The 69,554-nt window shown below is 39.2% G+C and overlaps 2 protein-coding genes and 1 long non-coding RNA gene across 4 annotated transcripts; 1 reads left to right on the top strand and 2 right to left on the bottom strand.

Moving 5' to 3' along the window:
- Positions 1 to 24,461: 24,461 nt before the first annotated feature.
- On the top strand, positions 24,462 to 25,183 carry LOC109209095. The gene is made up of 2 exons (XM_019372277.1): positions 24,462 to 24,855; positions 25,017 to 25,183. The coding sequence occupies exons 1-2, from the start codon at positions 24,462 to 24,464 to the stop codon at positions 25,181 to 25,183; spliced, it is 561 nt and encodes a 186-aa protein (XP_019227822.1).
- Positions 25,184 to 28,971: 3,788 nt separating this feature from the next.
- On the bottom strand, positions 28,972 to 29,427 carry LOC109209094. The gene has a single exon (XM_019372276.1). It carries the CDS (start codon positions 29,425 to 29,427, stop codon positions 28,972 to 28,974), a length of 456 nt encoding a protein of 151 aa, XP_019227821.1.
- A 1,729-nt stretch (positions 29,428 to 31,156) lies between these two features.
- Positions 31,157 to 38,014, bottom strand: LOC109209089. 2 transcript variants are annotated; one of them, XR_002065310.1, is made up of 4 exons: positions 37,640 to 38,014; positions 36,508 to 36,623; positions 36,243 to 36,412; positions 31,157 to 33,185 (listed from the first exon to the last, which is right to left on the bottom strand). It is a non-coding gene; the product is annotated as an uncharacterized LOC109209089 (long non-coding RNA). The 2 variants fall into 2 exon arrangements; XR_002065309.1 differs by having other exon boundaries at positions 36,243 to 36,407; positions 37,640 to 38,005.
- Positions 38,015 to 69,554: the final 31,540 nt, after the last annotated feature.

The raw sequence follows: 69,554 nt of genomic DNA, 5'->3' as shown, positions 1-69,554 counted from the left end.
CGGAGTCGAATCCCACAGAGAACTAAGGCTTAGCTGTATCTGTTTAATATCACCAAGAAGACAAGATTGAAAATAAATAAACAGCTGAAAACTAACTATGCTTGAATTGTAAACAATTAGAATAAAGGTCTAAGGTAATGGTTTCCCCCGTTGTTGATTTCCTTGGTTGTATGTTTCTTATAGTGTTGACTTAGTTGCCTCTATCAATCATGAACTCTCCAGCTATCATAAATCTCTCTTAAGAAATTATGATAATTTACTAGACGCACTCTCTCAAGCTACGCTAGCTAGATTCCATTACAGTTCACTTAGATCGCAACCGAGGTATCGTTATATCTAATCCAACCTCTAAACCCTCGGTTATGACTCTCACCTATACTCTGGGAGTGATGTTGTTCAAACAACTACCTAAATATACACTCTCTCTCAAGCAGATACGTAATAAATATGAACGGCTAATTGAGGATCCTTTCAATTAACCACAATCAAAACATAGTTGAACAAATAGAGATTAAACTAATTCAAATCTATATTACTTATAACAACCAATTCATCCCCAACGGGTTTCACCAAAACCTTAGATTAGAAAAGTTAGCTACTCATGAAAATAACAAAAATTACAAAAGAATTCATATTCAAAGTGTGAGCACGTGATTTTTGCCCTATGTATGAATTATTCCCAAAATTCCAAACAAAATGATTTCTTTGCAATTTTATGAAGTTTGTGTTATTTTCTGTTAATTGTTTGCATTTNAGGGAATACTTTTCAAGCTTCAGCAGTCAGGCGCCCACCTGGAGAACAAGGGAAGTGCAATTCAATTTTAGCTTTTAATTTTTAATATTTGATAACACGCTGTATCCAGTTACCAAACTGGGGCAGAATATTTTCTTTGTTTGTTTTGTTGCAGTCAGGCGCCCACCTGGAGAACAAGGGAATACTTTTCAAGCTTCAGCAGTCAGGCGCCCACCTGGAGAACAAGGGAAGTGCAATTCAATTTAGCTTTAATTTTTAATATTTGATAACATGCTGTATCCAGTTACCAAACTGGGGCAGAAATTTTCTTTGTTTGTTTATTTTGTTGCAGTCAGGAGCCCACCTGGAGAACAAGGGAATACTTTTCAAACTTCGGCAATCAGGCGCCCACCTGGAGAACAAGGGAAGTGCAATTCAAAGTTTAGCTTTCAATTTTTAATATTTGATAACATGCTGTATCCAGTTACCAAACTGGGGCAGAAATTTTCTTTGTTTGTTTATTTTGTTGCAGTCAGGAGCCCACCTGGAGAACAAGGGAATATTTTTCAAGCGTCAGCAATCAGGAGCCCGCCTGGAGAATAGAGGCACATATTTCAAATTGCAGCAGTCAAGCGTCACTCGGAGGAATGGCAAGATATCTCCGATCACAGTACAAGGCAACAACACAAGGATTCCATCGGAAGATTACAAGTTCAAGGCAACACAAGAGCAAATTTGAAGACAGATAGGACCTTCTTGTAATTCGTAGATCATAGCTTAGGCTAGCTTCTTTTTATTTTTACTCGGTGTAATAAGGAGGTCAGCAAGCAGTAGCAGCAGCAACAGCAATGAAATCACAGCTCCTGGTAGTCCCAGCTACCAAACCCTCCAGAACTACACTGACCTGATTCCTTTACAGCCAAGGATATGTAGGCAACCTTTGAAGCAGGGTTCGGTCAGACGGTTTTCAAAATTGCTTCACACGGAAGATTCGAACGGGCAAAAATCGCTCGTATTTGCTCACTTATCTTTGCCCGAAAACTTTTCATGTTTCCGAGCAAAGAGGGGCAGCTGTGAGCACGTGATTTTTGCCCTATGTATGAATTATTCCCAAAATTCCAAACAAAATGATTTCTTTGCAATTTTATGAAGTTTGTGTTATTTTCTGTTAATTGTTTGCATTTACTTGTGCATTTTTAATTCATATGGAAAAAAAATAATACAAACACTTGGCATTTGCATTTAGAATTTAATTTCACATTTTTAGGATTAATTAGTAGTTGAGTCATTTTTAGGTAGAGGAAAATAACAAAAATAGTCCAGTTTTGTATTTTAATTGTTGAATTTGCCCTGAACTAGTTTTTAAACATTTTTAGGAAATAGTTTAACTTTCAAATATATTAGGTCTTTATTTTTGCATTTTTATAAAATCAGGAAAAATACAAAATCGAAAAAAAAACGAAATAAATAAAAGAAATAAATAAAAAGGGAGAAAACAAAAGAAATTAAAAAAAAAGAGATGTCTTAATTAGAGGACCGAACTGGGCCATTTTAATTGATAAACTTTAGCCCAATCCGTCCATACCCAACCCTGTTTGACCCAAGCCCAAAACCATAATCCTCACCCGGCCTGCCCCATAATCCGAACGACGTCGTTTGGTCGTTTTAATCTGAGCCGTCGAGGTTGATTGGATCAACGGTGGGGAACTGGGGTAAACATAATATAAAATGGTCGGAACACCCCCCCCACCCCCGTTTCATCGTCTCAAACACACCCTATCCACATACCCTGTAACACTGCCGCACGCCGCCGCCGGAAATCGCCCACGGCGGCGGCCCGTCTCCAAACGCCACCAAAATAACACCCCATACTCCCCTTCTCCTCCTCTATCCGAATCCATAGCCCAATTCCCTCGAATCCCACCCCAGGCCGTCGAATATTGGATCGAAGATTTTCCGGCCATAACACCACTTCTCCCAAATCGGTCCAAATTAACACCCTAGGTCCCCTTCCCCTTCCCCTATCCAAATCCCCGGTTAGTTTTTCTCGAATCTGCCTCGAATTGGTCGAATCTCAGTTTGAATATTTTCCGGCCAAGACCCAAAGTATGCCAAATAGTCCCAAATTAACACCTTAGGTTCATCTGAGTCTCCTCTACCCAACCCCCATAGCCACTTGTCTCGAATCTGCCCGGAACATTACAAATTTTAAATCCCAAAGTCCGGCAGAACCCTAACTCAGAAATCTTGGGGATTTTGGACCGTAATTTCCCTAATCACGTGTTTTCTTTTGAAACACACGATTAGGGATGTTACGTGTCAAGAATCCCGGAGGATTCAAACAACAATAGCTGGTCAGAGTTCGCCCCATAGTCAGTCGAATGCTCAAAATTAGTAAGTTTTGTTCGATTCTGTTTTGACTCTGCTCAGTATGCTCTTGTTTAAATCTGTTTAGATGATTTAATCCTGTAGGGCAATTTTGGTTTCAATTTAATCTTTTTTCGTTTTGAATCCGTCTTGCTAAATGTTTGGTTTCAGTTTATGGTTCATTGTTATAATCCTTAATTCTTTATTAGCCATCTTAGTCGATTCTGTTTAGGCTTTGTTGATTTTAATTTTTGTTCTAATGTTGATTTGAGTTAGTCTAGCCAGTTTAGTCTAGTTTAATCAGTAGTTATCATTGGTAATGCCTTAATTCAGTGTTTAGCATTAATTAGCATCGTTAGGTTTTAGTTTAGAATGGTCTGGTTTAGCTCAGTAATTCCAAGAGGGTTCAAAGGGTAGTTTAGGCATGGAAAAGGGTAGTTTCATTAAGATTGGTAATTTTAGAACCAAGGTAAGGATAGAATAGGAATTGTAATGGGTATAGAACCTTCTAGGATGGACTATAGTACAGATTTCAGTAAACTTAGGGTAGTTACTTGTGTAACAAGTCAGAAAATAAAGGGTAAAATAGAATTAAAATAGGGACTAATGGGTAAAGGGAAAATCTGAAGTTGGACCCTAAGTTCATCTATAAATAGGCATTCATTTGCCTTGATTCACAAGTTTTGGAGGCCTAAAATTCCCTTCCCCAAAAGTACTCTTCAGTTCCCAGATTTGAAAGTAGAAATTCAAAATTCGAAAGCCAAAAACAATAGGAAATTACAGAAAAATCCAAAAAAAAGGAATACTGTTTATTCAATCTCTTAGGTCAATTCCAAGTTTAGTGGTTGGTTTGCATTGTTTAACTTAATTTCTTGTAGTTGAAGTTCAGAAGTAGTCCTGTTTTGATTTCGAGTGGGTTTGGAGTCCAAGCAAGTCAGTTTTGGGTCTATTTTGGTGCTATTGTGTTCAGTCTCTCAATTCCATTTGATACTTGGATCACTGGGCTATTCCTGGGTTGAATTTTCTGTGTTGTTGCTGTTGGAAACTCTCATTCGCTGCTGCTTGTACTGCTGTGTTGATCCTCTGATTTTTCTTTGCTGTGAATCCTCATTTGCTTATATTCTATCCTCCAGGTACACATTTTCAGCCTATATTGATGTAACTACACTTGATGAATATGGAATACAATTAAAGCTTGTGTGCTACCCTGGAATTTCAATTTGACATTTTATTAAGTCTAGATAGCTCGATTACTATTTGATTGAATATTCATGGTTGTATTAATTGGACTGTATAGCTGGACAGCTGATGTTTAGAATCAGCTATAGATCAATTTCTTAGTAGCTGAATACTGTGTATGAACTGTTAAAAGTAGACGTGCATGATTATTATTTTAAGGGTTCGGATCATGAGCTGAACGCTTGATTGAATATTGGTAGCATAACATTAATCCAAATGAAGCTCACCACAGTTGTTTGTTTTAACTGAACTGGCAATTAGACTACTACTACTATCGAATCCCAGAAAACGCGAGTAATTGCATAATTTGGTAATCACACTGGGAAGCTGAGACGTTTGGATTTACACTCAGGCTGTCCCTGCCTGGGTTCGACCCTGAAGCTGTGTTCCTCAGTTATACCTGGATGTATTTAATCATATCTGGGCCAACTGTTCTAACATTAGGCCCAAAGTGTTGGGCCCTTAGCATTTTGGACAGAATTCTTTATTTCTGAATTATCAATTGGCAAAGTTTAGTAGCCGTTTAAATTGATGCAACTCCAGTTGGGCCTGGCTGTTTGTTTTTGGGCCCAAAGGCATATCTAGACCAATGGCAAGTTAATTAGGACTTTTGCCCCCTTATTAGAGACTAAACTGAACGGAGAATTGTAGATTAGTCTAGGACTGACCTTTAATTAAAACGCGACGAGCTTCACCGAATAAAACTACAACTCGCGCAGCCCTCAATAAATGCTATAAAATACTTAGAATTCGGGTGAACCGTCTAGCGAATTTCACGGTTTTCCCCAAGATAATAAACGCGTAGTTGCTTTAGGCGCGTATTTTAATAATATTACCTTCCTAAATGTGGGTGCACATTTATGTGACCCAAATCTAAATCTCAACGGAGTCGAAATGCGTCAAAAGCCACGGGTGCACTGGTGTAACGTGGTTCGAGATACATTTTCACGACGTTGCAATTCTTATTAAAAAGACATAAAGTAAAAGCGGTTAAAATAAAGGCACATAGGTAAGAAATATATTTAAAAAATCAGATAAGAGCAAATACAACAGTTGAGCGACCGTGCTAGAACCACGGAATCCGGGAGTGCCTAATATCTTCTCCCGGGTTAACAGAATTCCTTACTCGGAGTTCTGGTTCGCAGACTGTTAACAGAGTCATAATTTCCTCGGATCGGTATTCAACCGGTGACTTGGGACACCATTAATCTCCCAAGTGGCGACTCTGAATATTAATAAAAAATCCCGTTCCGACTGTCCTTTAATTGGAAAAACTCCTTTACACCCTCCCGGGAGTGTTGTAGTGAAAAAGGAGGTGTGACACAAAGGTAAAAGAACAAAGAAGAAGATTAAAGATTGATGCCCAATGATCCTCCTTGCCTCTTGCCCTTCCTTCTTATGTTTTTCACTTCCAAAAATCATTCTCCCCTTTCTTGGCCGGCTTCTCTCGTTTAATATAGGGTTTAGGGCTTAAAATTCCGTGTTTTGCACTTTGGTCCCTGAAGTTTATGCGTCCTGCCGCGGTCCTACCGCAGTTACGCCAGGACCGCGGCCAGAGTGGCCTTCAGAATCTGCAGCAATGCTCTGCCGCGTCAGGTACGCAGTTGCAGTTTCAATCGCGTTTTTGTCTGTGTTCCGTTTGGAATTTTGAAAACCGTAAAACACGAAGGTTGTAGCCCTTTGAGTTAGCTTTCCAACCATGTATCGTGGAGTCCAAATGGAGTTCTGAGCGAAAAGTTATATCTATTTTACTAGATAGTGTGCGATATGCCTACTCGATTTTTCGTTCGCTCTAACTATCATCCGTTGACCCCCAAACACGATCCCGGCTTAATTCCTTGAGATTTTACTTAGACTTCAAAGCTCTAAATCACTTGAGTTCATTCCATAACATCTACATAGCTCGGAATCACTCCTACAAGGCATAAAACACACAGTTAGCGCAAGACACTAGCGATTAAAGCTCAAACTCAATTAAAGTGCAGTAAATTAGAGTGTAATAAGCGACTAAAATACATAATTATAGCGTATCATCAACACCCCACACTTAAACCATTGCTCGTCCTCGAGCAATCAAACTACACTTTTTTTATAGACACGACCTTTTTAAATAATTCTCCTAACTCATCACACCAAGAGTAGTTAAAATAGACTAAGCACAAAAGCGTAACATCTTCACCTCAAGATTTGACTCACAAGTACGACGCGTTATTCACAACTCACCCACTTACTCTAACATAGAGATCACTGACAATACCTTTCTTTCATGAATCAAGTGCCCTCACACAACAAAAGAGAGTAGTTCCACACAATAAAATTTTTGAACACTTAGGAACTCAAGATAAAAAGAATTCACTCACTCTCAGAAATAACATTCATATGCCACAAAAGATGCACCATAAGTTTGCCCGTAGTGTACTACTCCACTAATCGAGCTCATTCAATCTAGGATCAATTAGGACTTTATTTGGTTGTAATGTAGGCTACGGGACGGGTAGGATATATTTAGATATAAGAGTGACTACACCTCCCAAAGCATTTTAATACATACATTTTAACATTTAAACCTCATACTTATGTCAAACCAAAATTCCACCTTCACATCAATGTAAATTACCCCATTCTTCTTTAAGCACACTTACGTCAAGAGCCACCACTTATCAAGGAATTTTTTTTTTCCACAACAATCCAACTATATTTTTTTCAATTCAAGTGGCTCTTCCTTTTTCAAAACAGTGCACCTTTCTCCTTATTCAATTAGTTCCACTCAAAAGCCAAACCAACCACCCCACACTTTAACTTTTACAAAGTTCATAACAATTCAAGTGCTCATGAGAGGTGAAAAGGTTCAAATAGATGGTTAATTCAAACAAATGGGTAAGGCTTGTAATGTGGTTGCCAAAGAAAAAGGATTATAGGCTCAAAGAGGTTAACTACGATACATAACAATTAGGTGGGTAAAATATACATATCTGGCTCAACAAAGAAATGCCTATATCACTTCCTAGACTGAATAAAACTACTATTTCGCTTTGCAAACACACGGGGCAAGCTCTAGGCATCAAATGCAATGCATAGAATAACACCAAACCTCACACACACATGGCACATAACTCACTCAGGATTGGATTCATCAAGACACTCTAGTCAAATCAGTTAAGCAAATTTAAAATCATATAATTTAAGGTTCTTATACAAGAGTCAAAAATTGAGCCTAAGCGTCACAGCCAAAGTACTCACTATTCTCAAGGCATAACCAAGTCAAGAGATATTGCTTCAATTCAAAACACAATACAATGGCTCCTATTCCTAAAAAAAAAAACTAACTACACCCGGTTCAAATAAAACCCTTGAAAAAGAACCGCGACACAAAGAAAAACCAAGGGGGAATTATTACACTACCTACAAAGAAAATCTTGTTATTTTTTTCTTTAGACTTAAATCCCTCAAGAAAATTGTCTAATAGATCCATCGTCGGGAAAAGTCCAATCTTTTAAAAAAATACTATTTAATTAAACTAATACAGCTAAAGTAGCACGAAAAGTCACCCAGACAATCTCATCACCCCACACTTAAAATTGTGCATTGTCCCCAATGCAGACCATAACTAATAAAAGGGTAAAAGAGACTCCCTGGTAGGCCAAAGGCCGAAGAACTAACAACTCATGGGGTACTCAGACTTCTTCCAAGCTTGGTCTTTCGTGCGGGTACCTCACACTTAGTTCCAGCCATTTGGTTTGTTGTTGCATCCTTCCAATACCTTTGCTTTCCATTCTCCTAAAAAAAAAATTGACACTACAAAAATAATACAATTAAAAAAAATCAAAATAAAAAATAAATAAAAGAAAGCAATAAAGCTGGGTTGCCTCCCAACAAGCGCTTGATTTAACGTCGCGGCACGACGCGAATCACTTTTTGCCTCCACCTCGAGCTTATGAATTGAACCCCAAGTTTTGCTTCAAGCTTATGATTATGCTCTTGGGGCGGTACAAATTCTTGCGAGCCAAAAATTAGATAAAATCTTATGCACTTGTTGGCTCTCGATCGAGGAGTGTCACCTTGCTTAGACGGCCTTGAGAAATCCAAAATATAAGGCTCATCTACCTCTTCCTTGGACTCCTGTTTATGCTCATAAGGGTGAATTTCCATTTCACCGTCTGAACATAATGTAGAGAAGTGTTTGGAATGAGGCCCAACGCGCTCAAATACATGAACTTCAAGATTTTTAACCTCCTCAATACCAATCACACTAGAGTTAACTAAATTTGTATCTTCAACGTCCTTGGTTGACTCTAGTATTACTTCTTCAACATTGACATCCTCAAATTCTAGTTGGCTAGGTTGTTGATGTTCTACTCTGACCTCCCCAATTAATACCTCAAATTCATGCTCTTCTTGGCTACTATCCTCAATATTGGCTTGTTGAGCATCCACTACAGCATTTTAGGCCTACAACCACCCCTGAGAAGTGTGGCCTAAAATGCCAAGAAGTGTAGCATTTGGGCAAAGACAATACTTTACGGCTTTAGGCAACGCTTTTTGGAGGGTGGCCTAAAGTCCCGTAACCTTTGACTATTGGACATGCTTTGTAGGTGTTGCCTTAGAAGCCACGCTTTAAAAGTGTGGCCGATACGGTACAAAGCCCACACTTATATTTTCTGATATAGCCACGCTTTTGTGACATAAGGCTACACTTATAAACCGTGATCATTGTCACGTTATAGGCTACGCTTAGAAAGTGTGGCTTCTGGAGCAATATTTATCATTAATAATGCCAGATTGACATTCCCTATGGCCACACTTTCTAAGCGTGGCGATTTTGTCTACACTACAAAATTATTTTACAAAATACTTATATTAGCTTTTGTGGTTAAAAAACTATATTTGTTTGCATCAAGTTCTCTCTCTCTCTCTCTCTCTCTCTCTCTCTCTCTCTCTCTCTCTCACACACACACACACACACACACACACACACACACACACACACACACACACATATATATATATATATATATATATATATATATATGAAGCATTAATTTAAATGATAAGTAATAGAATAAAAATAATTCAAATGCATATACTTGAAATAAATTTCAACAAAAGAAACACACTTTGTGTACTATCTATAGTAGTAAAGCAATGTTGGTTCAAGAAGTTCACTAGCAAAGACCTCTACAAAACCAAATGTACTCATATTTAATGTCAACAAAAATAAACATCTTGTTCAAAAGGTCTTCACCATTCACTTTAATGATTCAAATTGATTTGTGGCCACCATTTCCAATTGCATCACCTGTATTTTCCTACACATTCAAAATGAAAAAATTAGGAAGAAATGCTTGTAACGAGAACAAGGATCAAAAGAAAGCCTGAAAATACTTCCACTTCTTCAGAATAAGTTAAACTTCCATGCAGTTAGTAAGTGGTAAAAGAAGTAATTATTAGAAGATTATTCTCGTCACATGTAACGAGTTATAAAATGTGTTATAATCTAAGTAGCTCCAGTCAATTGAGGGTCACGTACCCTCTTCCTTTATATATGAAGACAATGTTTTCTTTATTTTAATTTCATAATATTACTAGTCATGTCTCTTTATTATCGTTTCTACAGCTAGCCTCACGTCTTTTGGTGTCTTTCATGTGATGTATCTCTGAATCAAAATGAACAACCTGTTCCATAACAGGAGTCCTTAGAATGGGAGAGAAGGTGTATCATTTCCTTCTATTAAGATTTACAGACCCTTCAAAAGGATTAGAATACTCTTGTCAAATGCAAATCTTTGATATTTTCTTTTTGTGCCTCAAATCATTGCATTACACCTTGTGTACCTATTAAGAAATCATTATACATGAACTTAAAATATTTATAGATAACACTGTTCCAAAATGATCTCCTCAAAGAAACAAAATACCTATTGAGATACCAATAACCAACTTGCAAATATTTTTTCTATAGTCTACTTTCAAATAATATGACCCCTAGAATCTTAGTCATGGAAATAGATTCAGTTTCCTATCACACACTTATAGAAAGTATGATTTTGTAAGTTACTTAAGATTGAGGTAGTTTTTGGAATTGTAAAATATAAATACCTTTTCAATATTCGGGGCATGAGTTGAGCCAGAAGAATGTGTCACACCTCCTTTTTCTACACCTGGGAGGGTGTGAAGGAGTTTTTCCAATTAAAGGACAGTCGGAACGAGATTTATTATTAATATTCAGAGCCGCCACTTGGGAGATTAATGGTGTCCCAAGTCACCGGTTGAATCCCGATCCGAGGAAATTATGACTCTGTTAACAGTCCGCGAACCAGAACTCCGAGTAAGGAATTCTGTTAACCCGGGAGAAGGTATTAGGCATTCCCGGATTCCGTGGTTCTAGCACGGTCGCTCAACTGTTGTATTTGCTTTTATCTGATTTTAAAACATATTCTAACCTATGTGCCTTTTATTTTAACCGCTTTTATTTTATGCCTTTTAATAAGAATTGCAACGTCGTGAAAATGTATCTCAAACCACGTCACACCAGTGCACCCGTGGCTTTTGACGCATTTCGACTCCGTTGAGATTTAGATTTGGGTCACATAAATGTGCACCCGCATTCAGGAAGGTAATATTATCTTTGGGGAAAACCGTGAAATTCGCTAAACGGCTCGTCCCGGAGTCTAAAGATTAATAAAATATTAATTGAGGGCCTCGAAATTTGTGTATTTTGCTTGGCGAGGCTCATCTCATTTATTATTTAAAGGCAAACCTAAAAACAACTATGGTTCTCTATTTACTTGTCTCTAGTAATGGAGGAAAAAGTCCTACTTAATTCATTATTGGGCTAAGTGGTAATTATGCATCACAGTCCAGCCATTGGGCTCTAAGATAAGCCCAACGAGGGGAAAATACACTCAGGTCTGCACGCTTTCAACTGGTCCATCAAACGCCTTGGTCCAGGCCCAAACGAGAATGGAGTCAAAACTGGGCCTGGGCCTATGCCAAACCGATCAGAACCTCAAATCGCCAAATGTAAATCTGCTGAGTTACTTCAGGCTGTTTTAATTGTATTCAATGACTTATACAAGGAAGAACAAAGTATACTTATTTATTTGCCTACTGGTGCGTTCCTAGATGTCACTAACGGTGAAAATCACACCAGAGGAAGCATCAAATTGCATGTTAAATGCAATGCACATGACTGGTACACTAGAGTGGCCACCAATTACAACAGACTGTTAGAGTTGCGTAAGCTCAGCATGAGTAGTGCAAATACCCTGGCTTAATATTAACGGGCCTATTCGAATTAATATAACGGGGCTGCAGTTTTACAATAAAACAGGCTCATATTCAGGACTTCTAGTTCTTAACCTTTATATGCAGTATTCAGATATTGAGAACGTGAACTACAATCAATTCCAAATGTCTCAACAGTATCGAAAACAGTCTGATCCAGTCTTAATTATACAGTCCAGATTTATACACATACAAATCGATTCTAAACTATGTTGTACAATTAAATTTAACGCCTATTTAACTATCAACACCCCACAGTCCAGGCAGCATATTTCAGGATCAAATAGGTGAGTAATTGTATTCCATTTCAATCTCAAAGTTACAGCAGAGTAGATTCAAGCGTGTACCTGGAAGTCAGTGATCAATAAGAAGAAGAAAAGGTCAGCAGCAGTAACAGTTCTCAGCAGCAACCCAGGAATAAGTTCAAAATTCAGTAATAAATCAGTTGACACAGCAAATTCAGGAACAGATTTGAAACTCCAGCGATAGATCAAACACAGCAACAATTTCTATCACTGAAGCAACCCAAAACCAGCTCGAATACCCAAAATTGAACACAGGAAAGCAAAACACTCAAACTAAGATCATAGTTGACTCGAATCTCCCAAATCCACTGCCTAGATGACTCAAACTGTCTTCAATCCTCAAATATTGAACAAAACACAAGGAAATTCAAGTAGCTTTCATCCTATATGAGCTAGAGAATTGAATTCAATGATCGAATCTGAAAATGACCTAAGTAACACTAATGTAACAGTAATTTTTGGGATTTTTCTATTAGATTTCTATTGTTTTTGGATTTTTGAAGGTTTGAATTTCAAATCAGATCTGAAATTGGAGAGGAAGTTTTGGGAAGAAATTTTGGAGCTGAAAACCTCGCAAATGAAAGCAAGGGCATGCCCTTTTGTAGGCACAAATGAGGCCATATCAGATTTTAACTTTACAAAGTAGTCCCTCTTTTTATTTCTATTTAACCCTCTATTTTCTGACTTGTTACTTAAGTAACTACCACTAATATTACTGAAACTCTATTTGTACCCCTATCTAGAAAGTTCTAGGAAATTCTAGTGTGATCCACAACATTCATGTCCAATTCCAATTACCCAAATACCCCTGAATACCCCCCTGAACTTACTTACCTAGGTCACAATTAGTCTATCCTTTCAACTACAACCAGTAAGATTAAGCTAAACCTAAATTCATTAAGACTAACTAAGGAAATTATGTTTAACAACATTGGACTATACTGCATAACAAGTTGAAACCAGTTAAGCCTAAACAAAAATTGATTAAAAATTATCAAAGCAAGGTTTATACTAATGCCTAAACAGACTTAAGCTAAACTAACATAATTTCACGAACAAAACCAGTATTGAATCAACATAGAACGAATTCTAATCAAACTAAAAACGAACCAGAATCAAATAGTCAGTCATGACACGGAACCAGAACAAAATTAACAAAGCTAAAAATGAAAATTAACTAGAAATTAACAAACATGAGAACAGAAACAACAGAAGGGGTTTAAACAAGAAGAAAAGGAAACTAAACAAAGAAAAAAGAAACAAAGAACTCACTCCTTATTTTCAGATTCAAAAAAGAAAATTGGACAGTCTCCAGTGGGATTTGAGCACCATTGATATTGAATTCATCACGAGGGAAGCCAGGGGACCATGCGGTATCAATTTGGAGTAGTTTGGAGCAATTAGGGTTTTGGCCGGAAAATTTCAATTCAATATTCGAGCAGTTCCGGCCATGTTCGAGGGACGGGGATTGGGGGGTTTGATAGAGGAGGTCACGGCGGTTCTACGGTGTTAATTTGATGGTGAACGGAGAAAGTTGAGTTTTTGGCCGGAAAACTTCGACTTAAGATTCGAGGAGTTCGGTCAGTGTTTGAAGGAAATGGCTTGGGTATTTGGGATGAGGGGGTTGAGGTGAGTCTATGGTGTTCATGGGGTGGGGTTTGGACGCTGGCGCCGCCATTAACGGTGGTGGGAAATGAGGGCGGCGTCGTTAGGGTTTCTGATGAGGGGTGAGTGAGGGAGACGAGACGGGGGTATGGGGGGTCGATTAGGACAGTTAAATATTAGTGACTAACCCGTTCTGAGCCATTGATTTGATCAACCTCGACGGCTGGGATTGCTTGACGCCAAAACGGCGTCGTTTTGAGTCCATTGGGGCAGGCCGGGCATGGGGCGTTTGGGCCTGGGTCAAACGGGGTTGGGTAGGGACGGATTGGGCTAAAATTTATCAATTAAAATGGCCCAGTTCGGTCCTCTTATTAAGACATCTCTTTTTTTTTTTTAATTTAATTTCTTTTGTTTTCTCCCTTTTTATTTCTTTTATTTATTTTGTATTTCATTTTGTATTTTTCCTGATTTTATTAAAATGCAAAAATAAATTAAAATGAAACCTAATTTATTTCCAAAATTAAGCTAATTAATTCCTAAAATAGTTTAAAATCTATTTCGTGACAATTTCAACAATTAACAATTAAAAATGCAAAAGCGGACTATTTTTGTTATTTTCTTTATATTTTGTTCTAAATACAACGTAACTACTAAATAATCCTAAAATACGAAATTAGATCCTAAATGCAAATGTCAAGCGTATTATTATTTTTTTTATATATATTTTTCATATGAATTAAAATGCACAAATAAAATGCAAACAATTAACAGAAAATAACACAAAATTCACAAAATTGCAAAATAATGAAAGAAATATCATTTTGTTTGAATTTTGGGAATAATTCATATAGGCAAAAATCACGTGCTCACACATACTTCTCCAAGAAGAGAGTGGAGAACTTCTGCCAAGTCAAAGGTGCTGCACCGGTCGGCCTACGCCCCTCATACGCCTTCCACCAAGTGAAGGCAGCCCCAGTAAACTGAAAAGTAGTAGAAGCCACACCACTGGACTCAAGAATCTCTGTCGTACGGAACATCCCCTGACATCTGTCAAGAAAACCCTGGGCATCCTCGCCCTCAGCACCACTAAATGTCGGAGGCTGGAGCCTACCAAACCTCTCGAGACGACGCTGCTCGTCCTCGGGCATAGCTGGAACCCTGTACTCCTGTACTGGTGCAACTGGCTGAGCTGGAGGTGCCTCTGGAGTCTGTAATCCCTGCACTACCTGCTCAGGTGTGCGAGCAGCGGGGGTCTGATTGCCTCCCCCAGCCTGCGAAGTAGCTGCTACTGTGGTGGCTGAAACAACCTGAGCCAGGCCAGTGCAAACTGTCAAAATCTGAGCCAGAGTCTCCTGAAGACCTGGAATCACAATGGGCATACCTGGTGCCTGAACTGGTGCTGCTGGAGCCTGGTCCTGAGCTGGGGCAACTGGAGGATCCACAGGTGCTGCCTTGCTGCTCTACCTCTGCCATGACCACGACCGCGTCCACGGCCTCTTGTGGCCTCAGTGGGTGGTACTGGTGGTCGTCCACCTCGTCTGGTAGCTCGTGTCCTCACCATCTGTGAGAGAATAGAACAAAGAGAAGTTTAATATTCGGATCAACAAGTTCGCACGACAAGAATTTCAAGAATGTGGAGTTTTTCCTAAAGGTTCTACAGCCTCTCGAGGATAAGTACAGACGACTCCGTACCGATCCGCGAGACTCTACTAAACCAGCTCATGACTCGTGAGACCTAGTAACCTAGGCTCTGATACCAACTTGTCACGACCCAATTCCCAAACCCGGTCGTGATGGCGCCTTTCGTGAAGACAAGGCCAGCCAGAACAACGCAACACCTCTTTCAAAGCAATTAATTAATATTAACAATTCTAACACATGCTTAATATAGTCAATAATGCGGAATCAGCGATAAAAACAAAGGAAACCATCCCGACACAGTCCAAACCGGGGTGTCACAAGTCATGAGCTACTACAGAGTTTGCTATAAGTCTACAAGGAGTAATATCCGGTACAATAGTCTGAAGAAATCATAAATGATATAAGATAGGGGAGACAAGGGGCTTCGGACATCAACAGCTACCTCGTATCTCCAAATCGCTGCCTGGTCTGGAAAGGAAATCAACGCTCAGGTGCGGACTCTGCTATGCCTGAATCTGCACACATGGTGCAGGGAGTAATGTGAGTACTCCGACCCAGTGAGTAATAATAATAAATAATAACCGAAGGCATGAAAAAACATAACTGCACAAAGCAATTCAATATCAGGCAGTAAAACAGTGAAAACAGTAGAACAGTAAAAAGTCGAATGAAGTGTCCTTTTAAAATCAGGTAAATCAGGTAAAACAACAAGTAAATAGTGAGTAGAAATCTGCTCCTCGGGCTCACTATCAATCGCTCAGCATAATATCAGCCCCTCGGGCTCACTCTCATATCACATGGGTACCCGCGCTCACTGTGGGTGTGCAGACTCCGGAGGGGCCCCTTACGGCCCAAGCGCTATATCAACATAAGGCCTGAAAGCCTTCACACATCACACTCGAGGCCTGAAAGCCTCCTCACATATCACTCGAGGCCTGAAAGCCTCCTCACAATACGCTCAAGGCCTGAAAGCCTCACTCAGTCCAGAAACATCATAAGCCCCTCGGGCATCAATAAAATAATAGTTCTCAGCCCAAACAGCAGTGAAAATGTCATTAAAATCTCAGAATGCAATTAAGGCGGTTGAGTTTGCAAAACAGTATAATTATAGGGACTGAGTTCAAATAACGTATCAAAATAGTGAGGAAATAGTGATAACGAATCCCTGAAGGATTCAAGTAATCGGCATTAAGCCCAAAACATGGCAATAAACCCAAATAACGATGATAAACGAATCAGCTTAGTCAATTACATGGTAAAATATCAAACGGGACGGACCAAGTCACAATCCCCAGTAGTAAACAACCCCGCGCTTGCCATTACGTGCGTGTTTCACCTCAATATAGCACTACGTTGTGCAAATCCGGGGTTCCAAACCCTCAGGATATCATTTACTATCATTACTCACCTCAAGCTGGCCAAAGTCCTAGCTCGCTATGCCCTTGCCTCGCAAATCAACCTCCTCGCGCGTCGAATCTGGCCAAAACCACAACGAATACGTTACAATAGGCTAAGGGAATATAACCCAATCGAAAAGACTCGAAAAACATCAAAATTCACGAAGTTGGCAAAACCCGAGCCCCGGGCCCACTTCTCGAAAAATCAAAAAATTCACATCACCGGACTCCTCGTCTCGCCACGAGTCTATACATACCAAAAACTCCCAAATCCGAGCCCAAATGACCCATCAAACCCCAAATTTTCATTTCAAAAGTCAAGCCCTAATTCTTCCCTTTTTAATAAAATTTCCATGAATTTAAGTGTTGAATCCACAATTAAATGATGTTTCTAGGCCATAAGACTCACCTCCAATCGATTCCCAGTCAAAACCCTCTTTAATCCTCGTCAAAAGCTCTCAAGGTTACTCAAAAATAATGGAAATGGGACTTGGTTCGCGGATGAAATGTTATTAAAACCATTCTGCCCAGGTGAATTTTTACCCTATGGGATTGCATGAAAATCCCTGCAAGCGCGATGCACATTACTCTTAAGCTATGCGAACACGGGCCCTCGGACGCGATCGCGAAGAACAAAGCGACCTGCCCTCGAATTCCTTCTATGCGATCGCACAGACACTACTGCGATCGCGATGCATTAACTGATGACCATCTGCGATCGCAACCACTTGAACGCGATCGCATTGAACAAATCTCTTATCCCTCCAGTTGCTTATATGCGATCGCGACATCACCCCCCGCGATCGCGTTGAACAAAATCTCTGCATCAAATAGCTGGAAAAACCTGCAACCTTCAAAGGCTGAGATTGGTCCGATTGACCATCCGAAATCATCCCGAGGCCCCCGGGATCTCAACCAAAAGTGCCAACCCATCTTAAAACATCATTCGAACTTGCTCCAATCATCAAAACACCACAAACAACACCAAAACCATCAAATTACATCGGATTCAAGCCTAAGTTCTTTTAAAACTTCTGAAACACGCCTTTGATCAAAAACCTGACCAAAACACCTCCGAATGACCTAAAATTTTGCACACACATCCAAAATCACCTAACGAAGCTACAGCAATTCTCAGAATTCCATTCTGACCCTCGAATCAAAATCTCACCTATCAACCGGAATTCGCCAAAATACTAACTTCGCCAATTCAAGCCTAATTCTACACCGGCCCTCCAAAATGAATTCCGATCACACTCCTAAGTCACCAATCAACCCCCGAAGCTAACCAAATCACCAGAAATCACATCCGAGCCCTCTAACTCATAGGTCAACATCCAGTTGACTTTTCCAAAACAAGCTTTCCTTAAAGAGACTAAGTGTCTCATTTCCATCCAAAACCAATCCGAATCGACTCATTCACCCGAGACTCTTGTAATAAGACGTAATGAAGCAGAAAATAAGAAAAACGGGGCGGTAACTCACGTGACGACGGGCCGGGTCGCACATGTTTTGGCCCTTAGGCTCTTTTAGGTTGGGCCGATATGGCCTTTAAAAGATGGCTAATATTTCCCCCTTTTCGGCTTATAATACTTAGTAAAAATTTCTATATTCCTTATCATGTATTTTTTACCTTTTGAGTTTTTTGAGGGTCCGATGTCGATTGAGACCCCTTTGCTTTTTATGCCTTAGCACGTTTGCGTTAAGATAATTTGATATCTCTTAAGGTTTTTTGAAGTTTGATTTTATCGAAGCCTTTTAGTTTTTTAAGTGCTGATTTTATCGAAGCCCTATTTTAATCATTTTATCGGGGTAGCCTTTTAACCGGTTTTCTCAAAGTATTTTAAGGCCTACTATTTATTGCGGGATTCGGACATCCCCGAGCCGCATTATTTCGGTCGTAGCCTTCAATAAGGTCGTAGCCTTTAATATGGCCGTAGCCTTCGGGTATGCCTCTTGAACTTATTTCCCAATAACATTTTGAACTTGTTCGAAATGTCAGTCCCCGAGTATGATGGCCTTGGCTTATATGTTGGGGGTGCCTCTTTGAGGTCTTGTGAATTCGAATTTAGATAATTTAAGCGTGCAGCCCCCGAGTGTTCGAAGTATGTTTCCGCTCAGCCCTTGAGCCATTTCTCACAAAATCATAAGTATGGAGCTCATATAGTAGCAAATTTTTCTTTGAGACACAAAGTGTTTGATATAAAAAGAATGCTTCTTTAAATAATTTATACATGCGTACATGTTTTTCCATCGGGACTCGGCTAATCTATGTGGACACGGTTCATTTGACCGTTTGGCCCATTACAAAGTTTCCCTATCAAGACCCTTTGACATGAAGTATTTTTCTCGAAAATATAACCTCCGAGGGTGATGCCCCCCAGTATTCGAGGTTGATTGAAAAGAAGCCTTGAATACTGTTGAACTTTCCTCAGGTAGCACATAATTGTTGCCTCATTAAAAACCTCGCCGGAAAAACCCATTTGGGATAAAAACCGATCTAAGGGAAAAAGAGTGCAACGCGTGCTTTAAAACCTAAGGTCTTCGTGTTGAAGAGTTTTCTCGACATCTTCGATCGAACACCTGCAATAAGTTAGTATCAAATACAAAATGGTAAAGGGAGAAAGTCGTACCTCAGCAATAATATCGTTTGAGTAGTGATACATTGCAATTATCTGGCAATTGTTCGCCCTCCATTGTGCCAAGTTTGTAAGATCCCTTTCCGATGATACCAAGGACTCGATATGGTCCTTCCCAATTTGGGCCTTGTTTCCCTTCGTTTGGGTCTCGAGTATTGAGGGTGACTTTCCTAAGAACTAAGTCCCCAATTCCGAAGTGGCGAAGGTTGGCTCTTCTATTGTAATATCTCTCGATTCTTTGCTTCTGTGCAGCCATCCGAACAAGCGTAGCTTCTCGTTTTTCATCCAATAGTTCGAGGCTAGTATTCGTAGCCTCGTGATTTGATTCCTCCATTGCATGTTGAAATCCGGCGCTAGGTTCCCCGACCTCAACTGGAATTAAGGCCTCGAAGCCATATACTGAGGAGAACGGGGTTGCCCCCGTGCTGGACTTCGATGTCGTTCGATAAGCCCAAAGGACTTCGAGTAGAACTTCTCTCCATTTCACCATAGCATCGTTCAACCTTTTCTTTAAGTTTTGATATGATAGTTTTGTTCGTCGATTCGGCCCCATCTCCGCTTGGGTGATACGGTATCGATAAGATCCTTTTTATTTTTTGTTCTTCGAGGAACTCCATTATCTTGCTACCGACCAATTGCTTTCCGTTGTCACATACTATTTCGGCAGGTATCTCGAATTGACACACGATGTGGTCCCAGATGAAGTCTATAACTTCTTTTTCTCTGACCTTCTCGAAGGACTGTGCTTCCACCCATTTAGAAAAGTAGTCATTCATAAACAAAATGAATTTAGCTTTACCTAGGGCCGTTGGCAGAGGGCCGATGTCATCCATCCCCCATTTCATGAATGGCCATGGGGATAAGACTGAATGAAGTTGCTTTCTAAGCTGATGGAAACCTTTGACATTTATCACATTTTCGAACAAAATCCTTAGTGTCTTTTTCCATGCTATCCCAGTAGTACCCTGCTCTAATGATTTTGTGAATCAAAGATTCGGCGCCGGAGTGGTTCCCACAAATGCCTTCATGGACCTCTCGTAAAACATAATCGGTGTCCGCCGGCCCTAAACATACCGCCAGTGGTCCATCGAATGTCCTTCTATATTATGTTCCATCTTCATCCAATGTGAATTGAGCAGCTTGGTTCGAAGGGCCCTCGACTCTTTAGGGTCCGATGGGAGCTTTTCCGTTTTTTGAATATTCGATATATTTATTCCTCCAATCCCAGGTCAAGCTTGTAGAGTTTATTTCGGCATGACCTTCCTCGATCACAGATCTTGATAGTTGGACGACAATCCCTGGGCTGATCTCGTCTTCCTCGATCGATGACCCCAAATTTTCAAGTGCATCAGCCTCACTATTTTGTTCTCGAGGTACATGGTCTAGAGTCCACTCCTTGAAGCGGTGCAAAGTTACCTATAGCTTGTCCAAATACCTTTGCATTCTATCTTCTCGAACTTCGAAGCTTTTGTTTACTTGGTTCACCACCAATAAAGAGTCACACTTGGCTTCAATGACTTCTGCCCCCAAGCTTTTAGCTAGCTCGAGACCTGCAATCATGGCCTCATACTCGGCCTCATTGTTAGTCAACCTAGAAGTTTTGATAGACTGCCTAATAGTGCTACCTTTGGGTGGCTTCAAAACGATGCCTAGCCCGGACCCCTTCACAATAGAAGCACTGTCTGTGAAAAGGGTCCATACCCCCGATGATGTGCCCGATTTTAAAAAAAGTTCCTTTTCAACTTCAGGTACGAGGGTTGGCATGAAATCGACCACGAAGTCCGCTAAAACTTGAGACTTGATGGCCGTTCGGGGTTGATACTCAATATCGTACCCACTGAGTTCGATGGCCCATTTGGCCAATCGACCCGAAAGTTCGGGCTTGTGAAAAATATTAGAAAGTGGTAAGTGGTTAACACACATATGGTGTGACATTGGAAGTATGGTTTTAACTTTCTAGAAGTGCTTATTAGTGCAAGTGCTAATTTCTCTATGTGTGGATATCTAGTTTCTGATTCTCCTAAGGTTCGACTTACATAGCAAAAGGGAAATTGCGTACCTTGGTCTTCTCGAACTAGGACACCACTTATCACGATTTCCGATACTGCTAAGTATAAGTAAAGTTTCCCATCTGCCTTCGGAGTGTGAAGCAGTGGTGGGCTCGACAGGTATTGCTTTAATCCCTCTAATGCTTATTGGCACTCCGGGGTCCAGGTGAAATCGTTCTTCTTTTTAAGTAAAGAGAAAAATTTGTGGCGGATCCGATGACCTCGAGATAAATCGGCCTAAAGCATTTATCCGTCCAGTAAGCCTTTGCACGGCTTTTACACTGTCTATGACGGTGATGTCCTCGATGGCCTTGATTTTATCGGGGTTGATCTCGATCCCCCGATTCGACACCATGAAGCCCAGGAATTTGCCCGAACCAACCCTGAAATCACATTTATCGGGTTTGAGTTTCATGTTATATTTCCTTAAGATCTCGAACGTTTCCTGCAAATGAGCCAAATAGTCCTCTGCGCGTAGGGCCTTAACTAGCATGTCATCAATATAAACTTCCATTGTCTTGCTTATTTGTTCTTCGAACATCTTATTTACTAGGCGTTGGTAAGTAACTCCTGCATTTTTTAGGCCGAAGGGCATTACATTATAACAATATGTTCCATACTTGGTGATAAATGAGGTCTTTTCCTGGTCTCCTAGGTTCATCTGAATTTGATTTTACCCGGAATAGGCATCGAGAAAGGTAAAGATCTCGTGGCCAGCCGTAGCATCGATCATGCGATCAATGTTAGGCAGTGGAAAAGAATCTTTAGGCCATGCCTTGTTCAAATCCTTATAATCTAAACACATCCCAAGTTTGTTCCCTTTTTAGGGACTGCGGCTACGTTGGCTAACCATTCGGGGTATTTCATCTCCCCAATAGACCCTATTTTGAGAAGTTTAGTTACCTCATCCTATATGAATGTGTGCTTTACATCGTACTGGGACCTTCTCTTTTGTTTCACCGGTTTGAACCTGGGGACAAGGCTTAGACGATGTGTTGTTATCTCTGGTGGGAACCCTATCATGTCTAAATGGGACCAAGCAAAACAATCCATGTTATTAATAAGAAATTGAATAATTTTTTTCCTGAGTTCGGGGGTTAACTCCGTTCCCAGGTATACCTTTCGCTCGGGCATGTACTCTATCAATATAACCTGTTACAGCTTTTTGACCGTTGATTTGGTGGCGTCGGAGTCTTCGGGAACAATAAAGGTTCGAGGGGTTAGAAAATCCTCCTCTTCTTCTTCTTCTATCTCCTACTTTCCCGATCCGGTCGAGGCTGGTGGTTGTGATTGCTATTTGGTTTCCTGTTTACCTTTGATGTCCGACCTTTCTATCGATACTGGTACTACCTCGTTGACTGCAAATATTTCCTTTGCAGCATGCTGCTCCCCGTACACTGTTTTCACATCGTCCAACGTTGGGAATTTCATCATTTGGTGGAGAGTCGAAGGGACTGCCCTCATATTGTGAATCCATGACCTTCCGAGTAGGGCATTGTATCACATGTCGCCCTCGATCACGTGGAACTTGGTATCTTGAATGGTTCCAGCCACGTTTATCGGTAGAGTAGTCTCCCCTTTATTCGTTTCACTGGCCATGTTGAAGCCGTTTAAGATTCGAGTTGCGAGCACAGTTTGATCTTGTAGGCCGAGTTGCTCCATGACCCTCGATCGGATGATATTCGCCTAGCTACCTGGATCCACTAAACACGCTTAACTTGAACTTTATTTAATAAGATAGAAATTACCAGAGCGTCATAGTGTGGTTGAGAAATGTCTTCTGCTTCTTCGTCGTTGAATGATAAGGAGTCCTCGGTACATAATCCCGGTTCCGCTTCTCGCTAGTAATTGATGCCTTAGTACTTTTGAACACGGGCCCTTGTGGAATATCGACCCCGCGACGATCATATGAATGACATGTTGTTCATTTTTCCTGTTGGCGTCTCTGTCCCTGAAATGATTCTTGGCTCAATCGCTAAGGAACTCTCGAAGATGGCCCTCTTTGAATAGAAGGGCTACCTCTTCCCTTCATTGCATGCAATCCTCGGTCTTGTGACCATGCGTGCCATGATACTTGCACATCAAATTTGGGTTTCTTTGGGAAGGATCGGTTTGTATAGGTCTGGACCATCTAGTATCTTTGATCCTTCCGATTGCTGATACAATGCCTGATGCATCGACGCTAAAGTTATATTCTGATAACCTAGGTGCCTCTACGGGATCAGCATTCTTATCAAAACCGCTTTTACTCATAAGTCCCCGAGAATTTTATCCTCGATCGTTCCTTCGATCATTTCGGGAGGGATTGAGTCCCGAGCCATTGTTCCTTCAATCTACGGTATATGGTTGATATCGTTGATGGGTATTAAGTTGGTAGTTGGTGGGTTTATTGTAAACATGATTAGTGCATACGCTCCTCAGGTAGGTTTGAACCAGGAGGTCAAGAAGCAATTTTGGGATGATTTGGACGAGATGGTGCGTAGTATCCCGCACACAGAGAAGTTGTTCATTGGCAGAGATTTCAATGGTCATATTGGGGCTAGTTCTAGGGGTTATGATGATGTGCATGGTGGGTACGATTTTGGGGATAGGAATGAGGGCGGTAATTCACTGTTGGAGTTTGCTAGAGCTTTTGAATTGGTTATAGCTAACTCGAGTTTCCCGAAGAGGGAAGCGCACGTGGTCACTTTTCGAAATTCAATGGGCAAGACTCAGATTGATTACCTTCTCTGCAGGAAAAGCGATAAAGGTCTGTGCACTGACTGCAAGGTCATCCCGCTTGAGCACCTCACGACTCTGCATAGGCTCCTAGTTATGGACCTGGAGATCAAGAGGAGTAGGAGGAAGAGGGCGGGGTGCAGGCAACCTAAGATCAAGTGGGGTAACTTGACCAAGGACAAAGCTCGGGAGGTAGGGGAGAAGTTGTTGGCTATGAGGGCCTGGATGAGTATGGGGGAAGCGTCTAGTATGTGTTCCGTGACTGCGGATTGCATTAGGGTAGCTGCTAGAGAGGTCTTAGGGGTCACGAAGGGTTCTCCTGGGGTCATAAAGGGGACTGGTGGTGGAATGGAGAGGTTCAAGGTAAAGTGGAAGCTAAGAAAGCTGCTTATTTGAAGCTAGTAGAGAGTAAAAACGAGTAGGAAAAAAGGACTTATCGGGAGTGTTACATAAAGGCAAAGAAAGAGGCAAAGTTAGCAGTTACGATGGCTAAGAACGCAGCATTTGCTCACTTGTACGAGGAGCTTGAGGGCAAAGGTGGGGACAAGAGGTTGTACCGGTTGGCCAAGATGAGGGAGAGGAAAGCCCGTGACTTAGACCACGTCAAGTGCATCAAGGATGAGGATGGTAAAGTGTTGATGGACGAGGCACTCATTAGGAGAAGATGGCAGACATACTTCCATAAACTGTTGAATGGGGAGGGGGATAGATGCATTGTGCTGGGTGAGTTGGAGCACTCCGAGAGTCGGCGGGATTTTGGGTACTGCATGCAGATTACGGTAGAGGAGGTGGAAGGAGCGATACGTAAGATGTGCACGGGTAGAGCAGCGGGGCCAGATGAAATCCCGGTGGAATTCTGGAAGAGCGCGGGGCGGGCAGGTTTGGAGTGGCTCACTAGGCTGTTTAATGTTATTTTTAAGGCAAAGAAGATGCCCGAATAATGGAGGTGGAGTAAAATGGTTCTGCTTTACAAGAACAAGGGTGATAACCAAAATTGCAACAATTATAGAGGTATCAAGTTATTGAGTCACACTATGAAGGTTTGGGAGAGAGTGGTGGAGGCCAGGGTAAGGAGGTGCGTGTCTATTTCCGTGAATCAGTTTGGATTCATGCCGAGGCCTTTGACTACGGAAGCGATTCATCTGGTAAGGAGTTTAGTGGAGCAGTAAAGGGAAAGGAAGAAGGATTTACATATGGTGTTTATTGACCTTGAGAAGGCATACGATAAAGTTCCGAGGGAGGTCCTGTGGAGGTGTTTGGAGGTTAGCGGCGTTCCGGTAGCGTACATTAGGGTGATTAAGGATATGTGTGATGACGCTAAGACTCGGGTGAGGACTATGGGTGATGACTCGGACCATTTCCCTGCGGTGATGGGGTTGCACCAGGGATCGGCTCTTAGCCCATTTTTGTTTGCCTTGGCGATGGATGTACTGTCGCGTCACATCCAAGGGGAGATTCCTTGGTGCATGCTATTTGCTGATAATATAGTGTTGATAGACGAGACGCGTAGCGGAGTTAACGCGAGGTTGGAGTTTTGGAGACAGACCTTGGAGTCTAAAGGTTTCAGACTAAGTAGAACCAAGACCAAATACTTGGAGTGCAAATTCAGTAAGACCCATGATGCAGACGTAGAGGTTAAGCTTGATGCTCAACTTATCTCCAAGAGAGCGAGTTTTAAGTATGTCGGGTCTATTATCCAGAGTAACGGGGAGATTGATGAAGATGTCACACATCGCATCGGAGCGGGGTGGATGAAGTGGAGGCTCGCTTCCGGTGTTCTATGTGATAAGAATGTGCCGTTAAGACTTAAGGGTAAGTTTTATCGAGTGGTAGTTCGACCCGCTATGCTGTATGGGGCTGAGTGTTGGCCAGTAAAGAACTCCCACGTGCAGAAGATGAGAGTAGCAGAGATGAGGATGTTGAGATGGATGTGTGGGTGTACCAGGAGAGATAGAATTAGGAATGAAGCTATCCGGGACAGAGTGGGAGTAGCCTCCGTGGAGGACAAGATGCGGGAGTCACGGCTGAGATGGTTCGGACATGATAGGAGAAGAAGCATTGATGCCCCTGTCAGGAGGTGTGAGAGGTTGGCCATGGAGAGTTTGAGGAGGGGTAGAGGTAGGCCTAAGAAGTACTGGGGAGAAGTGATTAGGCAGGACATGGCGCTGCTTCAGCTCACTGAGGACATGACACTTGATAGGAGGGTGTGGAGGTCGAGGATTAAGGTAGAAGGTTAGTAGGTAGTTTATAGTGTTCACGGATAGGTTTAATAGCATGCATTTCCCTTCATATTCTTTGCTTTTTATCACTGCATGTGATTTTGTTCGCCTCAGGTATTGTATTCCGTGTTGCTATTATTGGATACTGTTTTCCTTCCTTGCTTCCCTCTTTTTCTTCTTGCCCTTCCTGAGCCGAGGGTCTATTGGAAACAGCCTCTCTACCTGCATTAGGTAGGGGTAAGGTCTGCGTACAGACTACCCTCCCCAGACCCCATATGTTGGGATCAAACTGGGTTTGTTGTTGTTGTTGTTGTTGTTGGTTGATATCGTTCCCTGTGCGAACTTGGTTCCCTGTCGACGTCCCTCGGGGTTTTAACTGCTAACCTATTTGGATATACTGAACCGGAAAGGGCTCATAATTGGTCGTCCTCGACCCTGATCTTCGATTGATATCGATTGTGCACATCTGCCCAAGTTACAACTGGATACTTGACCGAATTTTGTTTCAAATGTCGTGATGCTATCGAACTCCGCTCGTTTATCCATTGGGTGAAAGCTTGAACGGCCCAATCATCTGTGACCGGTAGCAACTCCATGCGTTCCATTTGAAATCGGGATACGAACTCCCTTAGCATTTCGTTTTCCCTTTGTCTTATCTTAAAAACGTCCAATTTTCTAGTTGCGACCTTTATGGCCCCGGCGTGTGCCTTCACGAAAGAATCTGCTAACATGGCAAATGAATCGATGGAATTTGGCGGTAGGTTGTGATACCAAATCATTGCTCCCTTTGAAAAAGTTTCCCCAAATTTTTTCAGCATAACGGACTCAATCTCATCATCATCTAAGTCATTTTCTTTAATTTCGCATGTGTACGAAGTGATGTGTTCATTAGGATAGGTGGTCCCGTTGTATTTAGGTATATCCGGCATATGGAACTTCTTATGAATAGGCTTTGGAGCAACGGTTTGAGGAAAAGGCTTTTGCACGAACTTTTTTAAATCCAACCCATTCAAGATCGGGGGTGCCCCCGGTATCTGATCAACTCGGAAATTATATGTTTCCACTTTTTTATCATTATCTTAGATTTTCTTCTCCGCCAACTCAATTCTTTTGGTGAGCTCCTCGAGCATTTTCATAATTGTAGGGTCAGTCCCTGATCCGTTACCATTCGACCTTTCTGGCACTGGCTCGGTACGGCAGGTGATCTCCAGCTCGACCACACTCGGAGTTCTATGTTGACTTTGAAGATGAGCAATAGCGGCCTGCTGAGCCTGCAACATCTCGAATATTACCTGGAGACTAACTCTCCCGTCTTCTCTGCCCTGTGTACCTTGGCCACCAGATCGGCCTTCCCTGCGTATACTCCCTTCGGGGTCCGCGCCTAGGTCCGCATTAGAGCAACGTGCGAATTGATGTCGACGGGATTGGCGACCAGTACTCCCCCGAGATTAGCCAGTGGCACCCCGGCTCCTGGGGCAATTACATTGTCGTTTTCCCCGTGAAATCCGAGACCATCATCATCATGTACTGGTGCGTTTTGTGAGTTTGACATGCTTTAACTTGAGAGCAAAAATACTTGACAAGAACAAGTGTGAAAATAACGTGTGTTATCAGAATCAGCATTGAAACAATCACTATTATCCTTAGCCCCACGGTGGGCGTCAAACTGTTTACCCTAAAATTTGAGTAACAATTAAACTTGTATTGTGGTTTTAAGGATACGTGATTTAATTCAATACCAATTGATAAATAATGAATTAAGTAAATGAATTAGAAGATAAAACAAATCAAACTACTGATGTGGCAGTGTATCGACCTCGATTCGAAACAGTCTCAAGATCAAGCAGCAAGAACAATAAAGAACAATGGAGAATAATGAGTAAACAGAGAGAAGCGTGTGTATTATTTATCAGGGAATGTGTCATTATTACAAATGAATGGGGTCCCTCTTTATATAGTAGAGGAATCCTAAATAAGGTATAACTCTAATAACGGAAATAAATCCCGTGATTGGCGCTGATAACCGCTTGGTATGATCTATTATGAGATTTCCGCCGAAACCTTCGGTTGGTTGCTTATATCTTGCCATTCCGTTATTTTACCTTACTCGAGGTTGGTCATACTCGGCCTTGGTTTTCAACGAGCACTTCGATCCTCAACTTCTATACTCTGCCATGGGGCTCGAGCCAGGTCCGTTTTGAGCTTATTCTCGAGGCAATTCCTCGAGCCTGCGAAATCGGACATACCCGATTTCGACCGTATACGGTATTCACAATGCGTAATGCGTAAAACAAAGATAACTTATTAACGTAACGAATTTTCTTCAAGTCGCAGAAGCGAATCTCTTTCAACTACGAATATTCACTAAGCGGATGAGTCCCTTGGTCCCAACCTAATTGCCCTCCCAAGATACAGAGAATTTCTTTTAACTCTAGCCGTCATACGTCCTTAAGCGTATATTTTGTGAAGATAAATTTAAGTATTCTACACCCAGGGTGGTGTATTTTTATTTTTTTTTAATTGTTTCTGCCGTATGGTGGCAGTGCCCTCTATAGCTTAAAAAAAATCTAATACAACAAAAAGGAGAATGTACATGTTCATGAGTCATGCCTCCAAGTTAAAATGGACATATCCATTGAGATGACAAAATACTATATTAGCTCTTTACAAAATATACTCCTTTTCCTATTATTACAGACCTATGTGCACTTCCGATGAATTTATCCAACTCCAACAGGCACTAAAAGATGGCATATGCCATATCCAACCTTAAACATCACAAAGCCTGCCTAGGTAAATCTCCAGGGTCAGAAATCACCATGTCGTATCCATTTGCTCCCAATTTTGCCATCACATCAGCCACTTGATTCCCTTCCCTAAAACAATGACTGAATTTAATATTGTTGTTACCTTGTTCAACCATCTTCTTTACTTGTTTGACAATCGGTTGTAGATGCCATGGTATATTTGTTTTTCCTTGCAACATGTGAATGATTAGCATGGAGTCACATTCAAGAATGATATTGAAATATCCATTACTCAAACACCAATGAACTTCAAACCAAGCTGCCTTTGCCTCGGAATAATTATTTGTTTCAATGTCAAGTTGTTGTGAGAAAGCCATCACTAACTTAGCTTCGTGATCTCTTACTATGCCCCCTGCTCCTGTTCTTCCATCATTAAAACTACTCCCATCTATGTTCACTTTTATCCAGTTTGCTGGAGGTTTCATTAGAGATGGCAATGGGGCAGAGCGGTGCGGGTTTTGTTTGATACGGGGCGGGGCGGGTTTACTCATATGTGGGTGCGGGGCGGGTTAAAACAATTTTTAAATTTTCAAAGCGGGGCGGGGCGAGTTGCGGGTTTAATGCGGGTTCAATGCGGAATTTTAGCTTTTTTAAAACAAAGCAATCATTTCAACTACAATTTCACATTTTTTTAATTTAATATAAAAAGCTGACTTGAATTAAATTTATCCATTTCATCGTAAAATCAATCTTAATTCCTAACTTGGCATCTTAGAATAACTTGGTCTTTTATGAGCAGGACCTATTTTTGGGGCAATTAATTAAAAGAGAGTATGAAAATGTGGATGGACCAAAATTTCTCATACCAAACACTAATTAAGATGCGAGACTAAAGTAATTAACAGAAAGTAACAACTATAATCAAGTAAATTAACATGAATTACGCTGAATCAAATATATGCTTTCCTTATTTCATACTCTATTTTTCTGATTCCAAATGTGCATTTTAGAATTTATTTGATTTATAATTAACCAATTTGCATAAGTCTCACCAAAAGGATATTATATAAGTCAAGATATCGTATTAGTAATAGGAAATGATAGTAACCCATTTATTTTGGAAGATCAGCATAATACTCTCTTAGTTTTATGTTTATGTGATTTTATTAAACCCTCCATTTTATAAAATAATAAAATGTCAAACTATTTTGTTTTAGGAAAAAATTAAAGAAAAAGAAAAGAAAAATTAAGTGGGGCGGGACGGGCGGGTCCAAGCGGGGCGGGCAGAAATTTTTGTGGGTTTTTCCAAACTCGCCACGCACCCGCACCCGCACCCGCCCCGCCGCATTGCCATCCCTAGATTTCATCCACTTAATTGGAATGCTTTTTATTCTAGGAATAAGAGATACCACTTTGTCACCAATGTGTTTCCATTGCATGTTTCCCTCCAAGGCACATTGTGCTTAAGAATCACCCATCTCAAATGAATTGAGATGTAGTATTGAACTCTTGTAATAGATATTCACTATCTAGTCTTAATCAAGAACAAGTGTTTGTGAGTCTACTATGACTTGATTATGTTACGGTTCTAATTTGAGTTATCCCTTTTGGAAAAAAAAAAAAAAAAAAAAAAAAAAAGGATTAACGAAACCTGGAAAGAGGTTTCTCAAATTATCCCAAGTATAATAAACTTATTTAGAGTGTTATGTCATATTTTCAGTATAAAATATAAAATTCGGTGATATTTATTTTTTGGTTACCTTGTCAAAGTTGAATGACTTTTATGTGACCAAAAATAGAGAAATGACTTTGTGTTATAAACTCAAGTTAAATGATTTTTATGTAACAAAAATAGAAAAAGGACTTCTGTATTACAAACTCAAAGTTGAATGACCACCGATAAAATTTACCCTCATTCACAAGAGTATAAGTTCATAAATAGTGCACTATCGACACGGCTTCTAATTATTGAAAAACTATATGCATTTATACTGAAACTTATTTTCTGTTTCATTCATAAACATCGAATCCGTATTGCAATTGGATAGCTTCATAAATAAAATAACCATTGTTACCAATTGGAATTACAGAAAACTAAGAAAGAATACCCCATCCATTATTTCTATTTTGACCTAAGGTTTATAGTCAAACAGAGAATAACTACATGGCGCTGATTTTCCTTTAGGTGGTCACTGACCATTGACTCTTTAAAAATGACATTCAATGAGAAATAAAATTTTTATATCATATCTGCCAGCCTTCAAGGATTTGAATGCACCTATGCAGTTTTCTCCAAAAGTTCTTGCCGTGGCTTTGTAAGAATATGGTTTCTTTGCTATCTAATTACAAGTTTGGCATAGAAAATAAGTTCCCATCGTTTCTCTATGTAAGCAAATAAGTGCTACCTGAGACAAGGTTGATAACTTATACCTGAGTCACAAAATAGTTATCAAGGAAGAATGGTATTATTGTTAATCTATAACATGTGAACAACAAATGACTCAAGACCCTTTCTTATAATGTGACATTGTAATTCGAAAATACTTTCAACAAAAATTAGCTGGTAACAGATTTCAAAATTTCCTTCGACGTTTTTCAAGCTCTCCAAAATAAAAACACAGAAAAATAATACTTAATGGATTCCAGTACTCTCCAAAACATAAGCAAAGAAAAATAGTTATTGCATTCTTACCAGCTGCCCAAGATTTTCCTTCTCTGTTTCTTTCTTTTTATTTAAACCATTTATTATTCTCTTTTATAGGTAATGAATTAAACAGCGATGTTCTAAAAATGAAGGGATTCTCTTGTAATTCCGGAAAAACCACATAAGGTAGCCAAAGTTTACTAGTTACTAGTATTAAAATACTACTCCTTGTAATTATTGTTGATCTACTCAAACATTAGGCAAATCACTTTAATAAACACGAGTTAGTTCTGTAAAAGTCATTGAATGCTTATTATTTTCCTACTCACATTCAGGTTCCTCTCATGAACATCAAAATTCTCACAAATCACTTTCTTGCTGTCTCCCATGCTATTTCTCCCTTTACTCAGGCCATTTGCTTCTTCAGGAATGTCATATTTTATGCTGCTTTTTCTAACAAATTTTGCATAACTAAACAAGCAAAATCCACATGCAAAAACCAACATTCTTCTTTCCTTGTAATAGAATCATCAATGAAGTGTATTCTTAACTAAAAATGTGACGTGTTTTTATGTGAGGATAAAGGAGAATAAAAGGGGGCTTTGCAAGTTGGTTTCTGGAGCATTTCTTGAACAAGGCGCGCCATTCTCGTGTGTGCTGCTTCTAGTATTTCTTTGTCCATCGTACAAGTGACATAATAGTATAAATAAGCACGTATCGCAAAGAGACTCCAACCAAAACCAGTTGTCCCTAACAGCTTTTGATCTGAAGGTTTGGAGTCTGTTCTCTATAGTAAGTAAATGCCATATAGAGAAAATTTTAGTGTTCTTCCAAAACTAGTTTTCCTTCATTCCATTCCCCTATTTTGATCAAATGATGATGTGCTTCCCCTCTTTGGAGCTGGTTATTTTCTTAAAGTGTATCGAGTACCCTATGAAATGTCCAGAGACTCTCGCTCTCCTTGACTCAAATATCATGAGACAGATTGGAATCCAATCTTATTGTTGTTTTTCATTTACAATTCCATCTCTTTTTTACCATGGAAATCACTATTTGATCATCTCTATCTTCTATAACTTCTTTTTAATTTTCTGTAATGCTGCGTATAAACTTATGCCATGCATATATAGATAAGAGAAGAAGTTTACTATTTCATCATCTGCTCTTTTTTACATACTATGTTAGGCTATGTTTTCCAAATATATCATGCAAACACCTTCATAATTCTTGATGGTTCTTCCGTTTCAGGCCAACTCAAGCATTTGATTTATGGAGAAACAGAATTTAGACCTGTACTGGCAGAATATTCAGATTATGAGGGAGAATGACAGGCTAAGGAAGACTGCTCAACGGCTCAGACAGGAGAACCAGGCTTTGTATACTGAGCTAAAACAGAAACTAGCAGCAGCAAGAATTAATCAAATACCTGAACTTGAACTTACCCTTGGCCCCAGTCCTGCTGCAGACCAAATGAAAGCAAAGAAACCTCAGCCACCTCCATGCAGCTGAAGCAATGCTTTTTCCTGGACTCGGTCCAAGCTCAAGGTTGTTGGAAGTTTAAGTATGAGTGTTGCTTGTGTTGTCGCAATTCAGAGACTTCTGTTGTTTGAAACAAAAAAGTTCATAGGAATAAGCACTGAGAAATAAAGTATCAACATATCTATATTACTTTATGAGAATCGATTTGCAGTTCTGTTGTGATACTTTAATGTTGCCTGGTCAGTTTCTTCATCTGGTTCTAACTTTACTAAGTTTTATAAAAGGCATAGTTTATAGCTGTTTGTAATCTAAAATGATCTTTCATCCACTAATATGCACTTGTTTCATGGTATTCAAATAATAGTAATAGGAAGAATTACCAACAGAAGCTGTCGCGAAGAAGGATATAAGCCAAAATTAAGATGAGTGGTTTGAGACCAGGCATTGGAAATTCGTCACATAAGATAGCATGAAACAGACAATGTTTATCAATACTCTGTAAAGTTGCAATGCGAAGAATAAGAGAATGAAAATAGAAACAAAAGAAAGAAAAAGAAAAAGATGGACAGTGGTAATGCTAGGGAAACGCCCTAGAATACCAATGTCATGGCCTCACCTCAGGTCTGTATGTTTACCTATTGCCGTTAGTTTATGAATTAGTTCATTCCTATATTCTTTTCTTTATATTAGTTAATGATGAAGCAACATTTAGAGTTTCATGCGTTCGTTTTTACTTGGAAATGAACTAGTAAAATAAATAAACAATGACATACATGTATTATTTTCTGACCCCTAATTACTTCATATTTTTCAATGATCAATTATCCCCTTTCTATTAAGATTTCTCTGGAGAAAACATAAATTAAGTACTTTGATATAACATAGAGAATACAAGCAATATGAGTTCTTTAAAAAGCCACTTGGCAATACCATTAAAATCAATAGTGAACTAACCAACATAAGGTACAACATTTTTCTAACAGCATATGAAACTACAGGGTAGCTCAGATTATTTTTAAAGTTAGATATGGCCCTTTAATTAAGACAATCTAGCGAGAGGGCAGTGTAGTTTAACACTTTTGTGCATTCAAAAGCTGTGGAATCCAATGCAACCTCACTGGAAGATTACAGGAACAAGGAGATTTAGAAATGAAAAACCACTTTTAAGTTCACAGTTATTACTCCAAAAGCATGGATGAAACATATTGCTAATACTCCAAGAAGTTCATCCTTTAGCATGCTCCAATGCTAGTCATTGAAACTAACATATACAACAAGAAGCTTTCTGGATAGATACATAGCTTACTTATAGATTCTATTAAAGAGCATACCTACTTTCGCACAAAAATAAGAGAGATATTTTACAAAGTAGGAAAAGAACTCTTTGTTTATATATCGAAGACAAGAAATATTTGTAGAAAAAAAAAGATACTAAGAAAAAGAGCAACAGTTCACATTGAATGCTGATTTAGCAAAGATGATGCAATATAACCCATGGGAGTTCTCAGGGCACAAAATCTTGATGCAACAGTAGTGACCCCAACGCAGCCAGGTGAGATATAAGAAGCTTTTAAGTAGGTACTATCTATTTCACTGATTAGAAAAAGCAGAGAACATCGGACAAGATGTGAAGGTGAAGTTTTACCTAATATTACAATAAGATTAAGTGCAGGCACTATATTATAGACCTTTCAATAAAGGCATACAGGGTATATAGATCAAGAAAAGAATGATACTGGACAAACAATGTAATATCGATCTTGAAAAGAATGATAGTGGACAAATGATATTTCTCCTCTTTGTTGTTGTATATATTCAATGATGTATTAGTAGATATTTCTTCAGTTAGCAGATTTCTACTTAAAAAGATTTTCCACCAGGAGTCAAATATCAGCAATAAGAATGTGTCTAAGCTCTAAAGATCTTTCCTTTTTGATAAGTAATGTGTCTAAAGTTTAATTTGTCAACATTTTATCTCGTGCAAATAACGACAACAGAAAGAAAGTTCTGCATTTCGATTGCACCCACTAGTCTAGAGAGCCTGTATGTTTGAAGATCAACTTGACTTCATTTATACAAGACTATTAGAGTATTAGTAAGCATAAGAACGAGATGCCTATTACTCCAAAAAAGTAAATAAATTTCGTTTTGCAACTATATTGACAAATAGAATCTGCACAATTAACCATAACATAAGATATTAGAAAGGAGAAAATTCGAGAGATGTGAAATACTACGGCAGACAGACTGTTGAGATGATATGGAGCAAAACATGCTATTTGTAACTTTACAAGCAATTAATGCGGATAGATAAGCTACAAGCTAATTTTTCTCATCAATTAGCACTGTAAAATATAGGCTAGTTGTACGAAAGACCTTTTCAGAAAGAAGTTCGGAAACAGGGTGATGTATCCAGCAAATAAACTATTTCAGAATTTGCTCAGTCTATTGGAAGAGGTCTAAGTATCGGCAGCTCCTGCAGCACCACTTTCAGTAAGGAAAGCAGTTGAAGGAAGTATCCACCGACAAACTTTTTATGTTGCTAATGAACACATCCAAACACTAATATAAGCAGGAATAAGAGTTAACTCAGATTACTCTTTTGGCACCAGGTAGCAGTTAAAATACTTTACTGTCACTATTACTGCCATTTATAGCTTGTGACGCCTCTTGTGAAGATCTTTTGTCGTTAAGCAGCTCATAAAGAATAAAGTAAATAAGGATCCAAGAGAGTGTTTCCTTGTCCATATTCTCGTGCACGTGAAAGGAGGAACAGAAAGTGATTCCAATGGACCATTCACGCCCATCAAAAGCAAAATGCCCAGCTCAGCTACTGAATGCTTTGCTTAGATAGGTGGTACACTATCTAATGCAGAAGACGATATAAGACAGGCCTTATTTCACGCAAAATGTCTAGAACCAAAAAATAAAAATCCTTAAGAAACATCTATGCTTGGAGGAATGCATTTTGTATAAAGAGGCATTTTATAGACAAGCATAATGTGAGTCAAATATCTCATGAATATTCCCAAAAAAGCAAGTGCATCTATATATCTATTTTTTAATAATGACAAAAGCATTTGAATGTAATGCACTAGATATTGCAAGAGAAACACGACAAATGAAGATTTAGCATATAAAATTGAAATAGGATGGCTGAAATGGAGGAGTACTTACAATCATGCTGCACAACAGGAAGATGGCCTTCCTCAAATCAGTTTATATCTCCATAGCACCACTCTCTACCTAAAGACATTTTCAATGTGTCATATACTCTTTATTCACCACCGGATCCTCAAGAAAAACTTTTGGGCCCATTATGACCATTAGATTGTAATTCACCTGCACTTTATGAACTTAAAATCATTTTTCCTGTAATAAGTAGGATTTTAAATTCATGAATTTTCAATTAGTAAGCCAACTCTAGATATTCCAACCGAACCTTAAAATCTTGAACCTTCCTTCTCGCAGTCAGCTATATAACTCAGGCAGCAAAGGTTCAAGCAGGATGGCGGTTAGTCTTCCTCGTCTCTTTCGGGTGGGCGGCGGGAATATGAACTTAAAAGGGCAGAAGAGTGAACGCTAATGAGAGTCAAAACCTTCTTAAAGAGAGTCAAATTCTTCAGATGGAAAGTACAGGATCATTGCCAGGCAATATGAATTCATAACTATGCTCCCTCATGACTAATAATTGTTATCTCCGCCTAATTAAGATGTAGGAATCATCCTCAACAAATATCACTGTATTTAATGCGAAGTTCTTTTGTACTTCCAATATTCTACTACCGAAGTTACATACACCTTCTCCAATACTTCCTTTGTTTTATTTTATATGACACTGATACTATTTGGGGATCAAACAGTTCTTCCTTCGACTATAAATTTGTTCATATTCTTTAATAATATGCTGAATTACAAAATAATTTGTGACATATAGTACTATTTATGTAGTTTCTAAATATGTCTTAATTCAATAAATTAAAGAATTCATGTCTAATTAAACTGGATACTCTCGACCTAGCATTTCGAATTTCGTCATTCTTTTTGAAACGGATTATTTGAAAAGACTAAAATACTTTGAAATGTAACATCATTTCAACTTTTAGCAACTCCCTTCATTCCAATTTTTATGAAAGTTTTTCCATTTCAGGATGTGCCAAAACGTCTAACGTGATTCCATTTCTATACAACTTTCAAGCTTTCAAATATATTAGACTATTCATCTTTGAAACTTTGATACGATGTTTTCTCCACTAAACTATCCTTTCAACCATTACTTCCATATTTTTCTTCCACAATCACTAATACAATATAAAAGTTAAGTAGTTCCTTAACTCTGTGGAGCACTAAAAAAGGGCAGTCCGGTGCACTAAGCTCCCGCTATGCGCGGGTCCGGGGGCTGAACCAGAAGGGTCTATGGCACGCAGCCTTACCTTACATCGGAAAGGAAGGAGTAGGATTTGTGACATACTCCAAATGATGAATGACGCAAAAGGTTTCAGGTATCTATGCATCCCTTAATTACATACCTCCATAATACAAACTGAAAACCAACTCAAAAGTAGAAACATTACCGTAAGATTGTCAGCAAGAAGCAAACCGGTGGAGCAACGGAGACTAACGGCGGTGGATACGAACGACTGAGCGGTAAATCAATAACATCACTTCGACATCGTTGGTTTCTCCAGAACATCTCTTACTCTCTAGTGAAGTGACAGTTGATAATCGCTTGCACTTGTGAGAAACAAATACTCCTACTATTATAGTGATTACACTTTTATACAGAAAGTTTGATTAATTTATTGAAAGGACAATATGAAGTTTTGAAAAGAGGAAAGAGGGTTTTGGGTGATTGGTGGAAAATATTTTGCTTGAAAACGTTTTTCTGGAAAATGAATTTCTATGTTTGGTTGAGGGGTGAAAATAAAATTTCACAAAATATTTATTAGTATTTGTTAGTGAATAAAAAAAATTTTAGGGGTGGGGTGAGTAGGGGGGTGGGGTAGGGGGTGTTGGGTGAGTCGGGGTTGGGATGGGAATAGGGGGTGGGTGGTTTGGGTGAGGGTGGGTAATTGGGGTGTAGGTGGGGTTGGTGGCGGTGGGGAATAGGGTGTGACAGCTTGAAAAAGAGTTTTGGAAAATATTTTATATCCTTTTGCTCGGGAAATGAATTTTTTTAATTGAATAAAAAATGAGTTCACGAGAAAAATATTTTTCAAAATATCTAAGCCGATTAAACATGAAAAAATTAAAAAATATTTTCCTTCATGCCAAACACACCTTGATTCTAACTAAAATAGCAAAAAAAAATTAAGGCAAAATACACTCAGTTTTCCATTCGTGTACCCCTAATACATTGGGATGAATTAGTTTTCCCTTAATAGTTGATATGGCAAAAGAATAAAAAGAAAACAATTTATAAGCGTGTAAGTAACAAAAAAATAAATAAAAAGATGGGTCGCCTCTCTTCTTCCTCCTTCTTCCTCACCCCTCATCCCTTTCTTCTTCACCAACCCCCCTACCCCCCCCCCCCCCTCTTCAGGTGGTTATTGTCCCTTTTTTCTTATCGCATATGCAATTTTCTTTATGTTGTAAATAGAATTTTATTTATGGTGAATGTCTATATTTAGGGAGATTCTAGGGTTTATTACTTGGTGGCTAAGTCACTCTCTCCCTATAAATAGAGGGTTCTATTCCATTGTAATTCACCCCAAATCAATAAGAATTCTCTCTCTCTACTTTTTTCTGCAATACTATTCTTCTTCTTTTATTGTTTCATAACACGTTATCAACACGAGACTCTAACCAATTGAGTACAAGCTTTGGGATTGAGCATAATGATTGTGAATTATTCCACAAACTTCCTTCATGATTAAATTCTGGATTTAAGGTAAGTATTTTACCGTATTTTTCTCTTTTATTCTATACTTTGATTTTAAATACAAGCAAATACAACAAAGTTTGATTATAACTCTAATGGAGTTTGTAAGAAATTATAACCACCTGAAGTGGTAAAATTTCTATGCCTCGCCATGATCAAATTCATGTATGATTGTGGGCAAAGAATTGAAAACCCGTCCCATTGAATTTGCTCCATTCTCATTCCCTTAAGAGAATGTGATAGCAGTATGTGATAAGTCTGAAAGAAGACAAAATTATTACTATGAATGTATCAATGGATATGGACGTGGCAATAGACGAAATTATAATCGTCATCATTTGGTGGTAATGAGAACAATAAGGATTCTCAAAAGAATCTTTCACTCTGTGAAAAGTATTTGTCATCGATTTGACATGAGATTTTGTAAAGCACATATAGATGATTATGGTCCATTCTTGATGTGAATGTGACAACATCTGATTTATGAATACATATTTATTCTTCAAAGAATATGAACGTGCTAGTGGTAGTGAATATACCGCATTCACCTCTAAAAGGAGGTTTGAGATGATACAAGAAAATAATGTCATTATTATGGTATGAATGGTCATTGGTCACGTACCTATTGTACGCCAAAATATTTTGGCATTGTGATTGTTAAAAGACAACGGTAATACAAGAAACAGATCTTGCATATAATTTTGACCATAACCATAATGGTAAAAATTGCACGCGGCGCCCTATTTGGGCGCCCCCTTTTAACCTGTACCCGCTTTGTCTTTCTGTTTGCACCCATACCCACTTTTTTGTTAAAAGCCATTTGAATAGACTATTTTACCTTTTTTTGTTAAAAGACTACTTTCTCTCCAAGTATACGCTAGTGCTCTACTGTTTCTCTCTCCCGTTATTCGCGTTTTTTGATTTGCTCTTCTCAGAAATCAAACGGTTTTCGTCGTTCTTTCGAATTTTTAACTGCTAGTCGTCGTTGTTACCATATTACGATTTAATCACAGGTACATTGCATTAACTTTCTGGGTTTTGTTTTATGATTTAATTTCTGGTTTTGGGTTTTGATATTCATGTATTTATGATAGGGTTTAGTTTGATAGGTTGTTCATGTTGTTAATGTAATTTCTATAAATTCTTCTGTGATTCGACGTTCAAATTTTTAAAAATTTTCAGAGTTAAACAGATGATAATGATACTTTAGGATAGGAGCTGAAGTTTTTTTCATGTTTTGGTATTATTTTTGGATTTGATTTTGTGTTTTGTTTTTTTGGCTGAATGTTTTGTGCTTGCCGAAGTTTTTAGTGCAATATGATTTTTTAATTTAATCAGTGTAGGAGAAAATTTTCAGGCTCCTTCTGAAGTTTTTAAGTAATAAATAAAAAACTTCAGCTGTTAGGCCGAAGTTTTTTTAGTGCAATATCATTTTTTAATTTAACCAGTGTAGGAGTAAAATTTCAGGCTCCTTCTGAAGTTTTTAAGTAATAAATAAAAAACTTCAGCTGTTAGGCCGAAGTTTTTTTAGTGCAATATGATTTTTAATTTAGCCAGTGTATGTGGAAAATATGCTGAAGTTTTTAAGTAATAAATAAAAAACTTCAGCTGTTAGGCCGAAGTTTTTTTAGTGCAATATCATTTTTTAATTTAACCAGTGTAGGAGTAAAATTTCAGGCTCCTTCTGAAGTTTTTAAGTAATAAATAAAAAACTTCAGCTGTTAAGCCGAAGTGTTTTTAGTGCAATATGTTACTAACATATCACACATTAAATTAGAATTCAGTGAATTAATCAGAAAACATTTTGAATTCTGGAGATGAATTTGATTTGAATATGGAATTTATATTCCTTCACTGAAATTCGTCAAACAACCAGAAAACATAAAATTTAAAAACTATTTTGAATTCTGGAGATGAATTTGAATACTTACAATGTATTTGAATTTGAATTTGAATATGGAATTTGAATACGAGACGCGTTCTCAGGAGGAACTGACTGATGGAGGAGATACGGAGGAGATCTATAATTTTAATATGTGAATACGGAGGAGAGACGCACTTTTATATGTTCTGGAAGGGGTATAATGGTCATATTAACACGGATTTTCTGTTAGTTGGTTACGACATCAATAATTTTTAAAAACAGGGTATAGGTTAAAAGGTGGCATAAAAAGTGGGTACCGCTGCAAATCCCCCACCATAATGGTATTACTTTCTCTTTAAAAGAGATATTCACCATATGGGTGTTGATGAATATGTGAAACTACAAATTAATTGAGAACTCTGCAAGAGCCAATTATACTATTTTGGAGAAACATAATTAATTACCAATAAGGTATTGTGTTGTAGTAAGTCTCAAAGAAACTTATTCAGTTTCCAAAGTATACGCGAAAACGGTTGATTATATTGAGACTATATATAAAGGAATGATTTAATATCTTCTATTACTACAACTTGTAGCGGGGTAATATGTATGTGAAAAGCTACCCGCTTGAGAATTTGGCATGATTCAGAGTGAAGCTGATCACTCTGTATTCTATCGGCATTCTGCCTCGAGTCTCTGTATTTATCTGGTGGTCTATGTTGACGACATTGTTATTACCGGCAATGACCAGGATGGTATTACTAAATTGAAGCAACATCTCTTGCAACACTTTCAGACTAAGGATCTGGGCAAACTAAAGTATTTTCTGGGTATTGAGGTCGCTCAGTCTAGCTCAGGTGTTGTGATCTCACAACGAAAGTATGCCTTAGATATTCTTGAAGAGACAGGAATGACAGGTTGTAGACCGGTTGACACTCCGATGGATCCGAATTCTAAACTTATGCCAGGACAGGGGGAACCTCTTAGCGATCCTGCAAGATATAGACGGTTGGTTGGTAAATTAAATTACCTTACAGTGACAAGACCTGACATTTCCTTTTCTGTGAGTGTTGTGAGTCAGTTTATGGATTCTCCGTGTGATAGTCATTGGGATGCAGTTGTTCGCATTCTTCGGTATATAAAATCAGCTCCAGGCAAAGGTTTATTGTTTGAGGGTCGAGGCCATGAGCAGATCGTTGGATACTCAGATGCTGATTGGGCAGGATCACCTTCTGATAGACGTTCTACGTCTGGATATTGTGTCTTGGTAGGAGGAAATTTGGTGTCCTGGAAGAGCAAGAAACAGAATGTGGTTGCTCGGTCTAGTGCAGAAGCAGAATATCGAGCAATGGCTATGGCGACATGTGAGCTAATTTGGATCAAACAGTTGCTCAAGGAGTTGAAATTTGGTGAGATTAGTCAGATGGGACTTGTGTGTGATAATCAAGCTGCTCTTCATATTGCGTCAAATCCAGTGTTCCATGAGAGAACTAAACACATTGAGATTGACTGTCACTTTGTTAGAGAAAAGATACTCTCGGGAGATATTGCTACAAAGTTTGTGAAGTCGAATGATCAGCTTGCAGATATTTTCACCAAGTCCCTCACTGGTCCTCGTATTAACTACATATGTAACAAGCTTGGTACATATGATTTATATGCACCAGCTTGAGGGGGAGTGTTAGAATAGTCATGTAAATAGGAGTAAATAAATAACCCTAATCCAATATATATTAGGAGTAAGACATGTTATGTGTGTATATATATAGGGCTCATTGTAACATATGTATATACATCAATAATATATTTTCTCCCGTGCTTTCTCACAATTAAGTGCCTCTACTTAATAGCTAAATAATTGCTTATGAGAACAAAGTTATATATATCAGTTTGATATACGTTGTATACGAAAGTATATTATTTTCTCCCCTCACAAGTGGTTCAGGGTCAGGAACCAAATAATTCCATCTTGTTATTATTGATGTGCGGTGTATATTATGATTAACACCGTAACACACAAAGATGAGTTCTCAAAGTTGAGGAAACAAGTTAGTTTTTCTAACATGAGGGAGAGACATGATAAACAGTTGAGAAAAAGTTACATGGAATGAATTATTATTTATACATCTCGATCCTCGAATAAGATAATATGAACTTGAAGTTCATAAAAAGATAATTCATTTGCAATATATTGCAAAGCATGCCAAACGCATTTGCTGACCCAAAGAAAGTAACTATATTCTCATTGCAAATGCTCCTATTAGAATAGGTCCTAGAAGGACAAAGTCTATAGTACGCTTAAAGCATATAGACAAATCGGTTTCAAATAAACTTCTTGATAAAGAAGATGAGCAAATGATCAAAATGATCATAATAAAGGAGGCAAGTGATCTAGAAGATCACATGACATAACACTTCATAAAATCTCATGAGAGATTCAGGTACCTGAATATATGAATGAAGAGACCTCTATGTTATGTCTTTATGAAAAATAAGGAGGTTGGAACCGATATAAAATATTTGTCGACAACATCTATGATAGTGCTAAATATATATATGAGCATCTTAAGTCTGGAGAAACAATTTCAAATAGAATTGGTTTCATATGAAAGACATGTAGTTTTTTGAACATGTAGTTCAAACACTTGAAAATATAAAGTCAATGGTATGTGCAAACAGTTTTCGATATCTTATATGTCTAGCATGACATGAAAACTTGATATGCATCTAAAGTCTACTATATGGCTTATATGACTTAACTTATATGACAATCCATGAAGGATTTAAGTTGCTTGAAGCATATACAATTCTTGATCTTGAAGTACCACTTCCTCGGTGCAATTTGTGCACAAATGTATCTTGCTATAACTATATGCATGATAATATGATTGCAAGAGTTTTCACCTCTATGTGAAGATATTGAACTGACGATTCCAACAAAATCATATGAAGACAATTCATCTCTATCAAGAATGATGATTTCAAGGTGCAATATATTCATTCAAGTTAATATAGCTGATTTGTTCATCAAATCTCTACCAAAGATCTTTTGAAGATGGTGCACAAGATTCGAATGCAAATGCTAGAAGATGTGAATTGATGCTCTTATCAGGGGGAGTTAATACGCGTTGTACTCTTTTTTCCTTAAAAGGTTTTGTCCCACTGGGTTTTCCTTGCAAGGTTTTTAACGAGGCAACCAAAAGGCGTATTGTTAGATATGTGTACTCTTTTTCCTTTTATAGAATTTTTTTCCCGCTGGGTTTTATTTTAGTTAAGGTTTTAACGAGGCACATTATCTGTTGAATAGACATTCAAGGGGGAGTGTTGTAAATAGAATTTTATTTATGGTGAATGTCTATATTTAGGGAGATTCTAGGGTTTATTACTTGGTGGCTAAGTCACCCTCTCCCTATAAATAGAGGGTTCTATTCCATTGTAATTCACCCCAAATCAATAAGAATTCTCTCTCCCTACTTTTCTCTGCAATACTATTCTTCTTCTTTTATTGTTTCATAACACTTTATATATTTTTTCTTTACCAATATCTTTAATTCCCTTTTAACTCCATAATAAACACTCTTAAATCTACCTTTTCAATTCCTCTTTATTTAATACACATTACTTGATGGGTTTTATTTATTAATTAAAAGAGGTACAACAACAACAACAACATTCCTAGTATTGTCTCACATCGTGGGGTCTGGGAGGGTAGTGTGTACGCAGACCTTACCCCTACCTTGTGAGGATAGAGAGGTTGTTTCCAACAGACCCTCGGCTCAGGAAAGCATAAGCACTGTCACGCCCCGAACCCGGGTCTGGACGTAACACGGCACTCGGTGCCTAACTACATGTGACCGAGCGAACCAACTGGCTGGCTGAACCAACATGTGATATCATAACATACTGAATGCGGAAGACAAACTAACACATGCTGATATACTGAAAGTCTGGATGATATAAATCAAAGTGCGGAAATACTAAAACAAGTCTGGAACATATATGTAGCCAACATTGCTTAACATGAAAAGCCTGAGACTCTGTCTAACTGTTACTCTAGTCTACGAAGCCTCTAATGAAGTACTGAAAACACTGACTATTTGAAAATACTGAAGACTATAGTAATGACAATGCCCTGAAAGAACCGGGGATCACCAAATAGCTGGTACGAGAATCCTAGCGCTCTGAATCATCAACCTCTAAATCATTACCTGCATTGTGAGATGCAGGCCCCGGGCAAAAAGGACGTCAGTACATTTGAATTGTACTGGTATGTAAAGCAACTGAAAGAAAGAATTATAAATGCTGAAACTGAAACTGAGATGATAACTGAGAATTGATAATTGATAACTGAAATGATAACTATCAAAACTGAACTGAAATGATAATTGAAGTGATAACTGATAACTGAAGTGATAACTGATAACTGATAACTGATAACTGATAACTGAAGTGATAACTGATAACTGAAATTATAATTGATAACCGAACTGAACAAAGGAAGTAAGGATATGAATACTCCCTCTTCTGAGTGATGAACAACCTGTTTATCTGAATAAGCTACGGCCTCGGGCCCAATATATATGTGCACAAGCTACGGCCTCAGGCCCAAAAATGCATAAAGCATAAACTACGGCCTCAGGCCCAAACATGCATAAAGCATAAACTACGGCCTCAGGCCCAAGTATGCATAAAGCATATAAACTACGGCCTCAGGCCCAAATACAGGTGTTCAACATTCAGGAACTAAGAATCAAACTGCAATACATGATAGTGAAATACTGAATCATACTGAGTTATATGATACTGGAATACTGAATCACATTGAGTTACATAATGTTGGAATACTGAATAGGACTAGACTGAGACATGTATTCTTGAACTGATTATGAACACTAAAACTTCAACTGTTTATGGAATACTGAGTAATCTATATTAAGACTCGGGGGCATCAAACCCAAGTCTATATTGAATACGCACTGAGCTCACAACGTTCAGAATGAATGTGGTGAACGAGTTATGAAGCTAGAGAATAGAAGTTCTACAACTATTCAAGGAACTAGGCTTAACTATATTTTTGAGGCAATTGGTAATGTTGTAAAAGAAACGTAGTGTATGGAGAATCATTAACATTCTCAAACATAGAGAGTTAGCCTCACATACCTTAACTTCCTGCTCTTGAGCGTAATACAATATTTGCCAACCCTTTCAACTTTAATCTATATCAATACAAGTCAAAGGGATTTCATATTAGCAATAATTCTCATGTTTTAGTCACTTAAACATTTTCTCAAACACTTGGTAACATAAAGCTTCATAGTCCTCATTAATGGTATTTCTATGCTCAACAAGCCATTCTCTTGATCCTAGATAAATTCTAAAATCTCAAATTGGTATCATCAACATCATTCTTTATCACCCATAAGGTAAACAACACCCTTAACCAATAATCAACAATCAACACCCCAAACCTATATTCATGCTTTTCTATCAAACCCATCAACTCATATCTCATGAACTAGAGTCTATAATCATTAATCCAATAGTATAATCAATTAGAGGGTGAAGACATTATCTTTTTAAAGTTCAATCCTCTTGAATTCGAGTTCTAGGGTTTCTTCTTTCAACAATGATGTCCCAATCGAATATCTAATGATATGGAGGGTTTACCCATGTTAATAAGATGTTGGGAAATTAAAATTAACTTAGAATAACAATTAGAACTTATCTTGGGTGGTGGAAGGACCCTTAAGGAGTTAGGTTTTTGAGAGTTCCCCTTTCCAGAGCAAGTTTTTATGTTTTGGGGCTGTGGGGGACGAAATATGGCTTTAAAACGACCCCCCACGAGCGCACCCGCACACCTGGAGACCTGCCCGCGCTACTGACCGTGCAAAACGGCAGTAACACTGCCTCAAAATTAGCGTGGTCGCGCTATGGGCGCGCTACCGAGCCGCATATCGCATACTATTCTGTAAAACGTGCATAACATTTTGCACAAAGATCCGTTCGGGCTCCATAATATATCATTGGGAAGATATTGCAAAGGCATACAACTTTCGTGCTTTGAGTTTTCCCAAATTCCTTACACATTTTCACTAAACCCTTCTGGAAGACAGACCTTCTGCAAACTTAGTCGATTTTGTCAAATCTTATGCACTTTACTTTCCATCTTTATTTTGAAACAACTATTTTCACCCATAATCATCCCGATGGGACTTCACATGTTCAAAATATAACCTTACTACTCCTTTAACTCATTCATCCCTAAGCCAAATTTACGGGGTGTTACATTATCTCCCCCTTGGGATCATTCGTCCTCGAATGATTGTCCTGACTGTAACTTTTGCTAACTCCGGACCTTAAACGGGTGTGGTGGAAACATGAACTTTAATTAACACTTGTATACTAAACTGAATGAAGACATGATTACTGAAGTGTTGTGATACTGAACTGAATGACTATTACATTGACTGAATATTGGTCTGCCAGGGATACGTGAATACTGAACTAACATGGATATATGAATATTGAACTGACACGAATATTTGAGTAATCTGAGTACTAAGCTGGCATGAATGTCTAAGTATTGGACTAACATGAGTAGATGAGTATTCAGCTGACATTAGTATCTGAGTACTGAACTGACATGAGTATCTGAGTACTGAACTGACATGGGCATCTGAGTACTGGAAACTTGAATGTTATAACATGATACGTGAAATACTGGTTGTACCACCGCTAATTCTGGTGGCAACTCCAACGCATAAGCTATTTGATCGATCTTTTGTAGATCATATACGACGTGATATATTTGGGACCGAGCTTTTCTTTCTTCCCAAATCTCATAACGCCTTTCATAGGCGAAACTTTCAGAAACACCTAATCATCAACTTGGAACTCTAACATCTTCAAACGCTCTTGAATCGACTTAACTTTTTCTATAGTCTGATAGACCAAATTTGGTCCCAACAACTCCTCACCAACTTTGAACCAACCAATTGGCGATCTACACCTTCGCCCATACAGAGTCTCTCACAGTGCTATCTTGATACTAGAATGGTAGGTGTTATTATTAGCAAGGTCAATGAGAGGTATGTGATCATCCCAATTACTTTTAACATCAAGGACATATCCTCAACTGTTTGAATAATGCGCTCTGCCTGGCCATTTTTCTGAGGATGAAAAACTTGTGCCTAATCCTTTATGAAAGAACTTCTAAAAGTTCATTTTAAACTGAGCACCACAATCCGAAATGACGGACAACGGAGTCCCATGCATCAGAAGATTTCCTGAATGTACAGCTTGGTATAATCTTCTACTGAATCTGTAGTGTTTTTTTTTTTTGGCAAGAAGTGTGCTGACTTGGTAAGTCGATTTACAATCATCCAATCAAATCATGCTTTCAAGATGAGCAAGATAATCCTGTTATAAACTCCATATTTACCATCTCCACTCAAAATATATGTATTCTATGTCAAAACACTAGGCTTCCTGTTGCTCGACTTTCACTTGCTGACAATTCAGACAATTGGCCGCAAAATCTGCGGCGTTCTTTTTCATGTCGTTCAACCAATAAATCCCCTTGGTCATGATACATCTTTGGGGAACCTGGATGGAAAGAATACCTGGAATTATGGGCTTCTAACATGATCTCCCTCTTTAAATCCATCTATGTCTGGAACACAAAATCTGTCTTGGTACCTCAAAGTACCATCATCTCCCCCTTATTCAAAAGCCATCGTCTTATACTTGTGAATCTCCTCTTTTAACTACAACACGTATGGATTATCAAATTGTTTCTCCTTCTCTTCGGCTACTAAGGGGGAACAAGTTCTGTTCTAGACAACAACTCCATCATCTTCGGAGTCCAAAGTCGAACTGCTATCTTGGCTAAGTGGTGAACTTCTTTCACCAGAGTTCTCTTATCTACCTCAATCATGAGTTATACTTCTCACACTTTATCCTCTTAAGCACTTCCTGAAAACACTTATAGCATTGTTGTGACCCAAGTCTTTGACCAGTACTCCGAAGACTAGAGACTCGTGCAATGGCACTACCCTCGTGGCACATAAATAGGCATGATTTTATAGCTTTTCTGTGATCACTTTATCATCAATAACTAAGCTCAGTGATCATTCTACTCACTTTGTGTTTCTTACATATGCTAGACATAATCCATGTGGTAATTATACAATTTTCCCTCATTACCGAACTGATTTTCTTTCTCATATTCCATGCTAACTATTCGAGTTTCATATCTCCATCTGGACTTACTGATGGTTTTCACATCACCCCTTAGACCAAAGGTCTTATACTTGTGGATACTTCTCTTTTTCTTGGGATCCAAATAACTTTCCTTATCTTCTGCAACTCTTTGCACTTTACGTCAATGACCACTCATCTTCCGACTTACTTTTGAGCAATCTTCCTTACTAAGAAAAACTAAATTATTCACTTAACGGAAAGCTAATGTATTCACAACTATCATACACAATCTTAATAATTTAACTCTGCTCACACTGTCAATCTTGGGGAGACCCATTTTCAATAATTCTTAAAGGCTATTCTTCTATAGTTTGTGCTCTCACTGCTAGCTGATTTTTTTTCCCACTGCCACTGTACTTCGGGTTTAACTTAAACTCTTTGGGTTCTAACACACGTTCGGTATTTCAAACTGTCATCCACTCACTGTTGTTAACTTTACTAAGTAGATCAAATTGTACCTCTACTAGCTCTGCTGAAAGTGCTGATTCACTGTATCTACTCAAACATACTAACTATTCTTTTACTAACTACCTGCTAGCGTCATGTGTTCATGTTCTGCTTTGAATAACTAAAGTGAAGCATAAGGCTATTTCTAACTTCCCTCATCATCCGACCCTATTCTATGGTCGCATACTATCCCTTTTTTTTCTAAACTATGTGCATAGATCACAGTTAGGGAATTCATCTGTCTTAAATAAAATTAGAATATCTAACCCCAAACTTTCTATATAATACAAAATCATATCATACTATAAACATCTGCGGTAATCATTTAGTCACATAACCTAAGGGGGAACTGCCATATCTTTTATCTTACACCAATAGCTGTTTCTTATAGTAACTTACTAACGTGGTACTTCTAGTTTTGGATTGAATAAATATGAACAATTTAAAATCGTTCCCTGAAACTCACTATTGGCTGCTCTTGGTTCTTCTTTTATACATCATATCTTCTAGTCATTTGCATGAGTTGTACGAAATCACATCTTTGGTAATAACAAATATTTCTGACTCCTAGGTATTTTACCCTTAAGCTCTTTTATGTCCAAAACTGTAGTGATCAATGTTAGGGTCTGACATCTGAACTATCATCATCCAACTTGTGGCTCCATTTCCAAATATTAAATGAAGTTGTTCTAGGAGGTAAAACACATACGAGTACACTACCATGTACAAACTTATCCTTCAAAGTATACCATCATCTGATAAATCACTTCTTGCGCCCTCCGGTGAGTCTTGGTCTTAATCCGGACCTAAAATATGCGAAGATTTCGCTATGATCATTGTTACTTACATTTTCTTTTAGCACCCAAAGTCATCATTGTATACTCAACAGTCACCAGGATTTTGATACACTAATCATTAGATATTTGGTAAACATATAACTGAATACTGGCGTACTGAATAACCATAATTGCTAACTAAAAGACTGTATAACTGGTCACTGAGGTAAACTGATGACCATAAGACATCATAACTGCTTTTGTACTTTCTGATAAGGTTATGCTCTAATCTGTACTATTATCCATTGCATCCCACTTTTAATATCCTCTCAAGTCTTATATTTACCAACCCGTACTCCATAATTATACCCCAATGGGCAATTATCCTCTCTAGGACCTTAGGTTTTCTCCCGCGCGTCACTTGGGCATCCAATATGTTGCAATTCGATATGAGGAGAAGGTTAACAATTGCTCTAAGCTTCGTGGCACGATCTAGAGTAGAAAGAAATGAGACAATCCTGGATGTCTTGGTTGTTAACCGTTTATATGAGTGGCCGGCACACACATATAAAGGAAACTCCACTGGACACGGCTTCATAGACTCCCTAGGACTCTTGAACCGAGTGCTCTAATACCAATCTTTGTCACACCCAAACCTGGGCCTGGACGTAAAACGGCACTCGGTGCCTAACTACATATGACCGAGCGAGCCAACTTGCTGGCTGAACCAACATGTGACATCATAACATACTGAATGCGGAAGATAAACTAACATATGCTGATATACTGAAAGTCTGGATGATATAAATCAAAGTGCGGAAATACAAAAACAAGTCTGGAACATATATGTAGCCAACATTGATTAACATGAAAAGCCTGAGACTCTATCTAACTGTTACTCTAGTCTACGAAGCCTCTAATGAAGTACTGAAAACACTGATTGTTTGAAAATACTGAAGACTATAGTAATGACAATGCCCCGAAAGAACTGGGGATCACCAAATAGCTGGTACGAGAATCCTAGCACTCTGAATCATCAACCTGTAAATCATTACCTGCATTGTGAGATGCAGGCCCCGGGCAAAAGGGACGTTAGTACATTTGAATTGTACTGGTTTGTAAAGCAACTGAAAGAAAGAATTATAAATGCTAAAACTGAAACTGAGATGATAACTGAGAATTGATAATTGATAACTGAAATGATAACTATCAAAACTGAACTGAAATAATAACTGATAACTGATAACTGAAGTTATAACTGATAACTGATAACTCATAACTGATAACTGATAACTGAAGTGATAACTGATAACTGAAATGATAATTGATAACCGAACTGAACAAAGGAAGTAAGGATATGAATACTCCCTCTTCTGAATGATGAACAAACTGTTTATCTGAATAAGCTACGGCCTCGGGCCCAATATATATGTGCAAAAGCTACAACCTCAAGCCCAAAAATGCATAAAGCATAAACTACGGGCTCAGGCCCAAACATGCATAAAGCATAAACTACGGCCTCAGGCCCAAGTATGCATAAAGCATATAAACTACGGCCTCAGGCCCAAATACAGGTGTTCAACATTCAGGAACTAAGAATCAAACTGCAATACATGATAGTGAGATACTGAATCATACTGAGTTATATGATACTGGAATACTTAATCACATTGAGCTACATAATGCTGGAATACTGAATAGGACTAGACTGAGACATGTATTCTTGAACTGATTATGAACACTAAAACTTCAACTTTTTATGGCATACTCAGTAATCCATATTAAGACTCGGGGGCATCAAACCCAAGTCTATATTGAATATGCACTGAGCTCACACCGTTCAGAATGAAAGTGGTGAACAAGTTATGAAGCTAGAGAATAGAAGTTCTACAACTATTCAAGGAACTAGGCTTAACTATATTTCTGAGGCAATTGGTAACGTCGTAAAAGAAACGTAGTGTAGGGAGAATCATTAACATTCCCAAACATAGAGAGTTAGCCTCACATACCTTAACTTCCTGCTCTTGAGCGTAATACAATATTTGCCAACCATTTCAACTTTAATCTATATCAATACAAGTCAAAGGGATTCCATATTAGCAATAATTCTCATGTTTTAGTCACTTAAACATTTTCTCAAACACTTGGTGACATAAAGCTTCATAGTCCTTATTAATGGTGTTTCTACGCCCAACAAGCCATTCTCTTGATCCTACATAAATTCTAAAATCTCAAATTGGTATAATCAACATCATTCTTTATCACCCATAGGGTAAACAACACCCTTAACCAATAATCAACAATCAACACCCCAAACCTATAACCGTTCATGCTTTTCTATCAAACCCATCAACTCATATCTCATGAACTAGAGTCTATAATCATTAATCCAATAGTATAATCAATTAGAGGGTGAAGACATTACCTTTTTAAAGTTCAATCCTCTTGAATTCGAGTTCTAGGGTTTCTTCTCTCAACGATGATGTCCCAATCGAATATCTAATGATATGGAGGGTTTACCCATTTTAATAAGATGTTGGAAAATTGAAATTAATGTAGAATAACCATTAGAACTTACCTTGGGTGGTGGAAGGATCCTTAAGGAGTTAGGTTTTTGAGAGTTCCCCTTTCTAGAGCAAGTTTTTATGTTTTGGGGCTGTGGGGGACGAAATATGGCTTTATAATGACCCCCAACGAGCGCGCCCGTGCACCTGGATACCTACCCGCGCTAGCGACCCCGCAAAACGGCAGTAACACTGCCTCAAAATTAGCGCGGTTGCGCTATGGGCGCGCTACCGGGCGCGCATATCGCATACTATTCTGTATAACGCGCATAACATTTTGCACAGAGATCCACTCAGGCACCATAATATATCGTTGGAAAGATATTGCAAAGGCCTACAATTTTCGTGCTTTGAGTTTTCCCAAATACTTTACACATTTTCACTAAACCCTTCTGGAAGACAGACCTTCTGCAACTTAGTCGATTTTGTCAAATCTTATGCACCTTACTTTCCATCTTGATTTTGAAACAACTATTTTCACCCATAATCATCCTGATGGGACTTCACATGTTCAAAATATAACCTTACTACTCCTTTAACTCATTCATCCCTAAGCCAAATTTATGGGGTGTTACAAGCACCAAATTAATGAAAATATAGACAAGAAGGGACAGTACCAAAAAGCCATATAAAAGCAGAATAATAACAACAAGACAGTAAGGTGATCAACAATGAAAGAAAACAGCGGTTAGTCATAAAAACCAACTACAACAAAAAGCGAGACTGCATGCCAATACTACTGTTATGAACACTCTAGACTACCTACTCTACTACCCTAATTCTCGACCTCTATACCTTCCTATCAAGGGTCATGTCCTCGGTCAGCTGAAGTTGCGCCATGTCTTGCCTAATCACCTCTCCCCACCTCTTCTTTGGCCTACCTCTACCTCTCCGTAGGCCCTCCAATGTCAACCTCTCACACCTCCTCACTGGGGCATCTGTGCTCCTCCTCCTCACATGACCAAAGCACCTAAGCCACGCTTCCCGCATCTTGTCCTCAATAGGGGCCACACCTACCTTGTCGCGAATAACCCCATTTATGATCCTATCTAACATGGTGTGCCCGCACATCCGTTTCAACATCCTCATTCTCTTCTACCTTCATCTTCTGGACATGAGCGATCTTGACTGGCCAACACTTAGGCCTATACAACATCGTTGGTCTAACCACCACTCTGTAGAACTTACCTTGCGTTTCGGTGGCACCTTCTTGTCACACAAAATACCGAAAGTGAGTCTCCATCTCATCCATCCCGCTCCAATACGATGTGTGACGTCTTCATCAATCTCCCTATCCCTCTAAATAATAGACCCATGGTACTTAAAACTCCCTCTCCTAGGGATGACCTGCGAGTCCAGCCTTACCTCCCCTTCCCCTCTTTGAGCCTCGCCACTGAACTTACTCTCCAAGTATTCTGTCTTGGTCCTTCTCAACTTGAAACCTATAGACTCCAGGGTCTGCCTCCATACCTCTAAATGCGCGTTTACACCATCTCGCGACCCCTGATGCAACCCCATCATAACCGTAAAATGGTCCGAGTCCCCACCCACCGTCCTCACTCGGGTCTTTACTCCATCATACATGTCCTTAATCAACCTAACTTAGGCAATAAGTACACCTCTAGCCTCCAAACATCTCCACACAACCTCCCTCGGAACTTTATGTACGCCTTTTCTAAGTCGACGAACACCATATGCAAATCCTTCTTTCTCTCCCTATACTGCTCCATCAATCTCCTAACAAGGTGGATGGCTTCTTTAGTCGAACACCCCAGCATAGACCCAAACTGGTTCTCGAAAATAGTCACACTCCTCACCCTTAGCTCTACCATTCTCTCCCAGACTTTCAAAGTATGGCTAAGCAGCTTGATACCCCGATAGTTAATGCAATTTTGGATATCACCCTTGTTCTTGTATACAGGAACCATCGTGCTCCACCTCCACTCTTCGGGCATCTTCTTCGTTCTAAAAATGACATTAAATAACCTAGTGAGCCACTCCAAGCCTAGCTTACCCGCACTTTCCAAAACTCCACCGAGATTTTATCTGGCCCGGTCGCTTTTCCCCTGCTCATCTTACACATAGCCCCCTCAATTTCATCAACTCTAATCCGCCTACAATATTCAAAGTCACAACGACTCCCGGAGAGTTCCAAATCACCCAGTACAATGCTCTTGTCCCCCTCCTTGTTATTAATTAAAAGAGGTGTGAATGAAAAATGGTGGGAGAAAAAGGGAAATAAAATTTTGAATTCGTTCATTCTACAAAAGTACTTTGTCCCTAATTGGATAGGAAGAGGAAAATTCTTGTGCTTATATATAGAAGCACTTCTTCTAGCTCTTAAAGAGTTGAGAATAGAACAAGTCCCACGTCGTCGGCGTTGGCGCTCGGCTCGGATTTCGATTTGGTCATTTGATATGATTGATTGATAAATTTTTTGGACCGAATTTATTTTTCCTTTTCCGTTACTTATTTTGTTTTTCATGATATTTTTCGCAAGAATTTTATGTTTTAAATTTACGGTTATTTTTCTAACAGTGCAAATTTATAATTCGCGACTAAACAGAAATGCAAAATAGTTCTGCGAAAATGTTACCTTATGTGAACCGGTGGTGCCTTTGCACCTATTCAACTTAGAATGTTTGGCTATAAATTTAGAGGTTTTGCCTCATTTTTCCATTACCGAAAATCTGCAAACTCTCCCCTCCCTCTTCTGTATTTTTGCATTATTTTTCAAAACAAAAAATAAGCATTAAAGTGTGATTTACTCCGCCATTTGAGTTTGCCAAAATTCTATGATTTGTAGTGTCGTAATCACAGAATAGTTTTTCTGTTCTATCATGTGAAGAATTAATCCAAAACCTTGGGCAACTGTGAGGGGATTAAATTTTTTAAGAATACACAAAAAAAAACATGTGGGCTCCGAATTTTCCTGTTTATGTTGATTAAACTAACGATTTCCGATTTCTTATTTTTTGAACACAACTAATAACATACTTTTTCAATACCACGGTCTCTTTATTTAATACCCAGATTCCAAAGACAATTAATTTTAGTTTTTTCTAATCACTCAAGATTTGATTCCAAAAGAATACAAATTCATTCAAAATCCGTAAGCATAGTTGGCCGGAAAAATTAAGGATGTGAAAGGAGAAGGGCATTGTAACCCAAAAAGAATTTTTCTTTCCAATCCCATAAAAAATTGTCTTTTCATATCATCTCAAGCTTGAGAACCCGGCCAAATATAAAATCATATTTTATGTTTCATAAATACTCCAATCTCCAGCACCATAGTCCTTCCTTTCTTTAAAACAACAGAAAAATAATATCATTACCATCTCACATATATTTATCCTTCTCAAATATGTCAAATTCCGTTGTCTACAAATATATGTCCATATGATAATGCTTTTTGTTTCACTGCCAAAGATTTTCGGTTCCATCATATTATTCTAGAGAATCGCTTCCTATTAGATGACCGTTTGAACTATGAAGTGCTGCAGTGAAAAGAGAAGCGAGGATTGAGAAAACGATTTCGTATAAAGAATACAAAAAAAACAGAAAGAGTGAAAATAGAAAAAATTTAAGAGTACAAAAGCAAAATTAAAATGATGATATGGCAATGATGTAGCGAAATTATTGTGTAGGGTAAAATTAGTTCGTATTAAATATTCGAATAGTAGATCGACACGTGGAACCATAGACAGACGGAAAGCGAGGCAAGTAGAAATCAAGACCGGAGACAGCAGCTTCGGTTGGCACTGGCAGACCCTGAAGGGAATATTGCTAACGAAGACAAACATATGTTTGCTACCCGATGACATTCAATGAAGAATATTCTTCAATATTAAATACACAATTCGTTACATAGAATTTTGGCATTCATAGCCTGCCTTTACACATTCATCAATGGCCCCCATAATTTTTATTTAGGATGGGCTTGATCCTAGGACTTTGTTCCCTAGGTGTAGTTATAAATAGTGACTTCAACAACCATTGTAAGGGAGGAAATTTTTGTCTGATACTGCACATTGTTCTAAGCTCAATAATACTTTATTTTCTGTCATTTGATATTCTTATTGATGTCTTCGAAAGCCTTGCTCCCGGAACCAATCTTGTCATGACCCAAACTGGAGGGCCATGACTGGCACCCTGGCCATACCTGCTGAGTACCAACGTACATTTTATCTAACCTTCTTATTATCTATAAGGGCCGACGAGATCAATATGAATGGTAGACATGATTCATGAACAACCAACAATGATTGATAATGGCATGAACATTGATAGGTTACAAGTACTTTGGTCGTAAGTACTTTACTTTATGTTTTGATGATCTAACAAACATACTATCCAGAACCAGATAAGGAACCTGTTACTCATTTACAAGACTTTAAGATCACAAGGTTCTAGTTTGGGATCCAGCTTGCGTTATGATTCAACTCTTCAGAGTGGAAGGAATAGCTGAGGGAACAGGTACCTACCAATTCCCGAGGAGACTGTACGAAGTCAACTTTCCAGCTGGAAAGTTACTGCCTGCACGCGCTACAGTGCAGGAACAGTGCTGCAGTCAACTTTTCAGGGAAGACTTTTTACCTACCTTGCTTACATCATTGTAAGTGATGTCACACATGTATATATGCATTCAAGGGAGGTAAAACAAAATACTTGAACTTTTTGAGAAGCTTATTCACGTAACTATCCAGCAAGCAAGTTTCAAGTTCTTCAAGAACAAAGAACAAAACAACTACGGATCGGTTCCCACATAGAGTTATTATATGTCCTTAGTTGAGTTGTGACTTTGTAATAGTTCTTCAAATTGTAAAACCTATCTAGCTTATTTAGAAAAATTCTATAGGAACCCCTTTGTAAACCTTAAACCAGTATGTTTGAGTCTTGTCTAGAGTTAGTCATGTTGTAAAGTCTTTGTAATAGAGTTATTACAAAGTGGCTTGTAATAAGAGTATTGCAAGTTAGTGAGGGACTAAGAGGTTAATTTCTAGGTTGCATAGATTGTAATCTAAAAGTTCCTCAGTAGTGAAGTTGAAATCGTACAAGGGTAGGTCGTGGTTTTTAATCCCGTTGAGTTGGGAATTTTCCACGTAAAATTCCTCTTGCCATTTAATTACTGTTGTGTGTGCGTGTACTGTTGGACCTGATAAAGAACCTGGTTCTCTATAGAGTTTGGTGGACCCTTATATTCTATCAAACATACATAACATAGGCTAATAAGGCTGTCATGAAGCTATATATCAGGTACGAGCTGCCATGCTTCCATGAGAGACTATACAACAAAAATCGGCTGATAAGGCAATCCAAACTATACATGAGTCGACACCTATCTATGAGCCTCTAAAGGAACATAAGTGCTGCAACATTGCCGGAACAAGGCCCCGACATACCCATAATGTCTATAACAAAAGTGTATACCAAGACCACGGCAAGTCCGGAGAAGGGATCTCACCAATAACTGTTGAACTGGGCAACCTACTCTGGTGGGGGAGCTTCGCCTACTTGTCTATCAGGACCTGCAGCACGACATGCAGCGTCCACAAATAAAAGGGACGTCAGTACGAATAAAGTACTGAGTATGTAAAGCAGAAAAGCATAAATAAGAACAGTAATGTAAACAAGGATAGAGAATATACGACCTGTAACATCTGAATACCTCTGAGGGCTACTGACATGAAATGCATGATACATATAACATAAACTCTTAAGAAGGTATGCCTCTGTGGGAATCATCATCATCATATCATACCCGGCCATAATAGGCTCGGTAAAAACATACCTGGCCATCATAAGGCTCAATAAAATCGTACCCGGCCACGTGGAGCTCGGGAAAATCCAACTGATGAGTTGTTGCACAATAGGTACCGTACCCGGCCGACTATAGTGCGGCTAGGTAGAGTAAATAGATACATATATATGATGCGTGCTGGACTCGTTAGAATCACATTCTGGACCTTCGGAGTGACATAAGGCCGGTATCCTTTGTACATGTTATTTTGACTAAGTCTTCATCAAGAATCTTATAAGAATCAAGAAGTACCAACAATATTGATAACATAAGAATAAGAGAAGTAACATCAACATCAATCGTTCGATAAGAAGGGAAACAATGTAAGTACTGCTAGCTTCTAAGAGTGAAATATCTTTGGAAGCTCGTTTATTACATTATATACAATCAGAGTCGTGCAAAGGAAGGAAAGGGATAGCCTTACATACCTTGTATATACCTACCAACCTGAAGCTATGCAAATGTCACGACTCCTTAGTCTACAATAAGAGAAATGCCACTATCGTTATCGTTTAAGCATCATAACTATTATGTATCGACCACAACCTATTTAACTATAAAGCGGACAACACCTCCCTTATTTATATGACTTCCCACAAGTTAAAACAATCACCAAACAACCCAAAAAACACCAATAATAATCATATTGAGCCTCCCAAAACAGTCCACCAACCAACAACATTACTAACAAGCCTTTTGATAGATAACTCACAAGTTGTAGCTTCAACGACTTAGCCGCAACTTGGATAATCTTAAATACATGTAGAGTAAGAGGTTCCTTACCTTTAAACAGATATAAAAACTCTAATTTAACCTTAATTCCCCACCAAATATCCTTCCAATGCTGCCACAAAAACAAGGAAGCAAAACTAGCAATCAATTAGGGTTTTTTCGGCACTAGAATCACTTTAGAAGACTTGAAATTACCTAGAGTTGATATTAAAAACTTGAGAGAGTATATTACAGAACTTAAAACACTTAAAAAATACCTCCCACACGAGCTGGAACCACCCAAAAATCAGCAACAACAACAAGAATAAGAAACTTACTAGCGTGATAGGATTCCCGACACTTGATTTGTGTTGTTTGCCCTTTTTTGGGGTCCTTGATCATGAGAGAACCTTGAGAGAGTGGTTTTAGGTGTCTAGGGTCTGAAGATACTGAAAAAGAATGAGTTAAAACAGGGTTGAGGCGTCTTATATATATCAATATATCTCAACCGCCTATGTGTGTCCCATAGAGAGCTGCTTGGCGCAATCTCGCTAAAATGTGAATATCTCTCTACTCCGATGTTGTATAGATGAACGGTTTAATGCTTTGGAAACTAAAGTCATAGATCTTTAATTTGATGGGTATATCACCCGGTAATTCCAAGTAAGTTGGGAGAAAAGCTTAGTAACATTTGCCGTTAAGTTTAAGTAAAATTATGAACGTAAGTTACGACAACTTTTATCAACTTTTGTTTCATAACTCGTTTGACTTCAAGACTTATGATACGAATATTATATGATTCAAATACCTTAAAACACGACCTTCTGAGTATATTAACCACCTCTAGTTTTACCCAAAAATACGGGTTACAACATCCTTGATTCGTTTAACTTCTAATACTTATTAACCACTCATATACACCCTTGTATTATTTAAGACCAATAGGATTAACTTCTTATCATCTCAAAGATAATCTCTTCTCGGATTTACGTCGATTAACTTACGGCATGATCTAGTACACGAATATGGCTTGTAACACCCCCCCTAGGAATATTCGTCCTCGAATGTAAGTGTTTATGGGGAGTCTAACTCATTGTGGATTCCAACGGAAATTTCCGGCCGAGTATCCCCTTTAAAATGGACACTAGCCAAACTTGCAAGAAGTTAAATCCAACCTGTGGCCTCACAAGGCTATACAAAGCATTATGGCTATGTATATTATCTGCATATCACCATTTTTTATTAAGGAAGCATATTCTCAAGATATTGCTTACCTCATAGAGCCGTTTTAGCTTCCATTGCATCCTGCATTCCTCCGACATCCTCGTTATCTTCAATCTGGAATAGGTAAGGGTATTTAGACTTCATCTCCTCTTCTGCTTCCCATGTCATTTCTTCCGTATTATTGTTTCTCCACAATACTTTGGCAGAAGCTACATCCCTTGTCCTCAGCTTGCGAACTTGTCGATCTAATACAGCCAGTAGCACTTCTTCATATGATAGATCCTCCATAACTTGTACATCTTTGATAGGGACGACCCGAGAAGGGTCACCAATATATTTCCTCGTACGGGGCCATTTTAATACTAGAACGGTGGCTATTATTGTAGGAGAATTCTATGAGTGGAAGATGGTCATCCCAATTCCCCTTGAAATCTTGAACTCATGCTCGTAGCATATCTTCAAGTGTCAGAATGGTATGTTCAGCCTGTTCGTTAGTCTACGGATGGAATGCAGTGTTGAGATTCACTTGTGTGCCTAAACCCTTCTGAAAAGACCTCCAAAAGTTAGACGTAAATTGAGCTACTCGGTCTGATATAATAGATACTGGCACACCATGAAGCCTAACAATCTCCTTGATATACAACCTCGCATAATCTTCAGCCGTGTAAGTTGTCTTAACTGGCAGAAAATGGGCAGATTTTATAAGTCGATAAAATATCACCCAGATGGAGTCAAACTTATGATAAGAGCGAGGAAATTTCAATAATGAAGTCCATACTGATCACTTCCCATTTCCAGGACGGAATCTCTATATTCTGAATCAATCCACCGAGTTTTTGATACTCGATTTTACTTGTTGACAATTAGGACACTGGGCTACAAATTCTGCAATAGACTTCTTCATGTTATCCCACCAATATTGCTCCCTAACATCATGATACATCTTTCTCGAGCCGGGGTGGATGGAATATCGGGACTGATGAATCACAATCATAATCTTCTCTCCCAACCCTGCCATATTAGACACACGTAATCGACCTTGGTATCTCAGTGCCCAATCTCCTCTGATCTCGAAAGCTGTAATCTTACACTGCTGAATACCCTTTCTCAATCGTACTAAGGTAGGATCTTCATATTGTTGTGCTTTTACCTCGACTACCCAAGATGATTATGTTGTATTTTGTACAGTAACACCTCTGTTATCAGAGTCTAACAATCTGATTCTCATATTGGCTAGCTGGTAAAGCTCTTTAGTCAACCCTTGTCTACCTGCCTCAATGTGTACTAAGCTTCCCATTGACTTACGGCTGAGAGCGTCTGCCATAACATTGGCTTTACCGGGATGGTACAATATCTCAACATCGTAGTCTTTCAGCAATTCAAGCCACCTACGTTGCCTTAAATTCAACTCCTTCTCCTTGAAGATGTATTGTGAACTCTTGTGATATGTGTAGATGTCAACATGGATGCCATATAAGTAGTGCCGCCATATCTTCAAAGCATATATTACTGCAGCCAATTCCAAATCATGAGTCGGGTAATTTTTTTCATGTTTCTTCAATTGTCTCGATGCATAAGCAATCACCTTCCCACGTTGCATCAATACGAACCACAAACCTATACCTGAGGCATCACAATATACCACATAACCTTATGTTCCTTCTGGGAGAGTGAGCACATGTGCGGATGTCAATCGATTCTTTAGCTCCTGAAAACTAAGTTCACAAGTGTCAGACCACTGGAAGTTGGTAGCTTTCTATGTTAATTTAGTCAATGGTGGTGATATAGAGGAAAGCCCTTCTACAAATTGCCTATAATATCCTGCTAGCCCTAAGAAGCTGCGGACTTCTGACGGTGTTGTAGGTGTCGACCAATTCTTCACTGCATCGATCTTCTGAGTGTAGACACTAATACCCTCGTCAGATATCACATGGACAAGGAATGCTACTGAGTTCAGCTAGAATTCATATTTGGAGAGCTTAGCATATAACTTATGATCTTGAATGGTCTGTAATTCTATCCGCAAGTGGCCCGCATGTTCCACCTCTGAATGAGAATACACCATAATATCATCAATGAATACGTCACGAACACGTCAAGATAGGGTTTGAATGAACTATTCATGAGATCCATAAAAGTTGCTGAGGCATTTGTTAGCGCGACAGACATCACAAAGAACTCAAAGTGCTTATATCTTTTTCGGAAGGTCGTCTTCGGAATATCCTTCTCCTTAACCCTCACCTGATGATACCCTGAATGTAAGTCAATCTTGGAGAAATACTTGGCACCCTGGAGTTGGTCAAACATGTCATCAATCCTTGGAAGTGGACACATGTTCTTTATGGTAACCTTATTCAACTGTCGATAATTGATACACATCCTTAATGACCCATCTTTCTTCCGCACGAACAAGACTGGCGCACCCCAAGGTGAAGTGCTAGGCCTAATGAAGCCCTTATCCAGCAAGTCCTTCAATTGAACCTTCAACTCTCGAAACTCTATCGGGGCCATCCTGTATGGAGCGATAAAGATCGGCTGTGTGTCAGTCAATACATCAATGCTAAACTCAATCTCCCTTTCAGGAGGAAGGACTGGGAGTTCATCTAGGAAAATGTCAGGAAATTCATTGGCCATGGGGATTGATTGTAGAGTAGGCGGATTCGCCTCTGCATTCCTAACGCGAATGAGATGATAAATATAACCTTTTGAGATCATCTTCCTTGCCTTAAGATAGGAAATAAACCTACCTTTCAGCGTAGAAAAGTTCCGCTTCCACTCAATGATGGGTTCACCAGGAAATCGAAACCTAACCATCTTCATATGACAATCAACATTTGCATAGCATGAGGCCAACCTGTCCATTCCCATTATCACATCGAACTCAACAATTTCTAACTCAAATAGATTTGCCGAGGTTTGACGACTACAAATCATCACTGTGCAACCTCTATATACCCATCTACCAATCACAGAATCTTCTATCGGAATGGATATCGCAAGTGGTTCACTTATCAATTCAGGTTCAACGCCAAACTTATTAGCCACAAAGGGTGTAACATATGGTAATGTGGATCCCGGATCAATTAGTGCATATACATCATAAGAAAACACATACAATATACCTGTAGCAACATCCAGAGATGAATCGAGATCCTGTCGACCTACTAGAGCATAGGTTCGATTTTGAGTAATACTCAAACTCGACAGTGCACCTCTACCTCTACCATGACCTGTTAACTGCTAAAAACTCCATATTGGAGGTCGAACTGATGAGGAAGAACCAGAAATAGATCCATTCGTTCGAGCCATATCACCACCTCCGCTGTTAGGACAATCCCACATCATATGGCCAGGTTGTTCGCAAGAATAGCACGCATCGAAACCTCGACGACATAGTCCAAAGTGGTCCTTGCGGCACTGATCACAACAGGGTATTGGGGATCTTGTCTGACTAGTATCCCTATGATATTATGAGCTTGATGCCTGTGAACTCTGACCTGGACCAGAATAGGCAAATCGATCATACCGAGGGCTTTGAAACTGTGGAGGAGCACTAGCTACAGGTGGCGCCGAACTCCTTGAAGACTGGGGCCTGATACTGCCTCTGAAGTCATCAGAATACCCTACAAATCTCTCCCTCTTATGCTGGCCCCTATCATGCTCCCTATCTGCCCTTTGCCGGCGCTTACAATCCTCTAGTGTCTGGGCATAAGCCTGAATACGGGAAATATCCATGCCCTCCACCATGGAGGCTGTCATACACTCATTTATTAGATGTGATCCCGACCCGTTTACGAACAGGTGCACCCTATCGCTCATCTCGGCCAGCATATGGGGAGCATACCTTGCTAAAGAATCAAACTGCATACTATACTCTCACACACTCATATTACCTTGTCGAAGGTTCAAGAACTTATCAGCTCTAGCTCGTCGTATCTCAACAGGCAAGCAGTGATGAAGAAAGGCCTCAGAAAACTCCTTCCACACAGCTGGAGGAGTGTTCAGACCCCTGGATCTCTCCCAACTATCATACCAGAAAAGCACTAAATCCCGTAACCAATAAGAAGCCAACTCTACTACCTCAGTAGCATTCATAACCCGCAGTGTACGAAGAACTAGATCAATAAACGTCTGTGGGTCCTCCTTGGGGTCTGATCCGGTAATCACTGGAGGGTCTAGATTAATAAAATCATGAACTCTCGCACTAACCGGTTTATCAGTAGTACCGGTATTTTGCCTCTGAGCCTGAGCAGCTACCAATCTAGTCAATAATTGCACCGCGCTGCACATATCATGGTCTGTAGTTCCAGACGGAGGAACTGGAGGTACTGGGTCCCTCCTAATATCCTCTAGAGGAGACGGAGTAGATGATGTATGAGACGACATCTCACTTTGAGCCTCACTTTGGCCTGCTCTGGCTGGAGGCACTTGATTGGTACCCTCTCCCGTAGCTGTATCAAGCCGCCTACTAATCGCTTGCTTCCTAGTCAAAGGCATCGCTGAAAGAAAACAAGGTGAATATTAGATTCAGGAAGAAGGTAACAACCCTAGATGTCATGTAGCCTCCTGATTGTAATTGTAGCGTGCTACACATCAATAATCAAGACTCTACTAGACACGGATAATAGACAACCCCTAGGATAGACTTGCTCTGATATCAAGTTTGTCACAACCCAAATTGGAGGGCCATGACTGGCACCCGGGCCATACCTGCCGAGCACCAACGTACATTTTATCTAACCTTTCTTATTATCTATAAAGCCCGATGAGATAAACATGAATAGTAGACATGAATCATGAACAACCAACAATGACAGATAATGGCAAGAACATACATAACATGTGCCGACAAGGCTGTCATGAAGCTATATATTAAGGTACGAGCTGGCAGGCTGCCATGAGAGACTATACAACAAAAATCAGCCGACAAGGTAATCCAAACTATATATGAGTTGACACCTATGTATGAGCCTCTAAAGGAACATAAGTGCCGCAACATCGCCGAAATAGGGCCCCGACATACCCATAATGTCTATAAAGAAAGTGCATACCAAGACCACGGCAAGTCCGGAGAAGGGATCTCACCAATAACCACTGAACTGGGCAGCCTATTGTGGTGGGGGAGCTTTGCCTACCTGTCTATTAGGATATACAAGATGACATGCAGCGTCCACAAATAAAAGGGACGTCACTATGAATAAATTACCGAGTATGTAAGGCAGGAAAGCATAAATAAGAACAGTAATGTAAAGAGGGATAGAGAATATACAACCTGTAACATCTGAATACCTATGAGGGCTACTGACATGAAATGCATGATACATATACATATACATAAACTTTTGAAAACGTATGCCTCTGTGGGCATTATCTTCATATCGTACCCGGCCATAATAGGCTCGGTAAAAACATACTCGGCCATCATAAGGCTCGGTAGAATCGTACCCGGCCACGTGGAGCTCGGTAAAACCCAATTGATCAGTTGTTGCACAATAGGTGTCGTACCCGGCCGACTATAGCGCGGCTTGGTAGAATAAAATAGACACATATATATGATGCGTTCTGGACTTATTGGAATAACAGTTTGAACCTTTCGGAGTGACGTAAGGTCGATATTCTCGTACATGTTATTAGGACTAACTCTTCATCAACAATCTTATAAGAATCAGGAAGTACCAACAATACTGATAACATAAGAATAAGAGAAGTAACATCAACATCAATCATTCCATAAGAAGGGAAACAATGTAAGTACTGCTAGCTTCTAGGAGTGAAATATCTTTAGAAACTCGTTCAATACATTATGTACAATCAGAGTCGTGCAAAAGAAGGAAAGGGATAGCCTCACATACATTGTACATATTGCCCAACCTCAAGCTGTGCATATGTCACGACTCCTTAGCCTACAATAAGAGAAATGACACAATCGTTATCGTTTAAGCATCGTAACTATTATATGACTTTATATGACTTCCCAAAAGTTAAAACAATCACCAAACAGCCCAAACAACATCAAGAATAATCATATTGAGCCTCCCAAAACGGTTCACCAACCAACAACATTACTAACAAACCTTTCGATAGATAACTCACAAGTTCTAGCTTCAACGACTTAGCCGCAACTTTGATAATCTTAAATACATATAGAGTATGAGGTTCCTTACCTTTAAACAGATATAAAAACTCCAATTTGACCTTAATTCCCCATGAAATATCCTTCCAATGCTGCCACAGGAACAAGGAAGCGAAACTAGCAATCAATTAGGGGTTTTTTGGCACTAGAATCACTTTAGAAGACATGAAATCATCTAGGGTTGATATTAAAAACTTTAGAGAGTATTTTAAAGAACTTAAATCACTTAAAATAACCTCCCACACGAGCTGCAACCACCCAAAAATCAGCAACAACAAGAAGAACAAGAAACTTACTAGCGCGACCGGATTCCCGACACTTGATTTGTGTTGTTTGCTCTTTTGTTTGGGTCTTGGACCATGAGAGAACCTTGAGAGAGTATTTTAAGGTGTCTAGGGTCTGAAGATACTGAAAAAGAATGAGTTAAAATGGGGTTGGGGAGTCTTATATATATCAATATATCGCAACCACTCACATGGGTCCCATAGAGAGCTGCTTGGCGTAGTCTCGCAAAAATACAAATATCTATCTACTCCAACGTCGTATCGACAAATAGTTTAATGCGTTGGAAACTAGAATCATAGATCTTCAATTTGGTGAGTAGATCACCCCGTTATTCAAAGTAAATTGGGAGAAAAGATTAGTAACATTTGACCTAAAGTTTAAGTAAAATTATAAACGTAAGTTGCGACAACTTTTGTCGACTTTTGTTTCATAACTCGTTTGACTTCAAGACTTATTATATGGATATTATATGATTCAAATAACAAAAACACGACCTCTTGAGCATATTAACCACCTCAAGTTTTACCCGAAAATACGGGTTACATCATCTTTGATTCGTTTAACTTCTAATACATGTTAACCACTCTGATACACCCTTGTATCATTTAACACCAATAGGATTAACTTCTTATCATCTCAAAGATAATCTCTTCTCGGATTTACGTCGACTAAATTACGACATGATCTAACGTATGCGAATATGGGTTGTAACAAATCTATCTGCTGTCTTATCTCGATTTCAACGCTAAGTCTTGAATTTTATTTAATTTATTTATTATATTGGGATCAAATCATTTTGCTTGTCTATAAACCGCGTTACAGATTCGATTGTACCATTTTTACGGTAAATAATTTGGCACCCACCATGGGGCTTAGACAGCTGCCTAATTGAGTTGATCCTTGCATCTATTACTAATCTATTTGATTCTTTGTTCTCTAGAAAAAAACATAAAAGATGGCAGATAAGATGTCCACATTGCACATAATGTTGAGGCACAAGGAAATCCTCATCAACACAAAGATTCGATCAGTGATACCTGCAACGAGGAGGACGTAGCCACGCCGGTCCATGGCGGGCAATATCCACAACACGTACGTGAGGCAACTCAATGCAAGATCAGGCCATGACAGAACTGAGGCAAGCGTTGTTGGGTGCTTCCAACAACGTGAATGGAAAGGGTCTAGTTCCTCTCGATGCTCTCGCAAATCAAAGAGCGCAAATGGTTGATAACAACACCCCGATGGGTGAGGTCGGCTTCAACGGGGCCGGGATAATGATAGTGGATCTGGTAATAATAATGGGAATGGTCCCTATAAAGCTTAACTCACGTAGTTTATGAGGGAAATGAATGCCCGAATGGATCAAATTCTGGGCGCACCACCAGTGTTGAAAGGACTGGACTCAAAGAAATACACCCAGTTGCCGTTCAAACCGAGTACGACACTAGAGTAATCCTGAAGTGGTTCAAAATGCCAGACGTACCAAAATATGATAGGACTTCGGATCCTCGGGAGTACATCACCACCTACATAATGACGATGAAGGAAACGACTTAGCTCCGCACAAGATTGAGTCAGTCTTGCTCAAAAAGTTTGGGGAGACCCTCACAAAGGGGGCCCTAACATGGTATTCACTTCTACCCGAGCACTCAATAGATTCCTTTGAGATGATCGCTGATTATTTTATCAAGGCCTATGCCGGGGCCAGGAATGTACATGCCTAAAAGGCCGTCATATTCACAATGCGCAGGAGGAGTCCGAATTACTCTGAGAGCTCGTGACCAGATTATAGAAGGGAAGGATGCTGCTATCAGTTGTACAAGATGAATGGGTAGCCAAGGAATTTACTAAAGGACTGAACCGAAGGAGCTCTGACACTTCCCAAAAATTGTAAGAAAGTTTGCTCAAGTTCCAGGAGGCAACATGGCGAGATGTCCACAATCACTACGAATCAAAGATAAGAATTGAGGATGACCCGCTCGGTTTTCCGGCATCAACCAAGGGTCGGGATCGAAAGAAGAACAAGGAGAAGTTGAAGGATGATTTCGACAAAGATCGACGTTCTTCTAAAGGCTGGTTTTTGCCCTACGAAAGGGCCGAAGGACGTGGCATAGGTCGGCATACAGGTTCACCACCGATAAGAGAGTTGGCTGTGGCCGGAATAACAGATCTTTGTAGGACAAAGAAACATCAGGCTCCTAGGATTTCAACTACTGTAGACTATCCGAGTAAAGTTTTAATGTCAGCGTGGTGGAGCTGGTATCGACGATGAGGAACATTAAGGAAGTTGTTCCGAGGCTGATGAGATTCTAGTCAAAGGGATCCTAATCTATGGTGTGAGTATCATGGGACTAACAACCACCGAACTAGGGACTCCCGACATCTGCGTGATGAGGTGGTGACGTTGCTGAAAAACGGCCATCTCAGAGACTTCCTAAGCAACGGAGCTAAAAATAATTACGGCCACAACTAGGATAATACAGAACCATCGAATATAGGAGAACATCCCACTCGTCTAACGATCAACATGATTTTCGGAGGG

Source organism: Nicotiana attenuata, unplaced genomic scaffold (assembly GCF_001879085.1).
Source record: "Nicotiana attenuata strain UT unplaced genomic scaffold, NIATTr2, whole genome shotgun sequence".
Classification (NCBI taxonomy): Eukaryota; Viridiplantae; Streptophyta; class Magnoliopsida; order Solanales; family Solanaceae; genus Nicotiana; species Nicotiana attenuata.
The sequence above is the reverse complement of the archived record's forward strand: the minus strand, read 5'-3'. Positions and strand labels throughout refer to the sequence as shown.

What these genes read in the sequence shown, in the direction of transcription:
- LOC109209095 (XM_019372277.1), top strand. Translation starts at nt 24,462, where the DNA reads ATGGCTAAGAACGCAGCATTTGCTCACTTGTACGAGGAGCTTGAGGGC. An exon ending in GAAGAGCGCGGGGCGGGCAG is followed by an intron (nt 24,856 to 25,016) that starts GTTTGGAGTGGC and finishes CACACTATGAAG; the next exon opens with GTTTGGGAGAGAGTGGTGGA.
- LOC109209094 (XM_019372276.1), bottom strand. Translation starts at nt 29,427, where the DNA reads ATGAAACCTCCAGCAAACTGGATAAAAGTGAACATAGATGGGAGTAGT.